The 52,411-nt window shown below is 37.9% G+C and overlaps 4 protein-coding genes across 4 annotated transcripts; 2 read left to right on the top strand and 2 right to left on the bottom strand.

Annotated features, from left to right (window-relative positions):
* Positions 1–14,439: 14,439 nt before the first annotated feature.
* LOC146463155 (uncharacterized) lies at positions 14,440–17,198 on the bottom strand. The gene is made up of 4 exons (XM_085084713.1): positions 17,093–17,198; positions 16,473–16,568; positions 16,001–16,142; positions 14,440–14,631 (listed from the first exon to the last, which is right to left on the bottom strand). The coding sequence occupies exons 1-4, from the start codon at positions 17,174–17,176 to the stop codon at positions 14,516–14,518; spliced, it is 438 nt and encodes a 145-aa protein (XP_084940839.1). The 5' UTR covers positions 17,177–17,198; the 3' UTR covers positions 14,440–14,515.
* An 8,817-nt stretch (positions 17,199–26,015) lies between these two features.
* LOC146463154 (perlucin-like protein) lies at positions 26,016–29,130 on the top strand. The gene is made up of 3 exons (XM_085084799.1): positions 26,016–26,039; positions 27,838–28,011; positions 28,555–29,130. The coding sequence occupies exons 2-3, from the start codon at positions 27,846–27,848 to the stop codon at positions 29,007–29,009; spliced, it is 621 nt and encodes a 206-aa protein (XP_084940925.1). The 5' UTR covers positions 26,016–26,039; positions 27,838–27,845; the 3' UTR covers positions 29,010–29,130.
* A 1,758-nt stretch (positions 29,131–30,888) lies between these two features.
* On the bottom strand, positions 30,889–31,867 carry LOC146463153 (zinc finger MYM-type protein 1-like). The gene has a single exon (XM_085084785.1). It carries the CDS (start codon positions 31,788–31,790, stop codon positions 30,966–30,968), a length of 825 nt encoding a protein of 274 aa, XP_084940911.1. The 5' UTR covers positions 31,791–31,867; the 3' UTR covers positions 30,889–30,965.
* Positions 31,868–32,623: 756 nt separating this feature from the next.
* On the top strand, positions 32,624–34,945 carry LOC146463152 (uncharacterized). Its single transcript, XM_085084739.1, has 3 exons — positions 32,624–32,645; positions 33,092–33,445; positions 34,184–34,945. The coding sequence occupies exons 1-3, from the start codon at positions 32,624–32,626 to the stop codon at positions 34,633–34,635; spliced, it is 828 nt and encodes a 275-aa protein (XP_084940865.1). The 3' UTR covers positions 34,636–34,945.
* Positions 34,946–52,411: the final 17,466 nt, after the last annotated feature.

Genomic DNA, 52,411 nt, shown 5'->3' with positions numbered 1-52,411 from the left:
TTGTTGTTGAACGTTTCGTATTACGCTTTTACGTTTCGTTTTAATATCCGCATTACCTTGATTACGGCTAAAATCTATGTCTTTCCAAGCCAGTTTTCTGCAACCGTCTCTGTTTTTTAGCACGCCAAACACGATTGTTCTCTCCGAGGGTTAAGGTTTTCTTTTGCAACCGATCGCATACTCGTTCAGACATTTTGCTTGCAAGTGGAAATGAAACCAGAAACGTACCCTTATCCTTTTAGGCTTAACTGTACACCGCATTACCGCGTTCCAATGTTCACAGGATTCGGACGTTGACAGCAAATTCCGGATGTGTCAGCGGCCAGTACAGTGTGCAAGAACGAACTTGGAAGCAACACTGAGTAGCTGATATGTCAATGGATTGTTACAGCTGAATTCGTTTGTGCGTGGTCATCATGTTTATAAGGATGAATGGACACCTACTGTTGGCGAGAGTTAGAATTGTATGCAAGAACAAGAGAACTTTTACGAAAAATTTAGAGCGGCTGCCTGTAAGCCCGAGAACTGCATTTCAGTGACCACTTGGTCGAATTTCTGATATTTCGTCTGAAGATAACCTTGGATTAACTATTTTCGAAAATCATATTTTAAAGTTCCAAGGTATTTTGTTTTTAGAGAAAATTGAAAGAGTTTAAAATGCGACCTAGGTGTGGTCAGGGGCCGATGAAGACCGCGAAAATTTAGGCCAAAGGACCAACCCCGTTCAAGGTGTAAAATGACCCAATGAACTTGAAATTTTACACAAACCTAGACCAACCATCCCACAAGATAATCAATACAATAAACATTCCAAACTCACTGGCTACTTTCTAAAGCATGCAGGTTTGTGCACGCTACTCAACTAACGCTTATTTTCATTAAAATGAAAGTGTTTCTGGTATGTAATTTTCTCTAAATTAAATTTCATATCTCGAACTGTTTTAAAAGGACAATTGGCAAGCCGAGATAACTGGCAATAATGAGAAACAAGCTTTCACGATTAGTTTTTTTAAAACCATCCAAAGAACGTGGACTTCATAGAGCCCCGAAAGTGAGCAACTCGGTCAACAAAATTGTATTAAAACCTAAATAGCTGAGCTAAAACCTAAATACCTCAAAATTTAGAAAAGACTCACTTTGACGAAGGACAAAGTCTTGATCTTTAGTAACTGCTCCTTGACTGATCTCGGGTTTTCAATCTCCGTATCCTCTGCAGTCCTCTGCAATAAGATAGCTCAGAGCAAAGATGTTATCCACTTTATGTCTCTCAGTATCCATGGCATCAGCCGTTTACCTCGCTCTTTGGAATTTTGTTTTCGTCCCACACAGGAAGTTTCTGACCCTAATGGTATGCAAATGAACACATGCTGTTCTCTGAGAAAACCTTTTTTTAGCGCTTCTTTGTTTTTATCGTTTTCCTTTGATTTTGAATCGCATTGCTTGAGGCCTGAGCGTGCATTCTCTTGGAACTCCATGTTTACGTAGCAACGTATAGGGAAAACACTTGTTTAATGTTAACCGCGTGCTTCTGTTTCTGGCATACCATTGCTATAGTCCGTAAAATTCAACTGAAACAAGCGCCACACACAGCGCTAAACCTCATAAAGAAATACATAAGAAAGTTCTGCACAGCCTTGTGCAGCACTTTTTCATCTCCATCCCGCCCGCGCATTTAGGGTCATTATGCATGCGCACATTCACGAGTTAAAAATGAGTGACAGCAACTCCTACAAACCATTTTATTAATATGATCTTTCATTAAGCACTGTGTGAGCACAATCCTTTTTTGCATGCGAATCTGGCTCGATATCCAAAACTTGTTTGCCATAAGTAAGGTACGAATTTATTTCAAGAGGGTGGCCCGTAAACAGTAATTAAAATTACTGACGATCTTGTGGCCCTCAAAAGAAAAAGTACAAATTAATATAAATAGTCAGTATTTACAATAAAACATCTAAAGGAAAACATCTCTAGCAATCAATTATCAACTGATAATAAAAGTTAAAATTGTTGAAAAAGGTCGACAAAAATTGAAATAACGATAATATAAAGCTATCAATCTTCAAACTTGATTCTATGGGGGTAAATAAAATTGCGACAGCATGAAATATCGCTAGAAAGATCGCTAGTGTCTTATGTTATTGCAGACGATCCCTCTGTCTTCTGAGAGTTTAATATCGTTTTCAATAATTCTATCCTTCTGTCAAGGACTTGTTTGTTTTTAGAGATTAGGATAAGTTGTTTCTATCTTTTACAGTCCCTACAGTAAAGGTGCATCTCCCCTCTGTAGTGTAGGCACAATCAATACAATATCTAGTGTTTTATGAGTTTGCTCACAGAGATGCGTTTATAATGATCCTTTTGTAGACCATTGCACATCGATCAATATATACTTCATTGTAAAATGGAATCAAGTTAAGGTGATTGATCATTGTTACGATTCGAGTAGTACGTTGGCTTCAAGAGTAGTACGTGCGGCCCGTTCCCGCATAGGGAGATCTCACAGTGTCTTCGAAAATCGCTAAAACCAGGGAACTACACGTTGTTCTCTCCTTGAGAAAATCACTTCAGTGATATTGGCCTTCTGGTTAGTGTTCTAGAAACATCTTATTTACAAGGAAAGTTATTTCGTTTTAATTTTAGCATGGCTTTGACACAATAGGTAAACATTCTCGTCAAGTGGTCCGACAAATGGTGACAGTATGAAAAATGGGTGTCAGTAACTCCTACAAACCTTTTTCTTTATATGATCTTCCATGAAGCACTGTGTGAGCACAATTGTTTTTTTTGCATACGAATCTCGCTCGACTTCCAACACGCGTTTACCATTAGTAAGGTACTACTTTATTTCAGGAGGGTAACACGTAAACAGTAACTAAAATTATTGACGATCTTGTGGCCCTCAAAAGCAAAAGTATAAATTAAATCAAATCAAAAACCTACTCGTATTTAATGTATAGTCAGTATTTACAATGAAACATTTACAGGAAAATATTTCAAGTAATCAATTTATAACTGATAATAAAAATTAAAATTGTTGAAAGTGGTCCACAAAAATAACGATAATATAAAGCTGTCAATTTTCAAACTTGATTCCATGGGGGTAATTCAAATTGCGACCCCATGAAATACCGCGAGTAAGTTCGCTGTTGTGTTATGTTATAGCAGACGATCCCTTTGTCTCCTGAGAGTTTAATATCGCTTTCAATTATTCTATCTTTCTCTCAAGAACTTATTTGCTCTTCGAGATTGGGATAAGTTGTTCCAATCCTTTACAGTCCCTACTGTAAAGATGCATCTCCCCTGTGTAGTGTGGGCACAATCAATACAATATCTAGTGTTTTATGAGTGGGCGTTAGAGTTTGTTCTCAGAGATGCGTTTATAATGATCCTTTTGTAGACCAAAGCACATCGAGAATTTAATATCGTTTTCAATAATTCTATCTTTCTGTCAAGGACTTGTTTGTTTTTAGAGATTGGGATAAGTTGTTTCTATCTTTTACAGTCCCTACAGTAAAGATGCATCTCCCCTCTGTGGTGTGGGCACAATCAATACAATATCTAGCGTTTTATGTGTGGGCGTTAGAGTTTGTTTCCAGAGATACGTTTATAATGATCCTTTTGTAGGCCATTGCACATCGATCAATATGTACTTCATTGTAAAAGGGAATCCAGTTAAGGTGCTTAATTATTGTTTCTGTTACGTTCGAGTAGTACGTTTGCTTCAAGAGTACTACGTGCGGCCCGTTTCTGAATAGGGAGAGACTCACCGTGTGTCCGAAAATCGCTTAAACCAGGGAATTACAAGTTGTCCTCCCCTTGACAAAATCACTCCAGTGATAATGTCTTTTTGGTCAGTGTTTTAGAAACATTTTAAGTACAAGGAAAGTTATTTCGTTTTATTTTTAGCATTCTTTTGACTCAACAGATAAACATTCTTATCAAGTGGCCTGAAAAATGAGTGTCAGTAACTCCTACAAACCTTTTTATTTATATGAGCTTTCATGAAGCACTGTGTGAGCACAATCCTTCTTTGCATGCGAATCTGGCTCGATTTAAAAACGTTTTACCATTAGTAAGGTATGACTTTATACAAGAGGGTAACACGTAAACAGTAACTAAAATTACTGACGATCTTGTGGCCCTCAAAAGCAAAAGTACAAATTTAATCAAATCAAAAACCTACTCTTATTTGATATATAGTCAGTATTTCGAAAAAAAAAAACATATACACGAAAACATTTCTAGCAATCAATTATCAACTGATAAAAAAAGTTAAAATTATTGTGAATGGTCAACAAAAATTAAAATAACGATAATATAAAGCTATCAATTTTCAAATTTGATTCTATGGGTAAATAAAATTGCGACACCATGAAATATCGCTAGAACGATCGCTATCGTCTTATGTTTTTGCAGACGATCCCTTTGTCTTCTGAGAGTTTAATATCGCTTTCAATAATTCTATCTTTCTGTCAAGGACTTCTTTGTTCTTAGAGATTGGGATAAGTTGTTCCAACCTTTTACAGTCCCTACAGTAAAGGTGCATCTCGCGTCTGTGGTGTGGGCACAATCAATACAATATCTAGTGTTATATGAGTAGGCGTTAGAGTTTGTTCTCAGAGATGCGTTGATGATGATCCTTTTGCAGACCAGAGCACATCGATCAGTGTATAATTCATTGTAAAATGGAAACCAGTTAAGGTGATTGATTATTGTTTTTATTCAAGTAGTACGTTGGCTTCAAGAGTAGTACGTGCAGCCCGTTTCTGCATAGGGAGAACTCACGGGTGTCTTTGAAAATCGCCAAAACCAGGGAATTACACGTTGTTCTTCTCTTTAGAGAATCACTTAACTGATACTGGCCTCTTGGTTAGTGTTCTAGAAACATCTTAGTTACAAGGAAGTTATTTCGTTTTAATTTTAGCGTGGCTTTGACACAATAGGTAAACATTGTCATCATGTTGTCCAAAAAATGGTGACAGTATGAAAAATGAGTGACAGTAACTCCTAGAAACTTTTTTATTGATATGATCTTTTAAAAAGCACTGTGTGAGCACAATCCTTTTTTTTGCATGCGAATCTCTCTCGATTTCCATGACGTGTTTACCATTAGTAAGGTAAGACTTTATTTCAAGAAGGTAACACGTTAACAGTAATTAAAATTACTGACGATCTTGTGGCCCTCAAAAGCAAAGGTACAAATTAAATCAAATCAAAAACCTACTCTTATTTAATGTATAGTCAGTATTTACAATAAAACATTTACAGGAAAACATTTCTAGCATCAGTTAATAACTGATAATAAAAAGTTAAAATTGTAGAAAATGTTCGACAAAAATTAAGATAACGATAACATGAAGCTGTAAATTTTCAAACCTGATTCCAAGGGGGTAATTAAAATTGCGCACCATGACATGAAATATCGCGAGTAAGATCGCTGTTCTCTTACGTTATTGCAGACAAACCCTTAGTCTTCTGAGAAATTAATATCGTTTTCAATAATTCTATCTTTCTGTCAAGGACTTCTTTGTTCTAATAGATAGGGATAAATTGTTCCAACCTTTTACAGTCCCTACAGTAAAGGTAGATCTCGCGTCTGTGGTGTGGGCACAATCAATACAATATCTAGCGTTTGTTGAGTGGGCGTCACAGTTTGTTCTCAGAGATGCGTTTATGATCCTTTTGAATTTAATATCGTTTTCGATCATTCTATACTTCTGTAAAGGACTTCTTTGTTCTTAGAGACTGGGATAAATTGTTCCCATCATTTACAGTCCTTACAGTAAAGGTGCATCTCACCTCTGTGGTGTGTAGTACGTTGGCTTCAAGAGAAAGATAGAATTAACAGAAAGATAGAATTATTAAAATTAAATTAAATCAAAAACCTACTCTTATTTAATGTATAGTCAGTATTTACAATGAAACATTTACAGGAAGATATTTCAAGTAATCAATTTATAACTGATAATAAAAATTAAAATTGTTGAAAATGGTCCACAAAAATAACGATAATATAAAGCTGTCAATTTTCAAACTTGATTCCATGGGGGTAATTGAAATTGCGACCCCATGAAATACCGCGAATAAGATCGCTGTTTTGTCATGTTATAGCAGACGATCCCTTTGTCTCCTGAGAGTTTAATATCGCTTTCAATTATTCTATCTTTCTCTCAAGAACTTATTTGCTCTTCGAGATTGGGATAAGTTGTTCCAATCTTTTGCAGTCCCTACTGTAAAGATGCATCTCCCCTCTGTAGTGTGGGCACAATCAATACAATATCTAGTGTTTTATGAGTGGGCGTTAGAGTTTGTTCTCAGAGATGCGTTTATAATGATCCTTTTGTAGACCAAAGCACATCGAGAATTTAATATCGTTTTCAATAATTCTATCTTTCTGTCAAGGACTTGTTTGTTTTTAGAGATTGGGATAAGTTGTTTCTATCTTTTACAGTCCGCACAGTACAGGTGCATCTCCCCTCTGTGGTGTGGGCATAATCAATACAATATCTAGCGTTTTATGAGTGGGCGTTAGAGTTTGTTTCCAGAGATACGTTTATAATGATCCTTTTGTAGGCCATTGCACATCGATCAATATGTACTTCATTGTAAAAGGGAATCCAGTTAAGGTGCTTAATTATTGTTTCTGTTACGTTCGAGTAGTACGTTTGCTTCAAGAGTACTACGTGCGGCCCGTTTCTAAATAGGGAGAGACCCGCCGTGTGTTCGAAAATCGCTTAAACCAGGGAATTACAAGTTGTCCTCCCCTTGACAAAATCACTCCAGTGATATTGCCTTTTTGGTCAGTGTTTTAGAAACATTTTAAGTACAAGGAAAGTTATTTCGTTTTAATTTTAGCATTCTTTTGACTCAACAGATAAACATTCTTATCAAGTGGTCTGAAAAATGAGTGTCAGTAACTCCTACAAACCTTTTTATTTATATGAGCTTTCATGAAGCACTGTGTGAGCACAATCCTTCTTTGCATGCGAATCTGGCTCGATTTCCAAAACGTTTTACCATTAGTAAGGTATGACTTTATACAAGAGGGTAACACGTAAACAGTAACTAAAATTACTGACGATCTTGTGGCCCTCAAAAGCAAAAGTACAAATTTATCAACTAATAAGTTAAAATTATTGTGAATGGTCGACAAAAATTAAAATAACGATAATATCAAGCTATCAATTTTCAAATTTGATTCCATGGGTAAATAAAATTGCGACACCATGAAATATCGCTAGAAAGATCGCTATCGTCTTATGTTATTGCAGACGATCCCTTTGTCTTCTGAGAGTTTAATATCGCTTTCAATAATTCTATCTTTCTGTCAAGGACTTCTTTGTTCTTAGAGATTGGGATAAGTTGTTCCAACCTATTACAGTCCCTACAGTAAAGGTGCATCTCGCGTCTGTGGTGTGGGCACAATCAATACAATATCTAGTGTTATATGAGTAGGCGTTAGAGTTTGTTCTCAGAGATGCGTTTATGATGATCCTTTTGCAGACCAGAGCACATCGATCAGTATATAATTCATTGTAAAATGGAAACCAGTTAAGGTGATTGATTATTGTTTTTATTCAAGTAGTACGTTGGCTTCAAGAGTAGTACGTGCAGCCCGTTTCTGCATAGGGAGAACTCACGGGTGTCTTTGAAAATCGCCAAAACCAGGGAATTACACGTTGTTCTTCTCTTTAGAAAATCACTTAACTGATACTGGCCTCTTGGTTAGTGTTCTAGAAACATCTTAGTTACAAGGAAAGTTATTTCGTTTTAATTTTAGCATGGCTTTGACACAATAGGTAAACATTGTCATCATGTTGTCCAAAAAATGGTGACAGTATGAAAAATGAGTGACAGTAACTCCTAGAAACTTTTTTATTGATATGATCTTTTAAAAAGCACTGTGTGAGCACAATCCTTTTTCTGCATGCGAATCTCTCTCGATTTCCATGACGTGTTTACCATTAGTAAGGTAAGACTTTATTTCAAGAAGGTAACACGTTAACAGTAATTAAAATTACTGACGATCTTGTGGCCCTCAAAAGCAAAGGTACAAATTAAATCAAATCAAAAACCTACTCTTATTTAATGTATAGTCAGTATTTACAATAAAACATTTACAGGAAAACATTTCTAGCATCAGTTAATAACTGATAATAAAAAGTTAAAATTGTAGAAAATGTTCGACAAAAATTAAAATAACGATAACATTAAGCTGTAAATTTTCAAATCTGATTCCAAGGGGGTAATTAAAATTGCGACGCCATTACATGAAATATCGCGAGTAAGATCGCTGTTGTCTTATGTTATAGCAGACAAACCCTTAGTCTTCTGAGAATTTAATATCGTTTTCAATAATTCTATCTTTCTGTCAAGGACTTCTTTGTTCTTAGAGACTGGGATAAATTGTTCCCATCATTTACAGTCCTTACAGTAAAGGTGCATCTCACCTCTGTGGTGTGTAGTACGTTGGCTTCAAGAGTAGTACGTGCGGCCTGTTCCTGCATAGGGAGAACTTACCGTGTCTTTGAAAATCGGTAAAACCAGGGAATTACACGTTTTTCTCTCCTTGAGAAAATCACTCCAGCGATATTGTCTTCTTGGTCAGTGTTCTAGAAAAATTTTATGTACAAGAAAAGGTTTTTCGTTTTAATTTTAGCATGGTTTTGACTCGCTGAACAGGTAAACATTCTCATCAGGTTGTCCGGTCAAAAAGTTGGAGCCTGCTGGTGTTTCGATCTTAAATGCATGAAGTTTTTTGTCTGACTTATCTGCCTCATAAAAATCTAACTCATTCTATGAATTTGCCCTTATCTTACATTCTTCAGTGTCTCTCAAGTAATCTTTGAACCGACTTTGCTTTCCCGTGGTGTGACTTGATTTGGATCATCTTGCATGTTTATTACGTCCATATTGGAGTTTATACTGCAAAATGTTTTGACCCGGCCTCTTCCCGACACCATTGATTTTCAATTCTTCGGCTACATCCCCCGAATGGAAGATAGAGAGAGAGAGAGAGAGAGAGAGACAGAGAGACAGAGAGACAGAGAGAGACAGAGAGAGAGAGAGAGAGAGAGAGAGAGAGAGAGAGAGAGAGAGAGAGAGAGAGAGAGAGAGAGAGAGAGAGAGAGAGAGAGAGAGAGAGAGAGAGAGAGAGAGAGACAGAGAGAGACAGAGAGAGAGAGAGAGAGAGAGAGAGAGAGAGAGAGAGAGAGAGAGAGAGAGAGAGAGAGAGAGAGAGAGAGAGAGAGAGAGAGAGAGAGAGAGAGAGAGAGAGAGAGAGAGAGAGAGAGAGAGAGAGAGAGAGAGAGAGAGAGAGAGAGAGAGAGAGAGAATATTCTAAGTTTGTATTCATTTGTTAATCATTGTGGCTAACCGGGAAAAGGAAGCTTGTATACCATCGATCCTTCAACATGATGTTTCTAAGCTGCCGTACGCGTGGCGCTCAGACAGAATTTTTTATTTGTTTTGACTTATTATAACAATGGTTTGGCAGGAAATTGAAGCACGCATGATCTTAATGGCAAGAAGCTTTTGTGAATAATTTGGATTATCTTTGATGTGAAGGTTCCGACTTCTCTGTTTATACAAATTCAAGCGTTTGCGTTTTTTTTTTTTAATGCAAATCATTATTGGAAATAACAAGATTACAATTTGTAGGTTTACATTTCAAAAATAAAGTTACAAATATCTCTGGTAGTGCTGACACATATAAAGGTCCGTTTGCATTATTTTAAACCACATGCACACAGTTACACAACACTGGACACATTTACAAAAACGTACACACAAACACAAGTTGTAACAGGCATGTTAAATATAGACTAAGTAAATAATGAATATTAAAGTGATTGAATTATGAAAGGCCTCCAATGCGAAGTTTGAAGGCAATACGTTGCTTAAACTCATCAAAGTTGATTTGTTTTTTGTTCAGTTTTTGACAGTATAGATAATGTTTTGCAAATAACAAGCAATAATTAAGCTTTTTAAGCGACATATCTGAAGACGATAACTGATCATTACAAAATTTACCAAATAGAAATTCTTCGGTGGAGGGTGAAAAGGAGGTGGCATGTTCCCTGTTGAACCATTCCACAACGTTACTGATAAAGGACTTGGAAAAGTGGCAGTCGATGAAAGTATGACCCATCGAGTCACCTACATTACAGTATAGGCAGTCTTTGTTATTTTCAATACCAAACTAATACAATTCCTTCTTTGTAACAATAATTCTATGTAATAATTTATAATAGCATTCTCTAAGTTTAGGTTCCTTACAGATAAGCTTCAACTTACTAAAATAGCAAGGCCAACTCAAATTCATCGACTGAATTTCGTGTTCCCATTTCCTTGAACCAGTAGCCTTAGTTACAAACTTTTTTGTAATAAGCCAATAGAAATCTTTGCTTTTCACCTTGAGTAAGTTTATTAAGTTGGCGACAGAGAGAATATAAAGTTGTCCTTTTCGAATTTGCGTTTTTTAAGCGAAGTCTGATCTGCCTTTTCTCGCAGATGTTTCGGAATTGCTGCAATGACTTGAAAATATCGAAGAAAATTGCAGTTAAGGGGACGGTATTTTTGGAGGAATTCCTGATAGGAAAGAAATTTCCCCTCATCATTTAAAACATCCCGGATAGAAAATATACCATTAAGATGCCATTCGTTGTAATAAAATGGCTTCCCGTTTATTAAGATTTCTCTATTATTAAATAGCATAATGGAAGTTGACATCAGAAAAAATTTATTCTTGATTTGACTTTTAGATATTTAGATTCGTACGTAAAACTTTTTTTAGATGGGTTCTTCTTCCTAAATACGTCGGAGAGATTCAACTCTTCCATCATTAATAACAATTTGTCACGATAGGTTGTTGGTTTCCATTGCATGCCACCTTTTTTATCAATACGCCCCACGACACACAGTTGTCATGATCACCTCTCTGGCTGTCCTCTGGCTCAGATTTTTATCAAGGTGGGAGAGAAAGTGAAAGGATAGAAGACTAAACACCCTACAAATTACAGTGTTTGAAAAGCCACAAAATAAAAAAAAAATCGAGTTAATGTTTCCAACACCTTTTTTTTATTTAACTCAAAGTTGATCTTAACCTACAATACAATTTGACTACAAGCGACTGCAAATCGCTTTTGAATAAACCTCAAGTCGATAACAACGATTGGTTGGTAGCTTAAAAGAGCCTAACATAGCCGCGTTCACCTCAGTTCAACTTAATTACCTTAATTTAAGGCCACGATTAAACTAGCCTTACAGCTTTACCCAAACTACTTTCCCAGCTATACGCTGAGAAGGAGCTAGCCGCCCTAAATGGACTTCTCGCAAAGAATAACTGGGTAGTTATTAATAAAATTAGGTTCCATCAAATTGCAGTGTACATCATTCCACTTTCTGTTTTGGTGCTCCCAGCTTGCGCCAACATAACCCATTATGTGACCACAATCCTCCCTACCCCCGTTGTTGCTTGGATTCCCCGCCGTCCAAGCAGTATATCCCCCGGCTACTGGAGAGCCATCAATCCAGTACAGCTTATCGTCTCTCTGATTTCTCAGGATTCCAATCCACGCACCACCCCAACTTTGGCAGAAAAGGTTTGTGTCGTCCGCGAATTGGCTCAGTTTGATTTCGTGTCCGAATATTTTGATTCCTGTTATGCTTGGTTCTTGTCTGATTTTACTGGATAATATCTCCGTGGAAAGCACAAATAAGTACGAAGAAAGGGGACACCCCTGTCGCACTCCTATTGACGGTCTAAAGCAGTTGGTCATGAAACCATTGTTTATTGCCGCGCTCTCAATTTTTGTATAGAATGTACTGATCCATCGTTTAATACTTGTTCCGAAATGCTTTCATCATGAACGACCATTCTAGAGAATCAAAAGCTTTCCGAAAGTCTAGAGATACTAGAATGCCAGGTATGCTTTCTGGCTTCGTATGTTCCGTTATGTCGATTATTAGCCTAATATTTTCCCTGATATATCTTCCTTTGATAAAACCGGTTTAATCAGTGTGCACTAGATTTGGTAATAATGGTTCTATTCTCCTTGCTATTGCCTTAGTTGCTATCTTGCAATCAACGTTTAGCAGTGTTACCGGTCTCCAGTTTGAAAGTTCTAGTAGCGAGCCATCTTCTTTGGGAATTAAAGTAATAACGCCTCTTCGTTGTGAAATGGTGAGTTCATTTGCATCGTAGGCCGCATTGAAACTAGCAACAAGATCGTGTCCTAGCAGATCGAAAAAAAACGTATAAAATTCAACCGTGAAACCATCTTCTCCTGGAAATGGAGACGAAATTTTTGTGCAAGTGAATTTCCGTTCAAACCGAAGGCAATTAATTTGTCCGGGGAAATTTCCGATATGTCCACAGGTTTTCCCCTGTGCTTCAATCGGTGGAATCCAACATTTTGGCTAAATGCAAAACGCCTATGGAATGATCTTTTGTATTTAAACAATAATGAAGGGTTTTGAACCACTCATAAAAGTACAGTTTCCGAGGCCAACGGCATCCGGCTTCAAAATGACTGTTCAGTTCGTGCCTCCATGTTGGACCAAAGAGCGGGTTTCGTTTTCTGGGAAGGGACCTTTTTCAAAGGAGTCTAAATATGAAAACGAGCCAATTAGAACTCGAAGAACCTAAACATGCGTGAGGTAAAACAAGCACAAAGCAAGACATCAAGTCTGGTTCCCATTTGTGTGGTAAACATAACCACAAACATTAACAGAAGCATAAAGAAACTGGTTTTTTTATGCTTATGTCAGGGGTGTTATGTCACGAGTATGTACCGGTGTGAGATAAGCATAAAAGCAACACTGCGCCTGTGTATGTCACTTTGTACTTGCGTTTATTTCACTAGTGGGGAACAGTATGAAATAACCACAAGCAAGAGCACTACCCCCTATGGCGGTTGATGTGTGTCAAAATTAGTCTAGTAAAATTTATTGAGGGGTTTCCTGTATTTTGACTGTTGTCTTGTATTTTAATAGCCGACTGATTTGTCATTTTGTGTGTGTTGCCATTTTGAGGCCATTCTCATTTTGCGTATGTGCGCTCATTTTGGATGCGTTCTCATTTTGAGTGTGCTCTCAGTCAGAGTGTACTCTCATTTTCAGCCAGCCAGTTCCCATTTTGAGTCCGTCCCCATTTCGAGAATGCTCCTATTTCTAGAGTGCTCTCATTTTGAGCATGCTTGCATTTTGAGTATGTTCTCATTTCGACAATATCCCAAGAGCCCACGCTCGCGTTTCTCGATCTCATTCCCCACTCGAAGCAGCACGGTTACCAAGCAGCACTAGAAGTTCGAAGCTGTAATGGCGGCCCCAAATATGAACTCGGAGGATGCTAGCGCCAAAGACGTTTTACAACAATGCGCAAGAAATCTTATAAATGTTGCGCAGCAATTGCAATCATGTGATAGAGTTACACAAACCTCGCAAATGAATCCGACGGAGAACAGACAAACTTATGTCTTACAGGAGCACAGAGCCTCTTTGGCTTTGTGCCGCCATCCGGTGGCCAGACAAGGTCTTCGCTATAATGGCGGGCCCAAATATGAACTCGGAGGATGCTAGCGCCAAAGACGTTTTACAACAATGCGTAAGAAATCTTATAAATGTTGCGCAGCAATTGCAATAATGTGATAGAGTTACACAAACCTCGCAAATGAATCCGACGGAGAACAGACAAACTTATGTCTTACAGGAGCACAGAGCCTCTTTGGCTTTGTGCCGCCGTCCGGTGGCCAGACAAGGTCTTCGACGAATTCGCGACGAATTCTTCGACGAATTTGTCCCATGTTACTTAGCGTTAAAAATGGTCGCCTGCGTTTATGACTAGGAACTATTGGTGAGAAATTGTCAAGTTTAGATCGCTCTGTTCTACGATATATGTCCTGTAGGTTGATATAAAGGATCGGCAAGTACGAAGAGGGAGCGTGTTTTTGTACGCGGTTTGTGGTTTGATGGGGTAATGAATCGGTCAAATCAAAGCTCTGACCTCCTGACCCTTTTGCCTTTCCGGGTTTAGGAACTGGCTGGCGGAAAGTGAGAGTACACTCTGACTGAGAGCACACTCAAAATGAAAACGCATTCAAAGTGAGCGCACATACGCAAAATGAGAACGGTCTCAGAATGGCAACACACTCAAAATGACAAAGCAGTCGGCTATTAAAATACAAGACAACAGTCCAAATACAGGAAACCCCTCAATAAATTTTACTAGACTAATTTTGACACACATCAACCGCCATACTACCCGTCTTACCCTAGTTCACACAATTATTCTAATGCTTGCGTTTGCGCTTGTCTGTGAAGCATAGAGAGAGGAAGAGAGAGGAGCCTGGGAACGAGGTTGCCACACGACTCGTGGTCCACGCTCGTGTTATCGCCGTTGAATAAAAGCTACTATCCACCCAAGTTACCCAACAATCTTTAATTAAAATGAAATTTATTACTAACAAATAATTTATTAAGGTTCTTCGGTAGAATTTTACAAAGTTGTGTGTCATAACTCCTCGCGTTTACTGGAGTCACTTTTGCTATTGTCCGGGTCTGTCACTTCCTTATCAAATTCCTCATCTTCATCGTCATCGTCATCATCTTCATCATCGTTCACAACTTCTACATTTAACAACAAAAAAGAAAAAGAAAATAAACAAACGCAACAGTTTGCAAACGGCAGCTTAACAGAGAAACCGTCGGAGGAAGCAGAGAAAAAGCAGCAAAAGTGACACCAGAACTTGGCAAAGATAAGAGGCAAGTACATAAAGTAGAATCACGCCTAAGGATGGTGTGACGCGTATTACGTGACATATTACCTTCACACATGGACAGTTCCTGGTATTATTCAGGACCAGACCTTCAACGTTATTTTTTTTTTTTACTACGGTCAGGCCTTCTGTCCACGCGCAGATGATCGAAAACAGATTTCCAAAATCGAGTGCAAAGTAAAATCAAGCAAATATATAGTTTGGCGCGGAAACAAACGAAAATGTAAGAATTCGAAAACGATGAAGTAACATGAACTTTACAAAACAAGTGACGAAAAATGTTTTTGAAAATCCGTTTTCGAATAAAACCGAATAAAATGCCTGAGTGTGAATGCGGCATAGCTATTTTTTTATCTACTCTGTTCGCTTTTTCCTATTCTCCATACTGATTTGTACACGAGCCACCATACCTAATTGTACAACGAGTTTTAATGCCCCGAAAACTCTCCTGTTTAATATAGTTGACAAACCTTTATTATCCAAAACATTTCTGTCCAAAACCTTTACTTAAACAAAGTGTTCGTTTTGTCCAAACCTATTGCGCAGACGCATTCTGGTTAGTTACGTTTTCATTGCTACAGCAAAATTAACCGTTGTGGTTAACTAGTCTCCTTTACTTAAAATGCTGCCGTATTGCAAAAAGGAAATTCGAGCACGAACAGCTTCCTTAGATCGGATGTTTTGCTCAATTGATCTTGTTGTAATAGTCAAAATTCACAGGATTTCATCTACCGACAAAAAAGAGCTAACCAAATGATGAACATCGCCCAGAAAACTAGTGTTCAGTAGCTTTCATTTGAATGGTCACACTTTAGGATTACATCCACTGAGTCAAAAGTCTGAACCACCTTGTAGCATAATAAACAGCACCACAGGAAAGTACTGCTCAGTAACTTTCATTTGAACGGACACACTATTGGATTTCATCCACAGACAGAAAGTCAAATTTTGACTCTAAGAAGCCGATGGGCTCCAGTTCCCATACAGCAGGTTCCATCGTCAGTTATGTTCTTAAAACCACAATATACATCCGTACGCAAGCGTCAGTATTTCGATAGCAAGCCTACTTCGTTTCATCACAGCGGCAACCACACAAGCGAAAAACCCAGCATATGAGACAGAACCAAGTTTCATTTGAAGTTCAGTGTAGTAGTTGCCTTTGGCTAGTTCTTCTTCTAGCTGTTGTTCTTCGGTCTTTGTGTTTTGCGCCGTCGTTTTACCTTTCTTTTCTTTCTTCACACATTTGTCACCGTCACGTTTGAAGCCTTTCTTGCAGTCGCAAGTGAAGCTACCCCGGCATGTTTCTGCAGCTTTGTGTGGCTTTCTCGCAATCGTGTTCTTCTGTAGAACATTCATCCACATCTGTAAAATTATATAGAACAAACGACATCTTGAAGTCAAAATTAATTATCATTTCATCTACTTTGTTGTTACGAAAGGAGCTCTCTGCGGTGCTTCTGGTCTACTTTTTGAAAATTTGAACCAACCGTTCGATGATAATTATCTTAGAGGACGTCTAAGAAAACAAAGAATGGATTCAATTTTTAAAAAAATGTAGGGTCTTTATCTTGAGCCAGGGCCTGATCTTGAGCTATATATATAGAGAGAGGACACTCAGAGGGAAGGTAAGGATCTTATAATACTGTAAAAATCTGTTTAACAAGACATCCGCATTGAATGGCTGTTCAATACCTTTGCACTCATTGTCAACCATTTTGTATCCTGATTTACATTTCGTGCATTCCCGTGACCCTTCTCCAATGCAAGTCTCACAGGCGGAGTCACAAACTGAAAGAACAAATTTGTTTATCACATCATGTTTCTTTTTGGCTTTAAATAGGAGATGCTGTGGAACCTCAAGGCTCTCGTGGTACTAGATACAGGCAGCGGTCATACGTTGCCTTATGACCGTATAAATAGGATGCAATGTACAAACTACTGTATTTTAACTATTGAAATAATTTTGCACCTGCGCGATGAGAAATCGAAAACGTTTATCTTGTACGCAGTACAAAGCTTAAAAAGGGGTGACTAAGAAACCTCAGCTTTCAATTGTAACAAAGTTGATAAGGGAAGTTTCTTTATGTTATTGCGAGAGTACCGGTTCGGTACAATACCGCGCAAAACGGGAGACTGGGGATAGTTGGGCTGTGACGTCAATATTGGAACGCTTAGTCTTGCGGATTCTTTGTTCCTCAGTTGTTTCGTTCTGAGTATTCAACATTCCCATTCATATTTTCGTCCACACAGTTTGCTTTCTCTGCACATGAAAAACGCAAAAAGGTGCTTTTGATATACCCCTATTTTAATACCTCGACAAGCGTGCGTTCCTGGCGTGTTGTCACAAAACTTGCCGTTTTCACAGATGGTTGAATTTTCCGCGCATTCGTCGACATCTGAAACTAGAAAAATTACTTCTGCTGAAACAAAATGTCTTTATTAAGGAATCGTTTCTTTGACGCTATTCTGGAAAAGCAAAACTGGAAATGGACAGGATCGTTTCCGATCTTTAGGCTAATTAAACAGAGTTTGAAGCAATTGCAAGCACTGCACTTGTATCTGGGATTTGCTAGCCCTCAGTAAGGCATTTAAGACTTTGCTTAGCGGGGACTCAGTTGAGGAAAAACGAAAAAAAAACAAAGGAAAAACGGTCATTTCATTCGCCAGTTTTGACTTTTTCCTCATCACCTGGTATCCGTCTAAGAATTATTCATGTATATCCTGACTTAAAGTAAGGTTAAAAATTACCATAGACTTTGACTAGCTAAAGTCATGAGAAGGATGCACATTTTTCGAAATATGACTGGTACCTTAGAAATAAATTTACGCTGCCACACAGACGATCTCTTATCAAACTTTGCATCGTAGCAATGTTCTAAGAAAAACCAATGATGTCTGGGATATATTTATGAGAAAGAACGAGACGTTGAATTAAACTGGCAACAACATCGCATAAACGAATTTTCCTTTTACTGAATTCAACGAAAAGGTAAGAATTCAATAAAACTATTAGAGTGTTGAGGACGACCGCAGAGAGAATGTATTCTTAAAGCCCGTTTCGTATTCCATTTAATATTGGGATATTTGATAAATGCCGGTTTTGATTGTTCGAGAAGGAGCTATTGTTAGTGGCAACTACACGGAACGGATGATACGTAATAAGCATAACTTGAGTGATTGATACTGACTTTGTCTACTGCGAACGTTAAATATATTCCATGTATTGATCAGCAAGAATCTAGCCACTTCGCACTAGCGTATACAGATCGGATTGTGTTTAAGAGTTGGCTGTGTTGACGAAGGTGAGTGCTGAGGGTTTTCTCAGTGTAAGGTAAAAAAGATGTTGAAAGCTTGTTAAAAGAACGTTGAATTAATTTTAAAAGTGCTTAAAGCTTTCAATCAACATCGATTCAACATTTCCTCTGTTCTGAAAACTCCGTCCAGTTTTTGCTTCTGATATTTTACCAACATCCGTTCAATTTTTGATGAAGGAATGTTCTTCAAATGTTGCTGAATCGCTGCAAGGCAAGTGAACGAGACTTGAATACGATTATCAGTGATTCTTCAGTGCGTTGACTATTTTGGGGTAATTATAAATTTTAAATAGAACAAAAGTTAGTTCATAGCTCTTCTTTCAGACTGATTTATTGTTGTGTTGTAATCTTTTCAGGAAAACCTTTCTTATTGAAATGCGCACGTCAGTATGAGCTTATTCTGCTCTCGTGAATTTCTTTCGCGCTATCATACTATTTTAAAATAATAATTGACTTTGAGAGTTTTAGGATGAGAAACAGTGTACTCTGTAAGCAGAATTACGATAGAAATTTCAGAAATAAATCCCATTTTGTGTCAGATTTTGCCAGCATATAAGTACTTAAAGTGGAGTAGACGCGTGAACGATATCAATTATCTTAATTAAAAAGAACCCTTCCTGGTTAGCATGTGTTATTAAAGAAATGGTAAACGCCACAGCCGTGTAACCACGAACCAGCCGTGCAATCAATTTTCGAAAGCGTTTGTTAATTCATTGAAAACGAAGTTCCTTTATCAATAACCTATGAAAGTAAAGGGTCCTGGAATTTTAGAAGTTGGAAAATTTAATTAAGAAATGCTAGACGTGCAGCTTCCAGTTGTCGAGTTGGGAGGTTTGCTAAGAACTCATGATCAAGCAGCTCAGTTGCAATTCAACCTCCCGAGTGTTTGGAATTTCTTAATTAAATTTTCGAACTTCTCTATAATTCCAAGACCGTTTATTTTCAAAGGTAATTGATAAAGGAAATTAGTTTTCAATGAATTAACAAACGCTTTCGAAAACGATTTTTTTTTCTAGCCTGATCTTCCTGGTGAGGATACCGAAGAAAAGAACTCTGCGTTCAAATACTCAAATATTCATAAGGAAGCAAAAAAAGATGCGTTTATTAGCTGATCAAATTAAATTTTAAACATTGTAATACCTGCATGCTGGATTATTTCGGATGAAGGTCTTATCAAAATCTTTCATAGTTTCGGCGCTTAATCGGAACCAAGAGCCACAAGTTTAAGCTTCTTGAAAAAACACATAAACTTTCATTGTGGCTTTATTTCTCAAACTATGTCTGCGGCCAAAGCTCTTTAAACTCGGCACATCTAGGACAGCCCTTTTAAAAACAAACCAATATTTTGATTCTCGATATTTACACTGTACTTGTATTAGACTAAATAAAATTATAGATTCATCGTGCTAATGGTTTAAACAAAAGTTTAACGATTCATACAGATCTGCTGCAAAGTGATCGAAATACAAAAACTTGAAATTCACGGTTGCTATGTATTATAGTCTTCCGCTTTAAGTAAGGTTTTTATAAAAATTCAACTTTTTATAATATTATGCACCGTGAACCAAGCCGTCGATTCTGTTTTCCATTTCGTCCATCAATCATTTAAATACCTTATTTTCCTCTCCCAAGCCTAATTTAACTAGCAGAGCTCTATAACCAGTGTTATAAATTCTACTTCGCCCATTTTATTTGTAACTGCACAGAGTTAGTGGCCTACACGAAAGCCTTGCTCCTTTGGCCGCTACGCACTTCTTCCCTAGAGGGTAAAATCACTTAAATAAATTGCTCTGTATGTTTAATTTTTTTCTTGCTGTAAAATATATTGAGTTTCATTCTAGTAAGTGTGAATAACAAATTGAATTGAATTGAATTAAATTAAGGGTTCACCAGAACAAAATTTAAACAATATACTTAAAATGCTGTCTTCTGTGTGCCCAAATACATATTGATCTGCTCGAATACTTATACTTTAGGAAACGGAATTCTACTTCCTGAATTTACTAGCTGATTGTTTTAACAAATGGTAGCTGACCTTTTTTTTGCATTTTTAATAACATATTTACCCAGCCCTTCGAAACGAAAGAAATTAGGTTTCCCGTGTAACGACATTTTGTTCAAAAAGTTTTTCAACGAAAACTGTAGATTCTATTTACAGCTCTATCCGAGTTTCTGAGGCTTTAGCTCAAACGCAACCATGACTCGGAAAAGCATGGCTGTTCAGTTGTCACTAGCAACTACACTAAAACGCACGTGTGATTGAAATGCAAGACTCCAATGATTGATAGGTTTGTCCCCTCCTTCAGCTGATTTTATTCGGTTGATCAGTAACAAAGTTCAGTTCAATTTCAAATTAGCGAACTGTCCGTTTGTGCTTTGGAGCTGACTTGACCGAGTGGAAGTACGGTGATACAACTGAAAGGTACTGAACGATCTCAACCTTTTAACTTAACTAACTAGATGAGATAAACAGTGTTTATCTGAATATGCTCTTCTGTAGAACAGATGACAGCAAAAGGTCTTTCAGAAAATACGTACTCAAATTACTCGGATATCGCATTCTTGAGTTTTGCAGCGGTCGCTTCTCTAACTTTTCGCGTGCCCGCTTAAAGTCGTCGCCTTTGTCTGAAGAATACTAGAGTAGACATTTTAAGTTCCTCCAAACATGATTTCACATTGGTGGAACGCGGAGTCTTTCCCTATCCCTCCGAAGTCAGTCCAACAAACTCGACCAAGAAAGTACCCGGTGGTATCTCCAGCATTGAAAGGAATGCCTATATTTTAAACTCTGAATTATTTTGGTTAAACTCGGCGGACTAATAAAAATCCGTCACAACAGAACTAATCCAAGCACGTACCACCTACAAGTTGAAGGTTCCGTTATCTTTGTTTAATTTTTCTAGCTTTTGTTTTTAATTCTGCATATTAGGGTGTCTTATTTTCATGTTTGATTGATTAACAAAAATAGAAATTGGAATTTCCCCCTCAATTTTCGTGTTGAAATCATTCATAGCTGCGTTCGAAAAATGAATTTTATCATATTGTCCCTTCCTGGGGTTGATCTGAGGGCGAGGTTTCAAGACTGAACTAGAAGTTCAAATCCCAAATTTCTTAAATTTTGAAAGCAAACAAAGAAAGACATCAGCCCTGATGGACTTTTATCACGAAATTCGAACGAATGTAAATATACGCTGAATCTGACCAATATTTCTCTGACAATATAGTCACAAGACAAGGCGAACGAAATTATAGCATTCATTTTACGCCTTGATATTGAAATTAAAATTGAAATGAAAAACAAAGCTTTATATTATCTTAATTGGATTAATTATTACTATCTTATTTGTTTTTTTCTTAACTGAAGTAGTGATTCCCCAGATTTAAACCTGTCGGCAAAAGTTCCATCCAGAGTAACCTCCATTACAATCCCATCTGTTTGCAGGTCCATTTTAAACATAAAAACAAACATTTTCTTTAGTTTCATTGGTAAGAAGTTACAATTGCTGTTTAGATAGGCCCCTACCACGGAAAATTCCTGAATTCCTCGCCTTGTTAAACTGCGACGCTGGCCTTTATCAGTCGTTGAGTGGTCGTTAAAAATATGTTTCTATGGCTAAAGAGACCATTTACATTTACTCAGAGTGCATCCAACCAGCTTGAAATTGGGAAAAATTATCATAGACTTTTACTAGCTAGAGTCACGAGAAGGATGCACATTTTTCGAAATATCACTGGTATCTTAGAAATACGTCTACACTGCCACGCAGGCGATCTCTTATCAAACCTTGCATCTATGCAATATTCTGATAAAAACCAATGATGTCTGGGATATATTAACCTGAGAAAGAACAAGACGTTGGATTAAACTGGAAACCATATCGCATTAACGAATTTTTCTTTTGCTGAATTCAACAAAAACATGCTTGAGGTGGACAGCCCTTGTTTACGGAAAGGAGGCATATACTAAGCATCATAATTCGCTAACATTTCATTTAAATGCTAACTTAAAAGAATTCCATTTAATGTTGGGATATTTCATAAAAGCCAGTTTTGATTGTTCGAGAAGGGGCTATTTTAAGTGGTAACTACACAAGCGTGATACGTAATAAGCATAACTTGAGTGATTGATACTGACTTTGTCTACTGAACGTGAAACTCATGGCGAGCCGCATTGTTCGAGAAGGCGCTATTTTTAGCGGAAACTACACAAGCGTGATACGTAATAAGCATAACTTGAGTGATTGATACTGACTTTGTCTACTGAACGTGAAACTCAGATATTCCATGTATTGATCAGCAACAATGTAGTCACTTCGGACTAGCGTACGGATTGGATTGCGTTTAACAGGAAAATCGATTCTTATAGACGCTTAGAGCTGCAAACAAAATAGCTGTCCACTCGGTCGTTCAGCTGTTCATCTAGTTTCGCGGGTTCGTTGACTAGGTTTCTCGTTCGTTCGTTTTTGCCGGCGAGCGCTCGGCGAACCGTTTGATAGTTAACTCGGTCATTCGGCTATCCGTTCGCTCGCTCGGATGTTCGTTCGCTCGGGCTTCCGTTTGTTCGTTCGTTCGTTTGCGATTCTGGTTTGTTTAGTTGTTCTTCCGTTTGTCCAGTTCTTCTAGCTATTCATGGGCCTAATCATGTTATAAACAATAAAATTTAACCAATTAAAAGCTGTATTAAAACATTACAAAGAAGTTCCTTCATGTTTTATACCTATGGCTGTCATGCTACAGAGAAAGAGTTCTTCTTTCTCCGATCTAACACAAATTCGGTTTTTGCCTCGAACATTCTACCAACATCCGTTCAATTTTTTCTGAAGGAATGTTGTTCAAATGTTGCTGAATCGCCGCAAGGCAAGTGAACGCGACTTGAATACGATTATCAGTGATTCTTCAGGGCGTTGACTATTTTGGGGTTATTAAATTTTAAATAGAATAAAAGTTAGTTCATAACTTTGAGAGTTTTAGGATGAGAAACAGTGTACTCTGTAAGCAGAATTAAGATACAAATTTTAGAAATAAATCCCATTTTATGTCAGATTTTGCCAGTATATATGTACTTAAAGTCGACTAGACGCGCAGATTAGCATGTGTTGTAAAAGAAATGGTAACAGACGCAACAGCTGTGCAACCACGGACCAGCCGTACAATCAATTTTCGAAAGCATTTGTTAATTCATTGAAAACGAATTTCCTTTATCAATTACCTATGAAAGTAAACGGTCCTGGATTTTTAGAAGTTGGAAAATTTAATTAAGAAATGCTGGACGTGCAGCTTGCAGTTGTCGCGTTGGGACGTTTGCTAAGCACTCAAGAAGCTGGCTAGCAATTCAACCTCCCGCGTGCATCCATAACTCGATTATTGCATGCTGCGCGTTTAGCATTTCCTAATTAAATTTCCGAACTTCTCTATAATTCCAAGACCGTTTATTTTCAAAGGTAATTGATAAAGGAAATTAGTTTTCAATGAATTAACAAACGCTTTCGAAAAATGATTTGTTTTTCTTACTGCTGAGGATACGGAAGAAATGTTTAAAAGCTGAACTCTGCGTTCAAATATTCAAATTCTCAAATGTAGGAAACAAATAAAGAAAGGCAGCAAAAGAAGCTGCGTTTATTAGCAAATTAAATTAAATTTTAAACTTTTAATACCTGCATGCTGGATTTTTTGGATGAAAATTATGAAAATCTTTCATAGTATTGGCGCTAATGGAACCAAGAGCGACAAGTTTAAGCTTCTTGAAAAAAACACGTAAACTTCCATTGCGGCTTTATTTCTCAAACTATGTCTGCGGCCAAAGCTCTTTAAAGTCGGCACATCTAGGACAGCCCTTTTAACAACAAACCAATATTTTGATTCTCGATATTTACACTGTACTTGTATTAGACTAACTGAAATTATTAATAGATTCATCGTGCTAATGGTTTAAACAAAAGTTTGAGGCCTTGTTCATACAGATCTGCTGCAAAGTGAACGAAATACAAAAACTTGAAATTCACGGTTGCTATGTATTATAGTCTTCCGCTTTAAGTAAGGTGTTTATAAAAATTCAACTTTTTACAATATTATGCACCGTGAACCAAGCCGTCGATTCTGTTTTCCATTTCATCCATCAATCATTTAGATACCGTATTTTCCTCTTCCAAGCCTAATTTAACTATCAGAGCTCTATAACCAGTGTTGTAAATTCTACTTCGCCCATTTTATTTGTAACTGCACAGAGGTAGTGGCCAACACGAAACCCTCGCTCCTTTGGCCACTACGCACTTCTTCCCTAGAAGGTAAAATCACTTAAATAAATTGCTCTGTATGTTTAATTTTTTTCTTACTGTAAAATATATTGTATTTCATTCGAGTAAGTGTGAATAACAAATTGAATTGAATTGAATTAAGGGTTCACCAGCGACAAAATTTAAACAAAATACTTAGAAAAATTAAGTTGGAAAAAGTTTTAAGAAAACGGAATTCTATTCCTGAATTTATTAGCTGTTTGTTTTACCAAATGGTAGCTGATCTTTTTTTGCATTTTTAATAACACATTTACCCAGCCCTTCGAAACGAAAGTAATTAGGTTTCCTGTGTAACGAGATTTTGAGCAAAAATTTTTTTTAACAAAAACTGCAGATTTTATTTACGACTCTATCCGAATTTCTGAGGCTTTATCTCGAACGCAGAAAAGCTTTCATAGTATCGGCGCTAATGGAACCAAGAGCGACAAGTTTAAGATTCTACAAAAATACACGTAAACTTCCATTGCGCCTTTATTTCTCAAACTACGTCTGCGGCCAAGGCTCGTTAAGTCGGCACACCTAGGACAGCCCTTTTAAAAACAAACCAATATTTTGATTCTCGATATTTACACTGTACTTGTATTAGACTAAATAAAATTATAGATTCATCGTGCTAACGCTTTAAACAAAAGTTTGACGCCTTGTTCATACAGATCTGCTGCAAAGTGAAAGAAATACAAGAACTTGAAATTCAGGGTTGTTATGTATTAAAGTCTTCCGCTTTAAGTAAGGTGTTTATAAAAATTCAACTTTTTACAAAATTATGCACCGTGAACCAAGTCGTCGATTCTGTTTACCATTTCATCCATCAATCATTTAGATACCTTATTTTCCTCTCCCAAGCCTAATTTAACTATCAGAGCTCTATAACCAGTGTTATAAATTCTACTTCGCCCATTTTATTTGTAACTGCACAGAGGTAGTGGCCAACACGAAAGCCTTGCTCCTTTGGCCGCTACGCACTTCTTCCCTAGAAGGTAAAATCACTTAAATAAATTGCTCTGTATGTTTAATTTTTTTGTTACTGTAAAATATATTGTATTTCATTCGAGTAAGTGTGAATACCAAATTAAATTGAATTGAATTAAGGGTACACTAGTGACAAAATTTTAAACAAAATACTTAAAATGCTGTCTTCTGTTTGCCCAAATACATATTGATCTGCTCAAATACTTAAGCTGAAAAATCAAGTTGGAAAACGTTTTAGGAAACGGAATTCTATTTCCTGATTTTATTAGCTGTTTTTTTGACCAAATGCTAGCTGACCTTTTTTCGCATTTTTAATAACATATTTACCCAGCCCTTCGACACGAAAGAAATTAGGTTTCCGGTGTAACGAAATTTTGAGCAAAAATTTTTTTAACGAAAACTATAGATTTTATTCACGACTTTATCCGAATTTCTGAGGTTTTATATCGAACGCAACCATGACTCGAAAAAGGATGGCTCTTCAGTTGTCTCTAGTAACTACACTGAAGCGCACGTGTGATTGAAATGCAAAACTCCGATGATTGATAGGTTTGTCCCCTCCTTCAGCTGATTTTATTCGGTTGATCAGTGACATAGTTCAGTTCCACTTCAAATTAGCGAACTGTCCGTTTGTGCTTTGGAGTTAACTTGACTGAGTGGAAGTACGGCGATACAACTGAAAGGTACTAAATGATCTCAACCTTTTTACCTACTGAATAACTAGATGATATAACAGTGTTTATCTGAATATGCTCTTCTGTAAAACAGACGACAGCAAAAGGTCTTTCAGAAAATACGTACTCAAATTTCTCGGATCTCCCATTCTTGAGTTTTGCAGCGATCGCTTCTCTAACTTTTCGCGTGTCTTAAAGTCGTCCCCCTTGTCTGAAGAATACTAGAGTAGACATTCTAAGTTCCTTCAAACATGGTTTCACATTGGTGGAACGCTCTTTCCCTCCGAAGTCAGTCCTACAAACTCGACCAAGAAAGTACCTGGTGGTATCTCCAGTATTGAAAGGAATGCCTATATTTTGAACTCTGAATTATTTTGGTTAATCTCGGCGGACTAATAAAAATCCTTCACAACAGAACTAATCCAAGCACGTACCACCTTCAAGTCGAAGGTTCCGTTATCCTTGTTTAAATTTTCTCGCTTTTGTTTTTAATCATTGCATGTTAGGGTGTCTTATTCTCATGTTTTATTGATTAAGAAAAATAAAAATTGGAATTTCCTCCTCAATTTTCGTGTTCAAATCATGTAAAGCTGCGTAGGAAAAATGAATTCCATCATATTGTCCCTTCCTGGGGGGGATCTGAGGGTGAGGTTTCAAGACTGAACTAGAAGTTTAAATCCCGAATTTCTTAAAGTTTGGAAGCAAACAAAGAAAGACAATAGCCCTGATTCTGACCAATATTTCTCTGACAATATAATCACAAGACAAGGCAAACGACATTATAGCATTCATTTTCCGCCTTGATATTTAAAATTAAAACTGAAATGAAAAACAATTAAAGCTTTCTATTATCTCAATTGGATTAATTATTACTATATTTTTTGCATTTTTCTTATGTGAAGTGGTGTTTCCCCAGATTTAAACCTATAGGCAAAAGTTTTCATCCAGAGTAACCTCCATTACAGTCCCATCTGTTTCATGTCCATTTTAAACATGAAAACAATTATTTTCTTTAGTTTCATTGGTAAGAAGTTTCAGGTGCTGTTTACGTAGGCCTCTATTCCGCGGAAAATTTAAATTCCTTGTCTTGTTAAACTGCGACGCTGGCTTTTATGTCGTTGAGTTTTAACCAGTGTAATAATTTACATACAGTAGTTCCTGCATTTTGAGTGGCTAAGAGGATGTCAATTTATCCTAAACAGTGCAAAATATTGAAATTTTCGGTGCAGGCGGTGAAATTTCCCGTGCAGATTGATGCGATTTACAGAGTAACAACACTTTTTTCATTTTACACGTTTTCTAATCAGTCTTTTGATTGTTAAGTGTTCTGGACGACAAATTTCAGTTGCTTTGATCAGTAATGAAAAAATTTGTACTAAGACGCGTCAGCGTAAAACTTATGACAGGCTGTCAATCTCCCATGTTATAGGCGGAGCATATTCACGTCACGTAACCAAATTAAAAAGCGAGATGCAAACTGTTGTGCGGCAAAATAATCACACTTGAAAAGTTTACAAGGCTACAAATAACACGAGCCATATACCTTTCACACGTTTTCAAAAATGCAAATAGTTTCCGGTTATAAACAAGCATGTCACTTTTTTGGATATGTCCAGAAATGCACGCTTATAAGATGCATGAACTGTAAGATAGACATCACAAGGTGTCCCCAACCCTAAATTCTTATTAAAACACAAAAAATTATGTCAAACATGAAGTCGTATGAAAAAGGTCTGTCTTATATATAAAGTTCAGGGTTAGGTGCATTTCTGGGCATAAATGGACTCTCTCTCACTCTGTTCCGCAGAACCAAAGATGGCTTTAAAGGAAACAGTGTTCATCATGTTCTTTATCCTGTCGCCTATCGTAGCGGATCTTGGGGAAGATCTGCAGAAGGAGATAGACGAGATTAAACAAGTGATTAATGAACAGGTCCTAAAGGCGCTGGATGATCTGTCAACAAAGGCTGGAAAGTGCATAGGTGCGAGAATTGTAGTTTTATCAAGTTAAAAAACATGAAATAAAAAAACATTTATTAAACGACCCCTTGTTCATTTCCCTAGAGTAGCTGCCTGAGTAGAGGTTTGACTGAATTCATGATTTCGTAAAATTGCTTCTCTAAATTAGTAATTCCCTTGAAGAGAAGCTAAAACAATTATAGCTTGAATGTTAATTCACAATAGGGGTACAAATTAAATCACATGGAAGCTAATTTCGTTATTCGGTTTGGATCTAAAAAAGGTAAAGCAAAAGGTCAATTTGTATCGCTGGGAAAGAGCATAAAACATTAAATGTCGTTGAAGTTGATATATAACTCAGTTGCTTAGTTAACTTTGAACTTTTACAGAACCTTTCCTGATGCGGCATTTTTTTATAGTTTCAATTATGTAAGATTTGCCTACTTACACTGTCGACCTATGTAAATTCTAACATGTATATTCTCTGACTATGTAGACATATCTGAACGAAAGACAGAATGCAAACAGACCATGGTATATTTGTTTCAATTTTTTTGCTTTTTCAGGTTGTCCAACTGGCTGGGTTAGACATGGAAAATCGTGTTACTACATCGACGATACTCCAACCCAAACTTGGAGTGCTGCTCGAGCAGCTTGCAAAGGTCTGGGTGCAGACCTGCCTACAATCAGCTCAGCAGATGAAAACAAGTTCATCGGTGACCTGGTGTTTAAACAGGCCACACTCACGTGGGGTGGTGCCTGGATTGGAATCCAGCGACATCAGGCAGATGATAAGCTGTACTGGATTGATGGCACTCCAGTAGCCGGTGGGTATACTACATGGGCAAGGGGGAATCCAAGCAACTCAGGAGGTAACGAGGATTGTGGCCACATCATGGGAAAGGCTGGTCCAGGCTGGGAGCACCAGGAAAAAATGTGGAATGATGTACCCTGCGCTTTGACGGCCAGTTGGTTTCGAAACAAGTACCCAGTTATTCTGTGCGAGAAGTCACTGATTTAAGGAGTACAGCTCTTTCTTAGAGCGCAGCCGCTCATGGGGTTTCATTATCGTTTTAAGTTAAAGGTGAAAATACTAACTAATCAAAAGCCAGCTGACTTCTAGTCATTTGTATTGTAAGTTAAAGTCAATATAAACTGAGTCAATTAAAAAAAGGGTGTTGGAAACAAATTCTAAATGTGGTTTTATTTGTGTGCCTTTTGAAGTAATTCGGTTGGGGGGTGTTTCTTCTGCCGCATGGAGTCAGCAAGGGGGGTCATGACATCTGCGCGATGCGGGTGCCTTTATTCTCTTCGTAGCTTTCTTTGCCCTACCGGTACACAATCTTTATTTTGTTTCTTTCTTAGGTTCACCATTGACATCTCCACTCATTGTGGTTAGGCTTCGAGTAAGAAGCTTCCAACTCCTTTAAACAACGTTTGGAGTTCTTCATCGTTAACGTCTACTTGTGACAGAACTTTAAAAATAGTGGCTCTCTTGACTGCTATGATTATTCCTTCAAAAAAGTATCCCCACCGTGAGACGCTTCCGGCGGAATGAAATGTTAGCAGTTATTCTGTAGACTTTCTCGTGATCCATGTTTCCCATTAACTCCTTGATCTCAGGTGTTTGTTCAACGTAGTCGGTTCTTCGTTGGGCCACCATACATGTTAATGCATTCAAGAAAGCATGTGTTGAAGCTACCACAAAGGTCATATAACCTCCAGCATTCTGTAACAATGTTTTATAACATACAGGGCAAAATTACTGAATGCTGATTGGTCGAAACAGAGGGCATTTTTTTGTTAATTTTCCTTTCAACGCAGGGCCCGTTCAGCAACTTTTCGAGTGGGGGGAGGGGAGGGGGGTTTGAAAAGCAAACTAGTAAGATGGGCCAACTACAGGGGGGGGGGGGGGGGGAATCCGGGGGCATGCTTCCCTGGATAATTTTGATTTTAACCCCTCTCAAATGCCGAGAAATGCATTTTAAATTAACCAATGCCGGAATTCCTTAATTACTATACTGTTACCTAATAAAAACTGATATAACTTTATTTTCTGCGATCTTTTAATTCACCATCATACAATGATATCTCCTTTGCTGACACCAACTCTAAAATAAACCAGGAATTCAAACGATTTAACTTCCACTGCATTCAACACAACAATGTATAATTGGTGCATCAATCAGAATGAAAACAAAGCCAAAAAAAAAAAAAACTTAGGAAGTGGCTGATATTTACTGTGTATCAGATTCCTTAAAAATACCAAAATTTCTCTCTCTGTTATTGGTACGGTGGGCAAATTTGTTAGTAGTATCTACAAAAAAAAGGCTCTCTATTCTTTCTTTATGACTGTTTAATATTGTCAGGTTGCTAAATCATTCTTGTGTCATTGTGGAGCGAAGCCATATCATGTTTTCAATCTTCGGGCAGTGGAAGATGATCTTTCACCAGATGCACTTGTTGCCGGATTTACCAATAAAAGTTTGCATACTAAAATGACTTAGTTTATCATTTTTCTTTCTGGGTCAGGCAACTCTTTGATTTTAATTACGATGTTGTCAAAACATAAAAATCACCTTCCTTCAGTAGCACTTTCAAAATTTCCAGCTGGGCAGTAAACATTTCAACATCGACATCATTGGCGTAAGATATTTCCATGAACTGTAGCTCTCTGGAGTTATCCTACGAGTTGAGGGCCTTAAATAAAAGAGACTCCATCTTTGCATATGCAGCAAAGCTCGCTGGATCAAAACGCTGCTCAATAGCATTGACCATTAAGTCAATGGATTCAAAGTATATCTGCCTGTAATAGTCTTGTGTCGTCGCAGGATATGCTGGCTCTCCAGTGCCACTTCAATCCTCCTAGGCGCGCGTGTTTCCTTGGAAACACTGGCCCTGTCATGGAAGAGTAGTTTTTACTTTTCAGTATAACGGCATCATAAAATGATTTGAAGTTTGCATCACTACGCATTTTCTACAGGACCTCTTTGGTAAGATGAGCGACTCGTTTACCACTAATAGCTGACATCCTCGTTTGCTGTAAGGTTTTCGATAAATTATCTGTGCGAGAAAACAGGCGCTGCCCCAAATTCAGCCCAAAGAAGGACTCGAAAGTGTTCATTTGCGCTTGGCACCCAATAATCCGTCCACATATGTCGGACTGTAGTTTCCCATCAAGGGAAATTATCCACTCCTGAAGAAGAGCTGCGTAATTGTCTTGGATTTGCTGAAAACAGCTCGCGAACACTGTCCATCTAGTAATTCCTATTATGCCCTTGGCTGCAGATTCGGGTTCTTCAAGGTTTTCTTTTATTGCTCCCAGTAGATTTTCTCGCTTTGGTGAAAAGTTTACGAGGGTAACGACTTCTTTTGCAGTGTCCATAGTGTCTGATAGCAACGTACAGTTTTTTGTAGTGTCCTTCACACTTAGACTTAGGGAATGTCCATGATAGTGAGTTAGAGAAGCCTTCGGTGGAAGGTCCTTGATTCTCTTCGCAACGCCAGTTCTGTGGCCAAGCATGTTGCTGGCTCCATCATTGCATTGTCCCCTACAGTTCGCTAATGGTAACTGTAGTTTCAGTAACACATCTTTTACAGCTGAAACTATTGTCTCCGCACCGATGTCAGGTATGTTGTAAAATCCGAAGAAATCTTCATGGGCTTCTAACTGCTCGTCCACCCATCGAATGCAGATAGTTAAATGTTCCTTGTTACTAATATATGTGTTTTCGTCACATATGATAGAGAAGAAGCCACCACGAATTTCTGACACTAAATCACCGATGACATAATTTGCCATAATGGAAATAATTTCATTTTGAATCTCGTGTGAGGTGTATTTATCTTCTTTCCCTTTCTAGCCATTTTAAAAGCAGAGGCCGGTCACTCTTTTCCTCTTAGCTTTTGCAACTGAATAAAGTTTGATTTGTCATCAGTGTCACTCTGCATGACCAGTACTTGCCAGGCAAGATATTGCAAACACTCTATAACTCTGATGAAACAGATACGGTTAGACTCCATCATCTATTTCGCTGCATCGTTGGACATTTCCAATACATTTCCGCAAGTTGTGGGAAAGTTCATTTGGTAGTCAATGGCCAATTTGTGGCAGTCAGATAGTTGATGCTCCTTGAATTGAGTCAAAGCCTTTTTCCATTTTGAAAACCCTTCGGAAATAAAGGCCAATTCCTTTTTTCTGGCAGCGCGCAGATTTAATTTTGCATTTTGTTGCACACAAATGAAACAGAACACAGAATCGTTTTGTTCAGTATAGTGAAGCCAACGAAATTCTCCAAACCACTTTCATTGAAGTTAACGATTCTGTTTGCCACAAAGCTTCTTTGGAAATCTGAAATTTGCAGGTTGGAACGGCTCCGTTATTCGGAAACCTAAAGGTTGACTGGCTGACGAATATTCAACCCATTGTTGAATTGGAGGAGATGGTTCTTCTCTGGACACTGTAGCTTGCACTACACTGGTGGAGGTAATTGCCTGGCACGATATTTACTTGAAAAGGGGAGTTATCCGCTTTTGGAAATGTAATCAGAAATTTCAGGCGAAGATCTCTTCTTTCCACCATGGAGCAGCAGCATGCGAAGCCCAAGCGTCCTTATTCATCAGTTACCATACACCATGCATATGGGCTTCTTTTATGGTTTGATGTAACCGCAGGATTAAATGTCCCTGGATGACCACAGCTATAAACAATTCTCCGTTTGAAGAATTCAATGGTGAAAAAATGTTGCCAAAAGGAAACGGTGCTCCACAAAACTTGTGGTACAACTGCTTTCTGATCTTTGAAACCTTATATTGAAAGAGGTACTTTCTGGATAGTGTTGAACTAGGTGAGATGATAGAACGAATGACAAGAAAAACAATAATTTCGCTTTTCGTTTTTAGCTTGCTGGGTAACCCTTACCGTTAAACAGGTTTTGTAGTGGAAAAGCCATTGTAAAGATTTTGCGTAAGCCAGTGGGGATGCGGAAAGCCAAAATTTAAAAGCCAAAATTTAATTAAAATTCTTATTTTCAACTACTATTATATCAGAAACGTGTTAATTATAACAAAACAAATAATACTTATCATTTTTATTTTTCATAGCATTGGGAAAAAATTTGTTTCTAACCTCTCTCAATGACGGGGGTGGAAACGGTATCGGCGAAGAGGTCAAGGAAACAATAAAGGAGATTACAGGATTCGTTGAGAAAAAGAAGTTCAAGAGATTCAAAAAGCGGGTTTTGAAGAAACTCGATGAGTTGGCCGCAATGACTGAAGAGTGCACTTCCCCTCCAAGTCCTCCACACGAAGAGGTGAAAGCAAAGATAAATGAGATAACAAATCTGGTTAATAAAAAGAAGTTCAAGAAAAACAGAAAAGAGGTTTTGAGGTTTCTCAATGAGTTGTCCACAATGACTGAAGATTGCGAAGCTCCTCCAACTTCTCCACCCGAACCAGGTAGGTAACAGCGAGATTGAGTGAGGTTAACTTCTTTACTTGAAGAAAGCCTTTTACAAAAATAAGTGACAGTGTCTTTTTAGGATTACAGAAGAAAATGCAGTGGAATTTAGGAATCACTTAACAGTTGGACAGGAGTTGATACGTTGTTCATAACAATAGATTTACACTATACTGACTTTTGTCTCATGAAGAGAGAGAGATTTCTTAAGGTTTGCTCCCCTGCAAGAAACAAACTTTTGTGGCATTCCGATCTCGGGGTAGGGGTACATACTAGCGATAGAAATCAAACTTGATGAAAAATATTTTTGATATTAGCAAAGCCTTGAAAGAGTAACTCAGTTAATTTTGAAATTTTACAGAACTTTTCTTGCAAGATTTACCAACGATACATAAACCTGAGAAATTCAATAACATGAATATTCTTGTTTCGATGTAGACGTATATATGCGAAAAACACGGGACTGAATAACAGACCATGGAAATGATGATGATAATGATGATGATGATGATGATGATGATGATGATGATGATGAAGTGATGATGATGATGATGATGATCATTCTTTTGCTTCATCATGATTATGATTGATTATGATTATGATTATGATTATGATTATGATTGTTATTGTTATTATTATTATTATTATTATTATTATTATTATTATTGTTGTTTTTTATTATTATTATGATGATGATGATGATGATGATCATGATGATCATTCTTTTGCTTCTTCAGAATGTGAAACTGGTTGGGTGAGGCATGATGAATCGTGTTACTACATCGATGATACTCCAACCCAAGCTTGGAGTACTGCTCGAGCTGCCTGCCAAAGTCGGGGTGCAGACCTGCCTATGATCAAATCAGCAGATGAAAATGAATTCATTGCCGACCTGGTGTTTGCACAGGACACCATCACATGGGGTGGTGCATGGATTGGAATCCTAAAAAATCAGGGAGACGATAAGCTGTACTGGGTTGATGGCACCCCAGTAGCCGGAGGGTTTACTGCTTGGACGGCGGGGAATCCAAGCAACAACGGAGGTAGGGGGGATTGTGGCCACATAATGGGTTATGTTGGTGCAGGCTGGGAGTACCAAAACAGAAAGTGGAATGATGTACACTGCAATTTGGTGGAACCTAATTTTATTAATAACTACCCAGTTATTCTTTGCAAGAAGTCCATTTAGGGCGGCTAGCTCCTTTTCAGCGTAAAGCTGTAAAAGTAGTTTGGTGAAAGAGTTCAATTTTGAAAATGACTAGGTTAAGGTAATTGATTAGCTTTTTGGTTAAAGCTGAAAGGCTAGTTTAATCGTGGCTTTAATTGAGGTAATTAAGTTGAAGGTGAACGCGGCTATGTTAAGGCTCTTTTAAGTTACCAACTAAACATTGTTATCGACTCTAGGTTATTCAAAAGCGATTTGTAGTCGCTTTTTGTCAAATTGCATTGTCAGTTAAGGTCAACATTGAGTCAAATTAAAAAGGTGTTGGAAACATAATTATATAAACTCGATTTTTTAAATTTTATTTTGTGGCTTTAAAACTACTGTAATTTGTTTAGTCTTCCACTTTTTTACTTTCTACCACACCCTGATAAAAATCTGATTGGATTCAGCCACAGAGCTGATCACGACAACTGCGTGTCGTACCTTTGTTTGCTTTGGTAACCTTCCGGGTAATAAAGGTTCATTACGAGTTAATATCTTTACCCGTTTTTTAAACAGGAATATTCCACTTCCGAAAAACACGCCACTCAATTGATTGTTACAAAAACATCAAATTCATTGAACACTGTATACCGCATCAATTCTTGTTAGCCGTGTTTCTTAAAAAACTGTCAAGTGTCATGTCGTTTGCTTAATTATTTAAAATAATTGTTAAGGCTCTTAGTCCACGCTTCCGCTTCAGAATTTACCACCCCCCCCCCCCCCTCCTCCTCGTCTAGGTAGGGCTAAGCAGCCGTTGTTTTAAGAGAAGAAGAAGAAATAGCGTCGCTGTCAAATAGGATGTTTACATGTAGTCCCCTATTATTCGTGTAATAATGATGAATCGTAGGTTTCGATTGGACTGCCGCAATCTTGGTTTGTAATGACGAGCTCAACCTGTTGCAATTTTGGCCTTTTGTAAGTTTGGCCTTTTGTAAGTTTGACATTAGTGCTCTTTTTCGGTTAGAAATCTTCTGGTAGTAGTTTGTTCGGGTGTTGACAACAGCCGAAAGCCAGGGTTCTCGATTTATGTTAAACAATCGAATCATCAGAGTCTATTTTCTAATGGGACTCCTTATGGGGTAACGTTCTGTGACGTTTGACGTTCTTGGTTAAGTTGCTGCCTAATACGACCTTTTGGGTCTAAAAAGTTCAGATCATTCGCACATCCCTGTCACTAATTCACCTGAGCGCCCCCTCCCCCTCCCCCTCCCCCTAGGTTTCATCTATTGCTTGATTACAATTTTCTCCAAACCGCCACAATTAACCTTTTAGCTATCGTCTTGAAAATCAATGAAAAATGTCACTAGCAAACTACACTTGCAATAAAGTTCAGAAATACATCCATAATTTCTAATTATTCTTTAATTAACCCTATCTGAAGCAATAATTATTTTTAAATGAGCTCATTACACATTATACATGTACTAGCTTCATTTCTCAATGAAGTATGCCCCATCATAAGTTTTCATTACTGTGATAAATCTGAGACACAAAAGTTTATCTACTTGGAGCACTTATCGCAACTTGTTTATCACCTATCGCAATCATCGCAAACATACCAAAGTACAGAGGAATAAATTTCAAAAAAAGCTCGTACTCACCGGCTCTTCTTCATGACCCTTCATATCAGTGAAAAGTTCCATCCATCGTCTGTGAAAACCTGTTAACATATTTGGCGTCAATTAAGTTTCTGTTCCACAAGTGAGAGGTGAAAGTTGTGACATTCAATTTAAATGACGGCCATAATTCCATCAAACATGCCACCAGCCCCTCCCCCGCGCGGTCCCTGTTGTTTATGGTGTAATTACTTGTTGGTAGCATATTGTTTTTTTTTCCAACGAGCAAAATATAAACTTTGACGTCAGCAAAGAAACACCAATTCCCAACTCAGTAAACATTCCTAAATCAGTTCAAAGTTTCCTCGGTGTGAAACACGTGAAGATTCGCTTAAGCGGAAATTGGCCAGACAGGGGTCCTCTGAAAGCGATATTTTCCGGTTGCTTTACTTTCCAGGAACTTTAAGGCAAATGACCAATGCCTAAACCTTATTGTAGTTGCTTGTGTGTGTATCTCCGGTTTGTATTCTCTGATCTATCCCTATTTATTAAAAACTGAATTATTGCATAATACCATGCCTTATCCCAGAAGTTACTTTATCCCCGGAATAAATTCTGTTCCTGGAAGAAGGAATAGCACTACTCAGGGAATAAATGTGGGATAAATTTAATACACCTCGCGAAGTGGTAGTAAACTGCTATTTCAGGGATAAATCTGCAAAAACAAGATGGCCGACATGTTGTTGTTTGGTCGTCTTGCTGATGCAAGACGAGCCAGACCGCGGCGTTTTAGGCTTTTCAATGCACATTTAGATGAATACTTAAGCGAGAAAGACGTCAAGTCAAGATTCCGTTTTGGTAGAGACTTCATAAATTACCTTGCCAATTTGTTTTCCGATGATCTAGAGAGAAACACCGCTTGTAATCACGCACTTTCGCCACTTGTTCACCTTACGTTTCTTTGCATCTGGAAGTTTCCTAGAGGTAATCGGCGTAACATTCGGGCTACCAAAATCCACGGTCTCACGATGCATAACTGCAGTATCACAGGCTCTAGTAAGCCGTCAACATATGTTTTATTTAATTGAGTTCAATAACCACACAAAACTGATCAAAAACCACGCATCAGTTCAGTGACAGTAGACCTCAATTGTAAGAATAACAAGTATAGGTGAAGTGTTTTTTATTTCATTGGGACATGTAGGAGGAGAGGAGGGGGGGGGGGGGGGGAGGCTTTCGGGGTCAATGAAAAATCAAAAGCACACCACCAGTTCAATAAATACACACCAGTTCAGTGACAGCAGCCCTCAGTTGTAAAAACAACTATAGAAGAAGTGTTTTTTTTTTTTTTACAATTAATTAGGACAAGTAGGAGGACAGGGGAGAGGGTTTTACGGGGACGCGGTCCGTATTTAGGGCGGGCAGAAAGTACGAATAAACGAAAGAGTATCTATGTATTCACAAATAATGGTAACAGGCTTCCACCGACGCATTTAAAAATCCTTTGTCCATTTATCCATTGCTTGTCATTGTATTCATGTTTAGCATCAGCTGTCTAATAATGCAGCTTTTTCTTGTACTTAGCTACTCTTCCTGCTTTTCTGTCTTGCTTGTGCGTTAGACCAATGGAGAAACAACTGAACAAACCCGAAGCGCAAACGAACGAACAAGCGGAAACCCGAGCGAACGAACATCCGAGCAAGTGAACGGATAGGCGAATGACCGAGTTAACGATGGACAGCTCTTTTGTTTGCAGTCATGGGCGCTTATAAGGATTGATTTTATGATATTCTAATGCAAACTTAAAAGCGCTTAACTTTTCGGAACGAGTAAGAAGCGATGTAGCTTTCGTTCTTATTACTTAATGTTAAGTAAATATTGAAAATCTTACGCACGTATTTTAGTGAGCTCAACAAAAAGAGAATTAAGAAACAGCATAGAGTGACAAAAGCAAAATCAAGCTCCGTGTGCTCAAAGGTCTGTCTGTCAACAAAAAGAGAATTAAGAAACAGCCTAGAGTGAAAAAAGCAAAATCAAGCTCCGTGTGCTCAAAAGTCTGTCATTCTCGTCAGGAGCACAGTGAACAGTCCCGGCAAAGAGATCAAGAAACGCTAAACAACGAAAAACACGAAGGAAATTTCGTCCGTCACTCCCTTCACAGTGCTTTATCCACAGGCAGCCCGCGCGCGTTGCACTCAATTTCCCGCCAAACCTGTTTGTCATTTGGGAATCCCCTTTGCTGGAAGATTTATAACTAGAATAGCAAACTTATCCCTGGTGGAATAGCTATTCCAAGAATAAATAGTGCTTCCGGGAACCCATTTTTATTCCTGATATAGTTATTCCTACAATAGCAGATTTATTCCTGGAATAACTGTTATACCTGGTATAATTTATTCCTTCTTCCAGGAACCGGCCCCAGGGATTTTATTGACTAAGCGGACATGGTATATGAGCCATTATACCTAGCGACCATTAAATTGTCTTCTGTTTGTTCTTGAAAAGCGAAACCAGCAAGATCTTTAGCAATATTATTTATTGATCGTTTTCAATAAAACAATTATTCCACTCGCGATTGTCGGATATGAGATGATCATAGCCAACAAGTGGGAGTGAAGTAATTGATTTATTAAACACTGCATCATTTGATAATGCAATTCCAGAGTTTTGATTGGCTCAGCGACCACGGTATATGAGCCATTATATCATGCCCAAGAAACAGCGTCCATTTAATTGTCTTCTAGTTGTTCTTGCAAAGCGAAATTAGCAAAATCTAGTGATATTTCTTGAACGTTTTTAAATAAAACAATTATTCCACTCCATTTGTTGGATGCGAAATGATTATAGCAACTACCATCTCGTATTCAACGTGCGGTTGTGATGTAATAGTTAAATGCTACATGGTAATGTTGTCTGGACTAATGCGTACCAGTCTCAATCTAGAAAGAGATTTATAGATTACTAGAAAAAGTTGTACAGAAACTTAATTTAACTTTGAAAGAATAAAATCGTTTAATTCCGTCCAATTTACTCCGATAGATAATGGAAAAGCTGCTTCGAATGATTGGTGAGGCGAATTTTGGGCAGGACAGCAACTATATCCCTGTTACCCATAGTTTTCAATTCGATTTAAATGTTTGGGACCATCTTGTAATGAAATACAGCAGACAGTAATAAAATATTCTTAGCTCAAGTTGATGACAAGAATGAGGCTGCTTAACAGTCTCTGCTCCTTTTATTGAGATAGAAGAATACACTTTTAGTAAAAACCAATCAGGATGAAGGGTTTCATGAAATCAATGGCACATCTCCAGGCGAGTTTATTGTGCCATTGTAAAGAAACCAGTTTTTAAACCTGGCTAGTCTGATCTTGATAAGCCAGTTACCGTCATTCACGGCCAAAATATGTTAATGTAATCCTCCGCAAAAAAATGTATTGACCTCCGCACTCTAATGAGAATCCTCTACACTTTAATGACAATCCTCCGCAAATAATGTATCCCTTCGCATCTAATGAGAATCCTCCGGAAAAATGAAAAGTAAAATCGCACTTACAGATTTTTGTCTAATTTTGCCCACAACTTGTGTACATTAAGTAGTTCAAATCCTGAAAGTTTTGTTTGTAAGTGTTTTACTAGATTTCGAGATTATCGGCGTCATTTGGATAGAAGGGCTTTGCGTTACTGTTACCATCACGAATAGCTATTGGTTTGAAGCAAGAGCAAAAAAGTAAAAATTTAATCATAGCTTGGAATGGTGGTGTAATATGGAGAAAATAAAAGCATAGTTTAGTCTACTACTTTTAGCTCTAAAGAAATTCCTTTTTATATTAGCATCATCGCTGTTATTGCCAGTATCGATAACATAAAGGAATAGCTGCTGTTGTAATCCACACGTTAATCATGATCATGTCTCAAAAAAAAAAAAAAAAAGCGTTAAATTATATTCTATGTAGGCGTACAAGGAGCAAACTTCGGAGTAAAGTTTTCGAACCTTCCATGCCACAAAGCTTTTGTCTTTCTTTCTTATCTTTTTCAAGAAGGTGTTATTGAATTTCCATTAAGTCTCGGATTATTTCATTTTTCCAGAATAAAGTAATGTAAATTGGCTGATAATGTGGTGTTATTTAACAAATAAAGAAGCCTCGACTGTGCTCTGTTCTGTTGTAAAGCACGCAGGAAGTGGCTAGAGCAAGAAAGAAGTGTCGAGGGGAAACACGAGACGTAGTCGAGTGTTTCTCCCTACTTCTTGAGTGCTCTAGCCGCTTTCTAAGTGCGTTACAACAGAACAGAGCACAGTCGAGGCTTCTTTATTTGTTTTATGATAAAGAATTCTTTTATTTAACCCCGCGTTCACCCTCATTTTCAAAACGAACTTCATTTTCCGAACGAACAGATGTGGCGTCAGCGTGTATCTGTTTTCTGATGAAGCACGTTAAAATAAGCCAATCACAATCCTTATTAGAATGTTTCAAATGATTTGATTGGTTGAACAACACGAAAGCTGTCAGACATGTCGAAACAAGGCATCTTGGTGAAACAAAGACCTTCACGATTACTAGTTCGGATGCTCTACCACTGAGCTAGCAGTATGCAGGATGTTTGTCCCATGAACCTTAATGGCCTTAGCTCCCACGAGTCTCCTGTAGCTCAGTGGTAGAGCATCCGAACTAGTAATCGGAAGGTCTTAGGTTCGACTCCTGACAGACGCACTCGGATTTCTTTTTTTCCGAGTATGCCTGCGTCACTTTCTAGAATAATCATCATTCTCATGTAAGGATCTTGTAAGCTTATTTATTTGTGTATTCGCTAGCTAATTAAATTTTCAGTTCTCTCATTTTTTGTTTGATCTTTTTGTACGAGAATATGGCTACCGAGCGTTTACGGGACCTTTTAGCAGCTTGTGACATTTTTACATCTTTCGTTCTAAAATTTGAGCTCTCCATTTTATCCTATCTTTGGTGTTTATCGTCTCTGCCTTCGATGTAATTTCGACCATTTCGGCGGTTGACATGTTTGCAAATCTCTGTTTGTTTATATTTCTACTGCCGAGTTGGCTCTGTGTTTTAGTCGCTAACTTCTTCGGAAACTTCACTTTCAATCACCGTGATTTTTGTACTATTATTTACCTTGTATGCGCACCGGATGGTCTGTGTCCGTTGAAGCTAAGAGCTCGTTTACGTTTTCTAGGTTATAAAAGACGTCTGGATCGAAAAATTATAGTAATAATAAATAAATAAAACCGAGAGAGAATTCCAGGAATTTCCCAAATGGACTGATGGCGTGACACCGTTGCTCCGTGCATCTGTACTCTGATAAAGCACGCTGTTTCAACCAATCAGCGCGCGCGTTATATCGAAATTTTAGTTAAAGAAGGATAAATGTCATTCTTTTACATATTGTTCCAGAAAGTGAAAACGAGAGATCCTACGAGGCTTGATGTACGCTGGAAAATACTACTTACCAATTTAAACTAAAATAACGATGTGCGATTTCAATAACTCCAACTTCAACTGAAGTGATTCATCATTCCTCTTATGTAAGAGGGTCTGGATGGGGGTGCCTCGAAAACACTTATCAACTAAAATTTTTCCTTTCATAACATCAGACAGTTAAATTTTAGGCTGTTTAACATCTAACACTAAAAAAATCACTGTAACACTAAATTTGATACAAATGTAAGCGAAAATGGCTTAAAAAAAACAAACGTGGACATTAATTTACAGACTGTGTCATTTTGATTACAATTTTGTGTTTGTTCATTGTTTATGTTTCGATCATGGAAAATCATGGGAGATTATTTCTCAGTAGAAGAGTACATTATGCTCGACAATGAAAATTTTCTTCTGTTGTTATTACACTTTTGCAATATTTATATCAGCAGCAAGCCAGCCTTTGAATCTGAACCCCTTTGCCTTCTCGGGTCCAGGGTAGCGCTATTTTCGGGTTTTCATTGAATTAATTCCGGATCACAGAGTCATTCACAAGGTAATGTATATGCGCACGCCCGCTCGTTCAAACTCTACAAGGCAAGGCGAAAATGAGCGCGAATGGCGCGACCAGACCTGGTGAGTGTTGTTGTGTCGGGGTAGGAGTCGTGATCGTCATCATCCATATTGCTGCCTGAGTCGGTGTCGTATTCATCCTCTTGATCTGGCACTTCACCAACAGCAACTATTTCAACCGTGCTATCGTCCACAAACGTGATGCTGGGTACTTGCGAGTCCCCATCGTCATCTGTGACTTGTGGCATAATTTGTTCATTTCCTCTCGAGCTTCAACAGTACTAGTTGAGTCATGATTGTGGAACATTACTTTGGAATGAGGGGGTTGAATATAATACACAGCTGGTGGGAGAGCTCCGGCTTAGTCTTTTGTGGTTTCACTCCGCACTGTTCTCTGCCTCACAGGACGAAAATATACCATCACATTTCTGTCAGGACGATATTTGTCCACCAACTCCGTCATCGTTACTTCAATTGGAGGATCTATCCTTGCAGCTGTTGGAGGCGTCATCACTTCAACATCGGCCAACTCCATACTAGATGTTGGAACTGGATAAAACGATTTGTCATGTGTAAAGTATTTGGCGCTCCACTTTGTCGTTCTTTTTAATGATTCTTTTGCAATTGTGCCAAAGTCTCGAGCATACTGTAAAGCTGTGAAAGCCTCGTTTTTGAAGTGGGAGACTGCATGAAGGTTTTCAGCTATAGTGGTCAGTAACGTACGGAGGTCAACGTCACCAAAATAATCCTCATTTATACTCTTCAAGTTATTTTGCAGTCGTGCCATACCTTGTTCGAGGAGTTCCAACGAGACCTGTGTTTTCTTTGATACAGTTCCTTCGGTACCATTTGTTGCTGCTGCTTCTTTCATGTTGTGGTGCTGTTTGACCGTAGCAACTGTGATTTTAATATATTCATTCACTAATGAAACATTGTTCACAGCATCTTGAAGGGATAGTGATACCGCGTCTACTGTTTGAGCACCAATTCCAAAACTGTCGTATAGTTTTCCAAGGGTTTGAAGAAAGGACACGGTACCAGTAAGAGAACCATTCCAGCAGCTACGTCCGACACAAAGATAGTATTCTGCAAACAGCATATTCCTTGGACTTGCACAGGCTCTTCTCCTTTTGTTTCCAGTTTTGCACGCCTTTATCATCAGAGTTAAGTTTGAACAACCTTAGTCCTTTTTTTCTAACATTATTGCCTTCTCTATGAAACTTTTATTATCTTCAATGCGTGAAATCACTGTTCTAACACCTTTTAACACTTAACAGTTAACTTTTTCAAAAAGCTAAACATTAAAATTTTACAAATTTCCACACTTAACATTAAAAAAAAAAAAAACGCCAAATGACGCTTAATACTAAACCCCATTCAGACCCTCATGTAAGAGATAACGAAGCGAAACTGGACAATCAAGTTTCTTTGAATGACTTTGGGGGAGAGGGGGTACAAGCGGTTCTCAGAGAAATTTTTCCTTCTGGGGAGGTATTGGAAGGTACTTAAAAGTTTACTCTTGTGCCCTGTTTCCGAGAGCAGCACATGATGATTTCCAAACTTTAGAAATAGCCCCTTCTGCGCACTGAATGACACGGGGGACCGTCTGTTTAGTTTCTGTACCACTTTCGTGGAAGCTAGTATTAGTCTTTGACAGTCATACGATAACTTTTACGACTGCATGCATGTTGCAATTACATTTCGCCCTATACTATTTGATGAAACAGATTTTGGCAGATATCGACAAATAATTATTACTTGAGGTAGCTTTAATTAGATCTTTTGGCAGAAAACAATGGCTTTGTTATAAGTCCACTTGCAAGGCTTCCAGACTTTCAAAGCCTTGGAGAAAATCAAGACTCCGTGAATGCTTTGAGAGCAGATCTAAAACATTGCAAAAGTTTGTAGAACCAAACCGCTTAGAAAAGTAAGACTGTGCAATCCAAAAAATTTGAGTGCAATTTGGCGTGATCTGCTGTATTTTTGAAAAGCCTACTCGCCTGTGCACTACTTTCACCTCTAAAGAAATTCTTTTTTTCCAATTATCCTCATCACCGCTATTACCAGTAATGATAACAGGATCAATGAGATCACTCAGTAAATTTTCAGTTGTAGCCGTCTTACCTTCTCTCAGTAAAGTCAGCTCCAAAGCCTCAGAAACGGACAGTTGGCTATTTTGAAGGGATACTGAACTCAGTGTTGCTGATCAACTGAAGAAAATCGAGCTGAGGAGGGGACAAAGTTTAAATGATTCAAAAAATCCATCCTTCTTTTCATTCCGCGATATCCACCTTTTTATTGCAGATCCCTCGCTTTCATCCACCTATCTCCAATCTTGGTCACGTCAGGAACATCCAAAATGTTAAATTGACTGATAAACAGATCCATGGCTAGAATCATTGTCCAGAAGTTTGGAAAAACTCGAATTCCCACTCGGTGCTACGTCATATGGTGAAATCGAGTTTTTTTAATTCCTTCAGCTAGCAGCAGATATTTGCATAGTGCATCCATAAATGGAACCAGATATGCATTTAAAGAGCTATTCAGGACAGTATCCTAGATAATGCCAAAACATTTAGTTTTTGCTAAATAGGTGGTTTACATTGCAGCCATGTTGGTAGAGAAAACAAAAGAAAATTGTTCACAAAGTTTGCATAAAAATGGCAGTGAACTCCCTGAGGAGAAAAATCTTATTGTTCCTGTCCACCAACATGACCGCCATGACGTCACATGCAAACCATCAATATTGTTTTGGTTTAAGCCACAAAAACAAACTTTAGTGATAGTCACCGACTAGGTGGTAAAATGGCTGTTGTTTTTTGGGGGGAGGTATCAAACGCGCTTTAAGGGTATCATTTTGGTGACCTTCAGGATGCTACATGTATTTACTGATCCACTTTGAGAACAAAAGGAAATATTTAATTTGGTGCCAATGAATAATGAATAAGTGAATGTTCACGGACTTTTGTTTAACAAAAAAGACGGATCGAAAGCAACCAATCCCTTTTACAGTCTTCACAGCCAATAACATCACGGCTTACTGACAAATGACCAATAACATATCGACTTCGTTGACCAATCAGGTTAACATCCAGAGACATATATACCACCTACTGACGTTCCACAATTTACTTGACTCTGAAAATGACTTCCGCTCAGGTTGTCGAAACGTCAGTCAAAGTCACCCCGAACAGTCCTTCTCAGGACTACACTCACCAGATGATCATAATTTACGTACTTATGACATGACTCCTGGGTTCAAATTATTTACAGTTGAATGATCATCGAAGTTATATACGCACAAAGTTCATGAAAGAAACATATAAATAAAAATCTGGCTAAGAAAATATTAAAGAATTGGTTCATGCTTTAAGCTGTGCGTACATCGAGTTATGGATACACACGGGAAGCTTGGAGAGCACAAGAGAAACGTAAGAATTGCTCGAGGCGCAGTCGAGAGCCATTCTAGCTTCTTGGACGCTTCTTGGACACCTAGCCTAATGTTGAGAAACGTACCATGATAGGAATAAGACGGGGAAGCGCAATCGCTATAGTATATTATGCAATGAACTGTGTAAAACTCGCGTTTTGATTGGTCTAGAGTAGTGTGTGATTTGAGTATAGACGCACGATTGACGTCATCGAGTGGTGTGACCGGCGCACGTGATCAGAGTCTAGAGTCCAGCCAGAGCGACTGGTCAACAAAGTTTTGCAAACTGTTTTTGCGAGTAGCGGACAAACACAGGCAAATTTTCTCAGGAAAGGAAAACTGTTCAATAAAAAATTGGACAAACACCGTTGAGAGTGACCTCAACCAGGCGTGCGTTTCTCAAAACTCCCGAGAACTTTTCGGGCCCGAAAACATTACGGGGCGCTTTTCGGGTGTTTTTCTCGGGTCCCGAGAAGTGTTTCTCTGAGCACCCGAAAGTGTCCCGACTTGTCTCCCGATATTTTCGGGAATCTTTTCGTGTTAGAGCTGGATAGATTATTTTAGAACACGGTTTTTTTCATGATAGTACAATTTTAATTTTTTCCAGCGGAAACTGTAACTGTATTTGTAAAATAAATTTACGTGTAAATGCTGTTCCTAAAAACAGATTTCAGCGCAGATACTCCTGAGCTAACTGGTTCACAACGTGAAGACTGTTTGGTTTCTATTTTAATCTTGACCTTTCAAATTCACCTTTGTTGCAGTTCGTCAATGTTTCCATAGATCTGTCAAACCGTCAAGACTTGTCAAAGTTTCCATGATACTATTGGCTTCTCGTTTGAATGAACTGAAATTTCGAGGTGGAGGCTGATAATTATATAACAAATAAGTTGTACTGCAAGAAAATGGCTTATCACATTTGCAGCTTAGCGTTGTCCGATGAACGTTTTCCAGAATCAGACAAGGTGGGTATCTTTCATGTTTTTTTAGTTGTTGTTTTTGATTTTCTTTTACGAAGTTGCTGTACAACCTGTTTGGCGAATACTTTTTCTACATTACCTGAAAATGAAATGATAAATTAAGAGATACCTAAGTCTAGATATAAGTCACTGCAATCTCGTACCCAGAGTCCTCAGGCTTTTTGGTCAGCGGGGCGGCGCCAGGAGAGACTCTGGGATAATGGAAAATATCATTTTTTTTTATTGGTCGTCTGCATAACAATGGAAGACCGACAGGAAGTCCGCTGATCATTTGCGGAAGTTAACCAAACCGAAAACCCCCCTACCAACTTTTCTTGTTTTGGAGGGAGATTGGAAATGTCAAACTCGGAGTTTTGCAATTTTTATGTGTGTGTCACGGTTATTTTATTTTATTTTTATTTTATTTTTTTCACACCAAAAATTAGAAACACTCCAATTTAAAGACGGGTTTTGAATTATGTCAGTGAAACAATTCCTAGCCGACTAAACATCAGCCGTTTTATCGTAAGAAGTTTGCCACTGCTGTCATACGACGGTAAATCACGGCAAAATGCAAACACCTTAAACTGATTACTGTCGCTGTTGTGAAAAATTTATTTTCGGAAAATATCATTATATCAGTCAGTTTGGGAGAAAAAGCGGTAGGAGAACGAATTGGTGAAGCCGTTCGCAAGTTTGGAAACATTAAACGTAATAAAGAGGACATTGGTGTCGTCAACGTTCTGAATAATTCGAACATGTTATTTACTAGTGAAGGTTATAATGGAAAAAGAGAGAAGTTCTTTAACATCTATAAACCTTGTTATGGATAAAAATTTGGAGATGACTGATCTGTTGTGGAGTGGAGTCCATCTCAGGTTGCCGTTTCGATTAATTCCCTTTCGGTTTTGCCACAAGGGAAACGCTGAAGACATCTCCACGATGATCAAGCGCCGCACACGAGAGCAAAAGTTTCACTTTTTTCAGTCCCGGCCCAAGGCCAGTTTGCCAAAGAAAACAATTCAGAAAAAATTCCCCCTTTCAGGCGGAGGTAATGGTGTGTTGAACATTTTCCCTAAATTTTTGAGAGATTTTGTTTTGAGAAATTTTGTCAGATTTTTTTCTCACTGTTCCATATTCCATGCAAAATAAGAACAACTAATTATTTTTCCTAAAAAGTGTATAAGGCCGTGGTTTTAGGTTAGCTTCAGATGAAAGTTTAATCTCAAATGTAATAGTACATACAGATTTAAAGTTTACTTTTACAGTGTAGGCAGTTGAGAATAAAGACTTGTTGCCTGTTACTTACAACCATCTTCTTTGCAAGAAAGTCAACACACTGTGACAGTGAAGAGCGACCCAACTTGACCAGTTAAAAAACAGGTGTAGATAATACTGAAGCCTAAAGCTGGACTTCGAAATGCAGAAGTACCTTAAAATCTTTACATTTATTTATTTCCCACACGTACACAGACAAACAAATGAAAGAAAAAAAAAAAAAAAAAACTCAAGTAGTGAAGAGGATCAGGCTCAATAAAAGAAACCATGAGGCTTATGAACATTAAGCCTCCTCAATCTTAAAAATAAACAAACGTTATTACATAATATATTGCTTGGAGTTTTTTTTATAACTAAACAGATAATGAACACTGAGTTTAAAATAAAGATGGCTAAAATTTGAAGGTAATGATAGTTTAATTGTACTCTGTTAATGTACTGTACATTAATATTCAAGTTAAAACAAGTTCAGCAAAGGTCTCACAACACTGTGCCAATCATTCAGGATATTGGGGAGTTTGACAATAGTAATCATCTGTCGTCAAAGCAAGAGCTGCAAGATCAGAGAAGAGATTATATTATACAATTCAGCTGAGTGTTGGTTGAGTATAATACTTCACTTGCCTGAAGTCAATTAAACGTGTGATACCAAATCAAATCACCATCCAGTACTCAAAAGAAATGGCAAATCCTTCAGAATTATCAATTTACCAGTAATGTGCCCTAATCAACCAGAATACATTAGGTAATGTGTGTCAGTATCTGACTCAGCTCTTAGTTAAAGTGTGCACTCCACAACCAGATGAAGTCAGGCCCCACCAAATTATTTCAATTTATAATATAAACACAATTCCCCAATCTTTTGACTCCTTCCCTGTGCTTCCTATACTGCACCCAAAATTATAAGAGAATTCACATAAGATAGCTTTAAATTATTTTACCGTGATTACATGTATACAAGAACAGACTAATAGGGAGATTATATGCACGGTATAGAAATTTACTGACTAAATGAAATGTTATAGTCAGGTTATCAACAGTCTCAACAATCACATTATAACCAATTTACTGATGAGAGGTGGCATGATTACCACTCTCCATATAGTTCTCATATAATTACTCTGTGGTAAGGCAGAATAGTTAACAAATTAAACCTCAAACCAACTCACTAGCCTTATTTTCAAAGCCTGTTGGCACAATTATCCAATCTCTGTTATACTACTTCATTTTATTTCTAGATACATTATTAGTATACCTGGGAGCAACTCTACAGCACTAAAAGCATGCAAGATGTGAGCACTCTCTATCAGTTTTGCCAAAAGCTAGGCAAAAGGAATGTTTATTCAGAAAGAAAAACTTCAAAGCTGCTCTTGAATTCATGGTATGTATTAAATATGCTGATGTTGAAATTGTACTAGCTTGCATTCGGACACATATGACATTCTTAAATTCACCTTAAGAAAAGCATGCACACAATTCGGTCTAATAAAATTAACAATTTTTGAGAAAAAAAACTCAATTTACAACAGTAAATATTACTAATATTAAGAGGTGATTTAAATTATTGTCAAATGGTAACATGTATGTGTTCATTGAATCCCATTTGGACGTAAACTGTTAAGGGAAGGGGAGAAGGTAATTTGAACATAAATTCAAGACACAGTCAGCTGCTCAGTTCTGTGAGAGGAGAAGTGATGGTTCCTTTTTATTTGTAAGTATAAACAGTAATAAAGAAATATGTTACTTGTCTGTTGTGGCAACGTCGAATCAAGTCCACCTTTCGCTCGCTCTTACATGAAAAAAAATCCAGTTGCTTTGATCCGGTCTTACAGGAAAAAAATCCAGTTCCTTTTGATCGCGTTTAAGAATCAATTTTGGCTTTCTCGAACAGTTTCAAGGCCCGATAAAACCTTCAGGCCCAATAACAAAAACACGGCTGCCATTTTGGGGCATTTGACTTCCGTTTTAATCTTAAGCATGCGCACTAAGACCGAAATCCCACGTTTTCTGGGATAAGAAATTCCATTATCCCAGAGTCTCTCCTGGGGCCGCCCCGCTGACCAAAAAGCCTGAGAACTCTGGGTACGAGATTGAAGTCACTGAGGATAAATTTCAGTAGCCTGTGTCTTTTAAGCTAGCGCTTACTTACCATGCACCATGGATGCATGCACAAACGGGGAGTGGTAATAACTGTTTGAATGAGGCCTTCGGTTGCGGTTCGTGATTAAAGCGATCAAAATGTTGTAAGTCAACACAAAACTTAGGCCAACGTTGTCCACTGTATGAAGACTTATATCCCTGGTGAAAGCTTTCTATTTTATAATAAAATAAACTTAATCAGTTACAGTCTTCGCAATCTCGGCGAGTAACTAGGCCAATTTCAGTTTGAAAACATTTGACTACATTTGTAGGTTTGAAGTTGAGCTTCTTCTCAACCGATTTACGTTAAAAGAACCAGAATTAATTGTCCGTTATACACTTAAAATATAAAATTTAACCACACTATCAAACTCGGCAATATGCGAACCGCTGAGGGAACTATCAAACTGTCTTTATTTGGTCCATAATCTCTCAAAAATCAAGTTTTTTAAGTACGAATTTCACCTCTTTTGCCTTTTCAGTCGTCATTTTTTGAAAGTTCAACTGAAAATACCTGATTTGTGAGAGTTACCTTCGTAAATTTACTGGAATTAACAAAATCTTTAAGTTCATCTATACGAAGTTCTTGCGCGCACTAACGCATGTAAGCCTGTGAGATTTTCAGAAATTTTCTCTTGGTTTTTAAACATTTTTAGCTTTAGTCTAGCCCAGTATCTGTCAATTAACTCAAACTCTCGTTTTGGATCACTTTTTCCTTGATAATAGTAACGCAATACAACCATTTATTAACTGAAAAAAGCATTCCCGAAAACGCATTTCGGGAGCTTTCTAGCACCCGAAAATTATCGGGGAAAATTACGTGACTTTTCTCGGGCCCGAAAATTTCTTGCGCTTTGAGAAACACCAGAAAGCGTTTTCGGGAGCTTTACGGGGAGCTTTTCGGGCCCGAGAAGTTCTCGGGAGTTTTGAGAAACGCACGCCAGGATAGGAAAGCTAGAACTTTGTTGAAATATGTCGCCGATATAAATCCGGTAATGGCGAGTAATCGATTACAAATCGCAGTGACGCGACTTACATGCTGTAATATTTTGAGGTCAGGATTTCCTTCTGGAATAAAGGTTAGTTTTGAAAATATTATTCAGTGAAATTCTTTCGGATTGTACTCCAATTTAGAAGATCACAATTGCATGTGTGTAGTAGTCCAAAACTGAGTTTGCTGGAAAGTTTTTGACTCAGCTCAGGCAACGCGATGCTCGCTCACGAAATGTGTTGAAATGTCTTGGTTATTGTATAAAACAAATAGATTCCATTTTGCCGTGGTTGTGTACTCTGATAACGCACAGAGGACGTGAAAACGTGGTGAGAACATCAGTCACGCTACTCGCCTGCGGATCGTAGCGTACTTCTTTGTTCTCACCACGTTTTGACGTCATCTGTGCGTTATCAGAGTACAGACGCACGGCAAAATGGAATCTATCTGTTAATAAAAAAAGGTTTGCTTTTAATTTTAATATAAAAGGGGAAGGGAAAAAGGTGAGGGGGGGGGGGGGGGGGGGCTGGAATGCCTTCATTTCTTTTTCCTTTCGCTTATGCTGCCAAAGGATTTCCTTCTTTTTGTAAAAGACCTTTATTTAATCCTTATAATTTCACTCAGTTCAGTGTGGTAAATTTCTGATCGGACCTGGATTTTCATTTAATTCAATATCATAAATGTATCGATACCCCTTAAACGATCTGAGAAGCGAAATCCCGCAAAATGCTTTCGAGGTGAATATTGTTTTGGCTAAGCCACAAAGCAGCCGTCAGTTTGGCGGTCAACGTTTGGCTGTTTTTTTTTCTTCTAGGACACCAACTGCGCTTCAAGAAATATATTTTTATTCATGATTCTTGTTGACCTTGGCATGGATAACGATTTTTCTTAATTTTTATACATCTCATTTCATTTGGGTCAGCCATTGTTGGCGAACGGCTGGAACGGTCAATTTTGATGAAACAAAATTATTTTCCCAGTTGCAATCCAACAAATCACAGGCTCCGAAATTTTCTGCAGTAAATGAAACTTAAAATTCAGACCATTGAAGCTAGAAGAAACATTGACCGTTTTTATACCAGAGGATGCATTATCCGTCTGGACGAACTTGGGCACACATTTGTTGTTAATCTTGTTATGTGTCTCTAGTAATATATATATTTAGCCAAGCCTAAAAGCGGAGCTCCAATTTTTTTGATAGCATTTATAGCTAGAAATCTGCTTATCGTATGGACGTAGTTCCTCATCCTTTCTAAAGTTATATATATTTTTAATGCATATGCAGCAAACTCCCCATCAACAATGTAATACCAGGAGCCCATGATCATCGGCTCCTGGTAATACAGAGAGCACAATTATTTAAGGCTGATTTTTTGTAACAGAGGGCATTTTTTCTTAATT

The sequence above is a fragment of the Pavona decussata genome, unplaced genomic scaffold (assembly GCF_977016875.1).
Source record: "Pavona decussata unplaced genomic scaffold, jaPavDecu1.1 SCAFFOLD_180, whole genome shotgun sequence".
Taxonomy (NCBI): Eukaryota; Metazoa; Cnidaria; class Anthozoa; order Scleractinia; family Agariciidae; genus Pavona; species Pavona decussata.
Note: the sequence above shows the minus strand (reverse complement) of the source record. Positions and strands in the feature narration are given on the sequence as shown.

Bases quoted from the DNA above. Each gene is read 5' to 3' on its own strand.
- LOC146463155 (XM_085084713.1), bottom strand. From the start codon at position 17,176: ATGTCGACGAATGCGCGGAAAATTCAACCATCTGTGAAAACGGCAAGT. The intron at 16,569-17,092 runs GTATTAAAATAG...TTGTTCTTTCAG, and splicing joins AGGAACGCACGCTTGTCGAG to TTTGTGACTCCGCCTGTGAG. The intron at 16,143-16,472 runs GTATTGAACAGC...ATAATTTTACAG, and splicing joins GGTTGACAATGAGTGCAAAG to ATGTGGATGAATGTTCTACA.
- LOC146463154 (XM_085084799.1), top strand. From the start codon at position 27,846: ATGGCTTTAAAGGAAACAGTGTTCATCATGTTCTTTATCCTGTCGCCT. The intron at 28,012-28,554 runs GTGCGAGAATTG...TTGCTTTTTCAG, and splicing joins AAAGGCTGGAAAGTGCATAG to GTTGTCCAACTGGCTGGGTT.
- LOC146463153 (XM_085084785.1), bottom strand. From the start codon at position 31,790: ATGGCAAATTATGTCATCGGTGATTTAGTGTCAGAAATTCGTGGTGGC.
- LOC146463152 (XM_085084739.1), top strand. From the start codon at position 32,624: ATGCATATGGGCTTCTTTTATG. The intron at 32,646-33,091 runs GTTTGATGTAAC...TATTTTTCATAG, and splicing joins GCATATGGGCTTCTTTTATG to CATTGGGAAAAAATTTGTTT. The intron at 33,446-34,183 runs GTAGGTAACAGC...TTGCTTCTTCAG, and splicing joins AACTTCTCCACCCGAACCAG to AATGTGAAACTGGTTGGGTG.